At 43.7% G+C, this 72089-nt stretch overlaps 1 protein-coding gene across 1 annotated transcript; it reads right to left on the minus strand.

The window, feature by feature from the left end:
* Positions 1-21799: 21799 nt before the first annotated feature.
* SPACA1 (sperm acrosome associated 1) lies at positions 21800-49534 on the minus strand. The gene is made up of 7 exons (XM_054023929.1): positions 49375-49534; positions 43185-43241; positions 38996-39097; positions 38495-38601; positions 36948-37083; positions 22470-22590; positions 21800-22171 (listed from the first exon to the last, which is right to left on the minus strand). Exons 1-7 carry the CDS (start codon positions 49529-49531, stop codon positions 21853-21855), a joined length of 999 nt encoding a protein of 332 aa, XP_053879904.1. The 5' UTR covers positions 49532-49534; the 3' UTR covers positions 21800-21852.
* Between the last annotated feature and the right edge of the window lie 22555 nt (positions 49535-72089).

Here is a 72089-nt window from a genome sequence, read left to right on the forward strand (position 1 = left end):
GTGCTAGCTCAGCCTGAGCTAATGCACTTTATACAGTAGTGTGGATATTGTGACACGGGTAGCCGCGTGGTCTAGCCACTCAAGCCTAGACCCAGGACTACAAGCGGGCTTGGACTAATCACCCGAGCTGCCACCATGGTGCAACATCCACGCTGCTATATTTAGTATGATAGTTCAAGCAGAGCTAGCGGGTTTCTCTACCTGCACTGGCAGTCCCAGGTAACTGCAGTTTAGATATACCTCCAGACTCCTTTGCACTGGCTGCAGCAGTTCCTTCTTGGATACTGCCACAGCTGACTCAAGGGTTCTGGGGATTTACAGGGTCTGGTTTCACATACTGCAGACAGAACTGGATGTGTTTTGGAGGAGAAACTGGCATGGCCAATAGGGATATCAGAGCAGCAAAGCCAGAGGAATACCAAATTCCTGCTGCACCTAGGGCACCATGGTCAAACAGTGCCCTAGGTACCAAAAGCCCGCAGTGATTCTTATCTTCTCAAATCCTATTAAAATCCCTATCGCCAATAACATGGTAATTGGAAAAATGAGCACTCTTCGAAAACTCTGATTTTTAAAACAAATGTTTGGAGGCACTCGGGGCACATATAGTTAAAAAAAAAGAAAACATGTTTCTTCCATACCTAGTCCTGTATCAAAATCCATGTTCCCTGGTTACCAGACTTGGTAAATAAATCTGACAGGGAAGCTCTTGTGAATTAGAACAACTCCACCACGTTTACAAGCAGACTCGTGAGCTAGCTCAGCCCACCCAGTCACATTTTAATTGCATCAATGACAAACGTGTTTCCTGCACAGATTTAACTTGGCCTGTAATCCTATTTAACTACCGTTTTTTCCTCTGAAGGGAAAAATAACAACAAGTGACAAATGTTGAGCCATGTTCTTGGCTTGTAGCAGCAGAATTTTATAGCACATCTGGGGGGGCGGTTAAGGAGTAGGCTGGCTTTCCTGGAAATGCCTTTGTGAAGTAAGCTGTGGTCAGTGGTTCCTTCCTGTAGATGCACTTCTGGCAAATCTGTTCAAATCTAACCCATAAATCCTTAAGATGGGGCATTCTTTAAAATTCCTCTCCATCTGATGGCAATGATGGGGAAGCCCAGATGAATAGTATTCGTGGTAAGGGATTACTCCAAAGCCCCTTAAAGTCAATAGGAGACTTCCTTGTTGACTTAAGATGATGTAAACTATGCTCGGAACCAAACCAGAGCCCAGGAGCAGGAGACACCACCAGCTCATTTGTGGCTCTCCGACATTTAATATGACCAAAGTTGACTGGGTCCCATATAGTCTTCCTCTCAGATCACTGTCTGTTTGGCCTTGCTGTACATATTGCTGTGAGCGTCTGGCAGTGCTGCTAAAAGGGTTAGTAGTCGCACAAAAAAATAAACAGACTCCCCAAACTGCTCTTATGAGAAACACTAGCACTGCCTATGAGTTCCAGGGTCTCCTTTGTATTGTGAGTCAACCCATGTCACAGTCTATATTCCATTAGTGTGAAATTCAACCCCGAGTTGAGGGACCACCCAAGGCCCTATTCGCTAGCTAAGCCCTTATCAAGGGATTTAATTGGGGCCTATTAAGGCCTAAAGGGTATATATTCTACAGGCCCTTTGCACTGAGGAGCATACTACAGTGCAGCTGGTGCACTGACTTTATTTATATTATTCTTTCAAGTCGTAGAAAAGATATTGCTCCAACTAACAGGAGCCCATCCTGTACCCTGGGCAAGCTGACCAATTAAAATTAACCCTCTTAAATAATGTAAAACTAAAACAAATAACAGACTGCTAATTCCAGCAAAAGTAATTGACCCTTTCTCCCCACTCAATGTTTCAACAGTAAATAAAGCTCTTTCCTTACCTTGCCTCTCCCTGCTCAACATTTCTGGGCAAAGTGATCGTGTAGCATGACCAGAAAGCTAACAAATCCAGATTCTGGCAACCCCAGTGGGAATCAACCTCCAGAGATGAGGGCTTTCATGAAGATCCTCTTTCCAGCAGCTTCCTACCATTTGTAGTGAGGGTGTTGCTGCACCAGCATCTCAACTGAATTCAGCAGCAGTAGGACGGCATGCGGAGAGAGGCAGGTAACTGGGTCCCAAACCGCTAAGAGGCCTAAAGGTTAAAACCACTCCCTAGAATTCAATCTGTAAATTCACCAGTAGCCAGTGCATATTGCTAAAATGGTGCTCCAATTAGCAAAGGAGCTGCCTTATTTTGCAGCATCTTCAGTTTCCGAGTGTCTCAGGATGCATTTCCTGGCAGTGCACATTGCAGCATCCAATCTTGCAGAGAGATGAACTGAAAGTTTGAATTTAATATACTGTCTTTTGGGGGTTGTGTGTGCTGCTTATATGGGTGCATGAAGCTTGAACAGCAGATTCAATGCATTTTCACTGGGTTGGTTGCCAAAGGAATGGCGATTGAGTTCATGGCAGAACAGAACTCCACAAGGCACCCTGGAGGGAGGGTGTACATATAGGGGCATGGCCAGTGGGTGCCTGCACAGGGCAAACCTGCCTGGAGTCTCATTCCCTTTATGTTCTGCCCCAGCAGAAGCTGTTGAAGACTCTGGAGCAGGGCCAAGGTATTGCAGAGCCCACAGGTAGGACAAGATGCTTCCAACCTTCTCTTCACCTCTGGGTTCTGCAAGTGGTCAAATCATCGATGCATCCCAATGCAGCTGTGCTGTCGCTAGAGGATGTGTACCCTAGGTACCCTAGATTTTGCTCCTGCATGATTCCCTGAAAGCACTTGCCATGCAATAGGCATTATTCTTCCTTTCAAACATCAGTCTGGATTTTCTATCGCATCAGCTCCCTCCCCAACCTTGTTTCTGTAAATAACGTTATTTGAAGTACAATTATCTTTCTATGGAAAGAACAGTTTCTCAGTGGTGGATCCATGATGGAGCGTCAACATACATCATCTCACAATAAGGCCATACAGCTCATAGGCTGGACTTTCTATCAAGTCATGTTTTGTGTCACTAAGAAGTTAGCTTCTGAAAGAAAGAATCAAAGGACTGGAGCATATCATGTCATGTAGAATGTGTGCTTCAACTTTTTTCACCACTTAGATATGTAGTTTCCATTCTGCCGTGTTCTGTCAAACATGGGAACATCTCCTAGCATTGCTTTTTATGAAAAACTCCCATTGACTTCAATGGGAGCTCTATGTATGGAACAATGACAGCAGATAGGGCCTTGATTCTGCAAGGTTCTGAGCACTGTGGTCCATTCCAGCAAGAAAAGTCTTCACTTTAAGTTCATGAGGCCCACTGGGGACTTAAGTGCTTTGCTGGATTGGGCCCCAGTGTTCATCATCCTGCAGAGCTGTGCCCATAGCATGGTATTATGAAGCATACTGGTAGAAAGCATACTGGTTTCTCTGATATTTGGGCTAGTTAATAAACAGGTAAGGTGGAAGGAGGTATTTTAAAAAAAAACAAAATTAGGTATTTGCAAGATTAGGCTTCCCCATATATGTAACAATAAAGCATTGACTCTTGCCTTCAGATGCATGCACGTGAACCCCATTGGTAAAACATTGGATAGGATGCAGAAAAGAACTACAATCATGATTTGGAAGCTGGAGAAAATGCCTCCTTAAGAGTGCCATATGTTTAGCTTATCAAAAAGAAGACCGAGAGGTGACTTGATTAAAGCATGTGTACCGTCACAGGGAGAAAATACTGAGTATTAAAGGCTCTTTAATCTAGCAGAGAAAAGCATAACAAGCACCAATGGCTGGACTCTGAAGTCAGACAAATTCTAATTAGAAATAAGGCACACATTTTTAACAGCGCGTGTGAGTTAACCATTTGGAACAAAATACCAAAGGAAGTGGTAGATTCTGTCGCTTGATGGCTTCACATCAAGACTGGATGTATTTCTAGATGCCATGCTCATGTTAATCACAAGTTATTAGGCTTACCATAGTGGTAACTGGATAAAACTTAATGGCTTGTGACATTAGGAGGAAAGTCTAGATGATCTAATGGTTCCTTCTGGCCTTAAACTTATGAATCTATTCAACTAAATGGGAGCTGGGAATATGTAATAGAGGGTAGACCTAGATCCAGCCTCCATTTTAACTTCTATAAAGCAGAGAAGACTTGGTATGTAAACTTTCAGAAGACAGTTGGATCAAGTGATGTGTCAGAAGCTAGTCAGTAAGAAGAAATGTATCAAATTAGCCATTTCTTTTCTCATAGATTCTATTGGAAGACCGAATGCCTGTAGAAACTGGGACCATAAGGCAGTAATTTACAGTGAAGATGTTCAAATGGAATTGGGAAATATAAATGTATGTTTGGAGACTGTCAGACTTGTGTGATAAAAGTGCTTTTTTAATTAATAATCTTACTGAAAATAGAGCCATCATCTGCTACCCTGTGTCTATTAGCAGATAAATCCAAAGTGAAAGATATCCCCTGTGGGACTACTTGATGGATTATATTAAATTTAATGGTAATGGAAAGAATACTGTAATTGTAAGTTGCTGGAGGAAAAGATATTGGGGGAGGAAAGACAGAGACACTGCTGATATGATAGACCCATTTATATAGAAATTGGCTCAGTTCCTGCCATGCTGCACAAAGGGAGCAGAGGAAGCTTTCTCTTTTCACACAAGCAGCAGAAGTGCACTAGGTGAGTCCAGCTAATATGGCATCCTGCTGACAGCATCCCTATGGGAGTTTTGTTCTGCAGCTTGGGGTGAGTCCAGATCCCCCAATCAACTGGCACTTATACAGCCACCAATGGCACACACTAGCCAGTAGACCAAGGGTGTGTACAATACTCCTGCTCAAAGAAGCAGCAAAGTGATCTTTTTGTGCCACAGCCAACCCATCCAGTGGGATGCTACCTTGTCTAGCAGAATTCCTTTGGCAGTGGCATCACCTCACTGTATCATTTTCACATCATTGCACTGAGTAGGCTGGATTTGGTCTTATGTGTAAACATTTAGTATGGCCTGGAAGACAAAATATTTAATTGCAGTGTGGACATATCTTCAAAGGACTGCCGTGGCTCCTGTACATCTAGAGTAAGTATGGGCCATGTTCCCGTTGACCTACATCTGATTCAAGTGAACCTTGGCCAAGTTTCAAGCAAACCTTTTGTTCCCTCCCCATGTGTTCTTAGAAAGGGATTGGAAACTAAGTGAACTCCAACCTTTGCTTTCAGTTCTAGGTCTTGTCTACAGTGGGGATCTGCCCCAATTCCAGCCATCAGCATAGGTGCCCTGGGCTAACCCCTAGTTATAGGTAGACTGGCACTACTTGCTATGATTTGCATTATTGCAATTTACTTCTGCCTGAAACCAGGATAATCTCCACCAATGCAAATATCAGCTTTGTTTACCTACACTGGGATTTGGTGCCAGTGCATCTACATTGATGGCTGTCACCAATGGCTATAATCCAGCCAAATCCCCAGTGTAGACAAGGCCTTAATTCCTTGTTAAGTTTCAGGTTTCTTTTAATCTAAACTTGCAAGTAAGATTGAGGGGTGAAAACCTATGGGGACTAAAGCCAAATAAAGGTTGACAAATCACTAACCCTCAGCAAATAAACTGCTGAGCACCTCACCAATGAGATTACAGTGGTGTAAATGACAGCGGAGTTTGGTCTCATCTGTGCTGCAACACCATGAGAAAAGGGACTGAGTTAAGCTTGTTCTTATCGTGTGTTATAATGCTAACGTTATCTGAGTGCATTCTTCATATGTTAATAGGTTTGTACATTGTTAAACAGAATCTGATTATGTTTTGTTTGCTAGAAGCAACAAATCATGCTCACAATCCCATTTTCATAAAAACCGCTATTATTCTATGTAAAGATTTCATTAAGATGTTAATTGCTCTCTCTGAATTATATGCACATAAATAATAAACAAGAATATCTACCCATTATTAGAAAATAATTTCAACACATACTGAGTCACTTACCTTATTTTGTTTTTGATTTCAGAGGAAGGGGGTAAACATGGTTGAAAATTAATCGAAACACTTTTGTTCTAAAATGCAATTTTATTTGATTCTATAAGGAATATGATTATGTAGACCATCTGAGGAGAGCAGGTGATGTCATATTTGCATAACTAAAAAGGGCTTGTACATAAAAAACTCCAATAATAAAGAATAATGCACAGATTACATTGAAGACGTGTTCAAGGAAGCAACCTAATAAACAACAATGGTGTGAATATGTTTCTGTCATGATGTGTGACCCAAACTCCCAAGGACAACAAAAGCATTGTCATTCATGACACCACAAGTTAACTATTTAAGGACTAAGTTCTTGATCCTGCAAAGAACTCTGTGTGGGCAAACCGTGCTCCGGTGCGGAGCCCCATTGAAGTTAGTGGGACTGCTTGTGGGCACAGTTCTCCAGTCACACAACTCATCGTAAGATTGGGGCCTAACTCTTACGCACAGGAAGGGAGAACAGCAAAACTGGAGTCTTTGATAAAGTAGAAGCTGGAAACCTCAGAGGCAGTCTTGGCAAGGCCGCAGCAAAGGGCTTGTTCTGGGCCATGTTGGTCTGAGAGGATAATGACACTGTGCAAAGAGGTCTTAATTGTTGCTTCTGTGCAGAGGGCTTCTCTTCTCTGTTTCAGAGTGTATTGGGCAGAGGAATCAGAGATGCTCCTACTGGAGATATGCTGATGTGTCCTGTTGGGAAGTGGAAAGCTTCAGTAGGCTGGGGATAAGGAAGGGCACAGGGCCGGCTCCAGGCACCAGCACCCAAGCACATGCTTGGGGCGGCACCTGGTAAGGGGCGGCGGGGGAGAGCGCAGCGCGGCATTCCGCGTGGGGGGGGGCGCTCCGGCGGCGCGGCCCGGCGCTCGGCGGGGGGGCGGCGCTCCGGCGGGGGGGGGGTTCTGGCGGCGCTCGGCAGGCTCCAGCGGCGCGGAGCTCGGCGGGTGGGGGGGCAGCACGGGGCTCGGCGCTCGGGGGGGGGGTTCCAGCAGCGTGGAGCTCGGCAGCACAGGGCTCGGCGCTCGGAGGAGGGGGGGTTCCGGCGCTCAGCGGGGGGGCGGTGCGGGAGGGCGGTGCTCGGGGGGAGGTTCGGCGGGGGGCGGCACTGCGCTCAGCGGGGGGCCTCATGGGGTGGCGCTTTTTTTTGCTGCTTGGGGCCGCAAAAAAGCTAGAGCCGGCCCTGGAAGGGCATAAGGAAAAATACAGATTTTTCAAGGGTCCCTAGTATATCCTCACGTCTCTGCTTTCAAACAAGTGGTTCAAGCTAGCCATATGTGTGGGAATTGAGACCTTTCACTGGAAAAAAAAGTTAAAAAGGAAGAATTGTAAATTCATAGTGTAAATAATCAGAGAACGTAGGTGAGAGAGAGACTGAATAGCAAGCAGCCGGAGATGCAAGAGAATACACATAAGAGAAGCTTGACAGTCAAAGCAACAGGAACATGGAAATAAGAAGGAAATTAAATTTTTAAAGACACAATGTTTAGAGAATGTTATCTCTGAGACACCACACGGCCAGGGCCAGGATATTCGGAATTAAGTCTAACACTCGTCTTATTTCCTGACTTTTGTGAAGAATAACAAACACGGTCAGATTCATGAGTTAATATTTAAGTATCAAGTTAACTTTACATTTCCTGACATATCACCATTTAGGCACTATTTAAACCTAGCTTTTTGCAGCTATACATCTGGGGACTGACACAAAAAGAAATATTTATTTTTATATATTAAATGCAATAAAACTATGATGCACTAATATTAATATCTTAAGCCCCCAGAAGTTATGACTTTCAGAGTCATGGTTCATGTAGCCCTTAACTTGACACCCCACTCCTCTCCTCTGTGTTTATATGATATCGGTTTAATCTTGATCCTAGTTAGGGTAAAACTCCCATTGATTGAACAAAAGCATAGGCCCTAAGCTAGGGTCTCTTTATTATAAGATCACATAATAGCAGTCAGTGTGAACCTATTTGGCAAATATTTTTCTTTTTAGAGTCCAGATCTTGTAACTCTTAGTTCTTACTCAGATAAAACTCCCATTGACTTCAACTTGTTAGGCTTTTACCCACTGCATTAACTAGGTGAGTATTTAACAGCTTGACATCTGCTCCTGCAACCCCAGAGCACCCATTGACTTTCATGGGATCTTTGGGTACACAAAGAGCCCAGGATTGGGATCCAGTTGTAGGAAGTGGTCACATGGAGATAATATGACAAATGGGAGGTTCCCAGAATAGCGGGCAATTATCACAGCCGCTACTAACCCTGCACTGAAAAGAATCTGAAGCTGAAGATTTTTTTTCTCAAACAGTTCTTCACCCAGAACACCACAAAACAAACAAAGCTACACTCGTATCTGACTACTTATTCAGATACAAAGAAGGGGCTACATTATCCTTTGAGATACTTAGCTGCCGGCTCTTGTTACCAAGGGTGAAGAATCCCCAGTAGAAGAAAACCTGCCTAGGCACTGTGAGGTGGGGAGGTAGTGACAACACAACACATCTCCTTTCCCTTCGCTAGAGGAGCACACAGCCAAAGCAGTTGGTGGCACTGGCTGTGGAGGAAGCATGAGTAGGTGGGGAATGTACTGATTCAGTTCATTCTTTTGGGAGTTTCTGCCAGCTGGCTGCTGTGAAACCTCAACCATGGTCTACAGCTGCCCTCTCCCAGCTGGGGGGCAGTGGTACCAACCACTGTGTTTATTCTCTTTCCTTGTGGGCGTCCTCCAAGGCACAGCAGCGCCTACTGGGGCAGGAAGGTTTCACTTGCACATACCTAGCATATGTAAGAGTGAATCAGACTAGGAGAATGGCAGAAACAATCAGATGGACAAAATCTGTAAGGTCTGCATAAAAGGCGCATTTTAACATCATTGGCTGAGCTTGCAAGGCCTTACACTCAACTTGACAGCATTTATTGTTGTAACGTGATAACTTTGAACGCCGCATCCAATAAATTCCAAAAAGGCAAGAAATATTTTAGTCATGAATGGTCAGAAGCCAGGGCCGGCGCAACCCATTAGGCGACCTAGGCGGTCGCCTAAGGTACTACAATTTGGGGGGCGGCAACCGCAGCGGTATTTCGGCAGCAGGACCTTCCGCCGCCTCTGTGGGGGGGCGGCATTTTGGGGCTAGGGGAACCAAAGCTCTGTGTTTCATTTTAATAGCTGAAAAATGTGGATTTTTATGTTTTTATAGGATAATTTTGGGGTTTTTATCATGGAAAACTAAGATCCCTGCTGGTCAGCAATCAGACTATACAGTGGTAATAACTAGTAGCAAATGCACACAGTGCACACATTTATATATTCTAACTGGTAGGCTGAAATATGTTTTCAGGCTCTCAAGTCACTCAGGCACTTTTGTAAGGTTTATCCTAAATCTACTTAAGCGTACAATAAGAATCTTTTATTCATGTGGCATACTGTCCTTAGAATATCATTATTGGTGTCTCACAGACCGTTCTTCTATTGCTAAACCGTATGAAGGGTTTTTCCCTTCCCATGGACGTAAAGCTGGCTTTTTCTGTTACACACACTCTTTGATTATTAATTTGTTAATTTTTAATGCTTAAATATTATATGCGAACATATTCCAGCCTATAGGATCTGTGTTTACTGTGTGGTTTTGTGCATTTAAAAAAAACAATTTTCTAAAAATACAGAATACAGACATAGAAGGATTTGGTAGATGTAAGAAATACAAATTGCAATTCTATTAATTTTATATTATTATAATGATTGATGGAACTGGTAGGCTTAGAACTTGCTTAAAAAATTTAACTATATCAATAAAACATTATGTTCAACTGATATATATATTGTGGCTGGGGAAACTAAAGTTCAGCGTTTCATTTTAATCACAGAAAAACACAGATTTTTTATGTTTTTTTATCAGAGAATTTTAGGCGGTTTTATCATGGAAAACTAGAATCCCTGTAGATCACGTACCATGGTGGGAAAGGGGGAACTGATAGAAGGGAAGAATGAGGGGGCACACATAGACCCTTGCATGGGGAAGGAGGAGGGGGACAAAGGTATGGGGAGGGGGGGACATACATAGATGCTGGCATGCGATGAAGGAGGGATTTGGGCATATGCAGAGCACCTGCTATGGGGAGACTGGGAGGGGTGCAAGGTGTCCCTAAAATAGAGGGGGATGGGAGGATGGCACACAGAGTTTGTAGGGAACCATGAAGAAATGTAAGAAGTCTCTGGCGTGAACAATGAACTTGGCCTACCAAAGCAACAAAGTATGCGACTCTCTAGTGCACTTTCACCAAAATGTCAAGTCTCGCGAACCCCCTCCAAAAAAATGAATATTTCCAGGGATTTTCTCCTTTACTTGAGTATAAATGATAAAAGCAGTGATCTTGGAAAAATAAAATTTGTTTTTATGACATGCTTATTACACACTATTTAGTATTAATTATTATTAATCATTACAGTATTTTTATTACATTATGAAAACGTCTTCCTAGAGCTCACTTTCATAGCTTGTATTGCTTTGAATAAGCCTGTTATAAGACAAGGCTCCTATGTTTCATCAAGGAGTATCAGATGTGAAATAGCATGAAGGTATTTAAGACGCCAACTCAAAGCGTTCCTCCTACACAAGCATTCAGGTCTTGAGCAGTCCAGGCAAACAACACGTGTTACAATAAAGCTTAAACTTGTTCTTCATAATAATAATCCTAGCTGCCTATTTAATTTTAAAAACAGCAAAATATATCCACCTCCCTTTCCATTTCTTAAAAGGAGTCTTGAAGTTTAAATCTCCTCAGTGTGATAGATAGGCTTGCTTTGATCTGCTTAGCTCTTGGAAGTCCAGGGGCTCCAGGCTGCTGGCCCCATGCTGCCTGGGGTCCCTAGGGACAGCTCTGTCCACCATTAGGGAATTTTTTCCTGAGAACCCCCTGTAACATTTCATGAACCCCAGTTTGGGAACCACTGGTCTAGTGTATAATCCTTGCTAGCACTGCTATTATGCAAGTACACAACACTCGCTCAGACAGACAGCCTCAGGCGTGGTCTACACTATGGGGTTAGGTCAAATTTAGCCGCGTTAGGTCGATTTAAAAATGAATGCGTCCACACAACCAACTCCGTTCTGTCGACCTAAATGGCTCTTAAAATCGACTTCTGTACTCCTCCCCGGTGAGCGGAGTAGCGCTAAAATCTACTTTGCTGGGTCGAATTTGGGGTAGTGCAGATGGTATTGGCCTCCGGGAGCTATCCCAGCATGCTCCATTGTGACTGTTCTGGACAGCACTTTGAACTCTGATGCACTAGCCAGGTACACAGGAAAAGCCCTGGGAACTTTTTAATTTCATTTCCTGTTTGGTCAGCATGGCAAACTCAGCAGCACAGGTGACCATGCAGTCCCCCCAGAATCATAGCGCATAGAATGTTTCTACGCTCCCCCTATCATCTCTGTCTCTGAGGATATCACAGATTAGAAGGCGAAAAAAATGCACTCGCGATGACATGTTTTCCGAGCTCATGCAGTCCTCCCGCACTAATAGGGCACAGCTTAATGCATGGAGGCATTCAGTGGCATTCAGGAAAGAATTAAGTGAGCACAAAGAGCAGAGGCAGGACGCAATGCTCAGGCTAATGGGGGAGCAAACGGCCATGAAGAAGCTTCTGTTGGGGGATCAAACAGACATGATGAAGCATCTGTTGGTGCTGCAGGAAAGCCAAAAAGAGCACAGACCCCCACTGCATCCAGTGTATAACCGCCTACCCTCCTCCCCATGTTCCATAGCCTCCTCACCCAGATGCTCAAGAATGTGGGTGGGGGGGAGGCTCCGGGTACCCAGCCACTCCACTCCAGAGGATGGCCCAAGCAACAGAAGACTGTCATTCAAACAGTTTGATTTTTAGTGTGGCTACAATAAGCAAAGTAGCCTTGTCCTCCCCCACCCCACCTGGGCTACCTTGTCCGTTATCTATAAATAATAATGTATGGAGATATACCTATCCTTCTCTAGCAGGACCAACTACTGATTTTGCCCCAGATCCCTAAGTGGCCCCTTCAAGGATTGAACTCACAACCCTGGGTTTAGCAGGCCAATGCTCAAACCACTGAGCTATCCCTCTCCCCTTGTTTTTTAATTAATAAAGAAAGAATGCATGGTTTCAAAACAATAGTTACTTTATTTCAAAGGGGGAGGGTGGTTGGCTTACAGGGAATTAAAATCAACAAGGAGATTTTGCATCAAGGAGAAACACACTCAACTGTCACACCAAAGCCTGGCCAGTCATGAAACTGGTTTTCAAAGCCTCTCTGATGCGTAGCACGTCTTGCTGTGTGCTTCTAATCGACCTGGTGTCTGGCGCGAAACGATTGTCTGCCATTGCTTTCACGGAGGGAGGGGCGACTGATGACATGTACCCAAAACCACCCGCGACAATGTTTTTGCCCCATCAGGCATTGGGAGCTTAACCCAGAATTCCAATGGGCAGTGGAGACTGCGGGAACTGTGGGATAGCTACCCACAGTGCAACTCTCCGTAAGTCGATGCTAGCCATGGTAGTGAGGACGCACTCCGCCGACTTAATGCGCTTAGTGGGGACATACGCAATTGACTGTATAAAATCGATTTCTAAAAATCAATTTCTATAAAATTGACCTAATTTCATCGTGTAAACATACTCTCAGCCTTGCCACAGCTGCATAACTGGCTGATGAAGGATTCCACTAGTAAGAGGAAATGCCTGGGTGGCATAGAGCTGTTGTAATGGCACCCAAGCCACCCTCACTTATTCTGGACCTCAGGATAAGGGACCTGGCTAATTGAACATGAACGCAGCTGGGCCATCTCTATGTCTTGGCAATACTCAACTGAGAGAACAGCACTTTGGGGCCAAAGGCAGCTTGGTGTAAGTTAGAGACAGCATAGCAGTTAGGTGGATTAACTTGCATTTACAAGAGACAACTGAAAAGAAGTATTCTTCACTCTGTTCCAGTACTTGCATGTGGCATCCCACTTACGTGCTTTCATTCACAGTTAAAAATTCTGCCAATACAATTCACATCTCAAGTGCCCCTGTGAATCAGTCTTCCAGAGAAGGATGTGTCTTCTGAGAGGTGAGGAGTGATAGATATAATTCATTCTCCTGGTAACATTTTGACATGTCACACTGATGAACCAATCTCACAGAATGCGAGTTGAAATTACAAGATGTTACAGAGACACATGCCAGGTCCCTTCCAGGATTCTATGGGACTGATTTGGCCCTGTTACACTGGAGTAAATCCACAGAAATTGCTTTGAAGGCAATGGAGTTACACAAGTGTAAAGCAAGCCTAAGTGAGATCCGAATAAGGCCCTGTCACTATATAGCTTGTGCAAATCATGCTTAAGAAAAGAGGTTATCAAGGATAAAAACCCAAAATAGATAAACATAGAGTCTATACCACCCATGACTCAGTGATAATGATCTCCTATTTATACAGTGGCTTTCAGACCCAAGGATCCCCAAAGCACTTCAGAAACCTAAACAAACATTAAAACCCAGCAAGTGCTTCACCCACCACTGAAATGCAGCAACCTCTAGGGTGTAATGCAGCAAGTTTTTAACATCTCACCGCAATACTACATAGCAGCTTAGGACATTTAAATTTATACACAGCTATTGCTTGGCTTTAGGATGCAATTTGAGTAAATTAAAGAGGGATCCAGTCTATTTAATGAAGAAACGCATATAAAAATGGCTGTTGCTACCTTATATATTCACTTGTTTAATATATCGATTTGTAAATGTCATGAATATTCCTGTTTTGAGTGAGCCTTGTGGGTGCTTCCCAAGTAACAACATTGTTGTCAGACCAGCCAACACTGCAGTTTTGGAGAGGGGAGGAAAAAAATCCAAGGTGATTCACTTGCCTCACGAGTAGGAGAGCTGATTAATTAGCCTGCATAACTTTGAGTGTAAAGAAATTTGTGGACGTGACCAGGGCAGTGGCAGCAGGCACTCTAATGAAGAGCTCCCCTCCCCCACTTCCTTTTTCAATATAAAGTACAATCAAAAGAAAAAGCATGTCTATGGTGTGTTCTCAATAGTTAAAGCTCCTGATTGCAGTCACCAGGACTGCTACTTTTATTCACTGTGAACGTGAAACCTACCACAGAGGATTCCAAACGACTACTATGCTTCATTGTCACAAACAGCGAAAGTTACCCATTGGGAGAGCTGGCTGAAATTTTGTGACTGAAAACTTTTCTTGCTGAAAAATGGGGTTTTGTTGAAAATGAATATTTTGAAGTGAAAATGTTATTTTAAATGTTGTAATGTTATTTCATTTTGTTATAATGTTATTTTACATTTATTTACAATATTTATTTACAAATAAATTATTAAAATAATGGAAAAGCTGATATGGGATTCAACTGATAAAGAATTAACGGCCAGAAATATACTTGATACCAATCAACAGGTTTTATGGTTTTAGGTCTTGTCAAATAAACCTGATTTCATTCCTTGAGGACATTAAAAGTTTGGTGGATAAAGGTAAGTGCATAGATATAATATACTCTCTCGCCGACAAAGTGCTGTCCACATTGGCGCTTTTTGTTGGTAAAACTTTTGTCAGTCAGAGGTGTGTTTTTTCACATCCTTCACCAACAAAAGTTTCACTGACAAAAGTGCAGTGTAGACATAGCCCTAGTTAGCCAGTGCACTCTACTGACACTGTATAATGCTAATTTTTAATCAGAATTTCATGCTGCAATGACAGATCTCAAATAGTAGTTGTCAGTGAAGAACCATCACCAAATGGGCGTGTTTCTAGTGGATTTCCATAGGGATCAGTACCAGGCTGACCCATTTCAACATTTTCATCAGAGATCTGGAAGTGAAAATAAAATCACTGCTGATGAAATTTGCGGAGAACACAAAGATTGGCAGAGTGGTAAATAATGAGGACAGAGCAATCATACACAGCCAACTGGATGGCTTGGTAAGCTGGGCCCGTTCAAATAAAATGTGTTTTAACATGGCTAAATGTAAAGTTATACATCTAGGGGAAAGGAATTCAGGCCATTCCTAAGGAACAGGGGACTGTGCTGGAAAGCAGTGACTCTGAAAAGAATTGAGGGGTCATCGTGGACAGGCAACTGAACATGCGTTCTCAGTGTGATGCTGTGGCAAAAAGGACTAATGCAATCCTTGGATGTGCAAACGAGTGTAGGAGTAGGGAAGAGATTTGTCCTCTGTATATGGCATTGGTGAGATCGAGACTGGAATATCACTTACAATTCTGGAGTCCACATTTTTAAAAGGATTTTGATAAATTGGTGAGGGTGCAGAAAATGAGCCACAGAAAAGATTCAAGGGCTGGAGAAAATGCCTTACAGTTAGAGATTTGAAGAGCTCAATCTCTTTGGTTTATAAAGAAAAGTGAGAGATGACTTGATTACAGTGTATAAATACCTTAATGGGGAGAAAATCCTGGGTATTAAGGGGCTCTTTAATCTAGTAGAGAAAGGCAGAACAAGAACTAATGGCTGGAAGCTGAAACTAGACACATTCAAATTAGAAATTAGGTACAAATTTTTAACCGTGAGGGTGATTAACCATTGGAACAAACTACCAAGGGAAATGGTGGATTCTCCCTCTCTCTGATGTTTTCAAATTAAGACTGGATGCCTTTTTGGAAGATATGCTTTAGCCAGCCACAGGTTATTAGGCTCAGGATAGGGGTACCTGGATGAAATTTAATGGTCTATGGTATACAGGAGGTCAGTTTAGATGATCTAATAATCCCTTTGGGCTTTACACTTCATGAACTTTGACTTTTCATGCTTTCTGTGGAAATCAAAAGTGTCTTCCCCTGAGACTAGTAAGTGCTGTCTGTGCAAAACACAGGCAGCCTGAATAAAACACACAGAAATAAATCAACACTGGAAAAATAAAAACAAGAGATTTAATTATATATGACTTGCCTTTCGAATATTCGAAGAGAGCTGACATTTTGACTTCCGCTGGCTGGAGAACTGCTGCGAGGATCACCTGGACCAGGAAGACTGATGGCATTTTGAAAGAACTACATAACTCACCTAATGAACATTTCATGAGACAAGGGATTTACCTTATTTTTTGTAATTGTAAAAGTTTGCAGGTTTTAAAACTTTAAAAAGGTTGTGTTTTATATGTATTTACAAGGAAGTACACACTTTTCTATCTGTAAAGGTGTCTGTGTGTATTCTCTCCATCACATCATATTCAAGATTTTAGGGTGAAATACAAACCCGACCGCAGCTAATGGCAAAATTCCCATTGACTTAAATGGAACCAGGATTTTTGTTCTGAGTCTTTACCTTTTAAGCCCTTCTCCACTTATTTGTTTGTGTACCCCATCCCATTGCCCTGCTTCCTCTGATCTGTCAATCATATCACATTTGATTGCTTTTTTATCCACCTCTCTCATAAGAGCCTTCAAACTTTCTCCTTTGCTGCCTTTTCTGCAGGGAGTGTCTTCCATTAATCTTCCAAACTAATCCATAAGCCAGTGTGACATAATGCATATGCACAAGGAGGCCGAAATAAGGTTGCACAGGTAACTTTAAGTCTGGTCTTTCCTACCTTTTGAATGCTTGGCTTTTTTACCTTCATAATGTATTTTAACATAGTTTTTATGCATAATTTCCTAGGTTTTTAATAGGTTTTTAAACTGAAAAAACAGAAATTCCATCATGTGGCATCATGTTGATACCCGCATGGATCATCAGCAGGATTGGTACCTTGAGAGCTACCATACAGACCTCTCCCATTTGAGCTATAGTAGGTTGTCACCTCTATGTGGACCAGCATTAGAAGGGTAAGACTCACATTTTATTAGTGAGCTTCACAGATATTTGTGGACAGCAGAGGAAAGAAGAGACTCGGGAATCTTGGGTTCCATTCTAGACTCTGGAGGGGAAGGCACTCTAATGAGCACAGACTCTTGCCCATTACCCCTAAGCTTGATCCCTTTTGCCCCATGCCTTCTGAACTCTCCCTGTCCAGGCCTAGCTCTTCCACAATCCCAATCTCCTCGCCTACCCAGCCCCAGCATCTAGTCCTCAGGTTTCTCATCCCAGTCCCAGTCTCCTCGCCCTGTCAGACCTCGTCTCCTCCCTTGGGTTCACTGGCCAATTTCCCTCCCATGTGACTCCCAGTCTCTCCTTGTTCCTATGCTACTTTCCCAGATAGTCTCACTTCCCCACCACTACCCCAACTCCTTATCCCAGGCTCCTTGCCCAGCCAGTCCCTGTTGCCCCCTACTGCCTCCTTGTCTCTCCCCAACTCCATCCCAGCTCCCACTCTAACTTCCTGGGCTCCTCATCCATTCTCAGTCTACTTGTCCCAGTCTCTTTGCTCAGCCAGTCACAGTTTGCCCCCTGTACTCCAGATCCTTGTCAGATCTTCCTCTCCTCCCCTACTTGTGCCTAGCCTTTTCCTTTACCAGCCAATCCTAGTCTTCCCCCTCCCTCCAGCCCCTCATCCAATCACAATGATCCTCCCCCTTCCCAGTCACTCCCCCCATTTCCCTCAGAGATCCCAATCTCATCGCCACCATCCACCATCCAGTCTCCTTGCTCAATCACTCCCAGCCTTTCCTCTCTGCCCCAGCTCCCTGTCCCAGCCTCCTGTCCCTCACATTTCCAGCCTCTCCCCCCACCCTACGGCTCCCACTCTGAGCCTTCCCATCCAACTAGTCTCAGACTGCCCTCCCCACCACAACTCCCAGTTTTCTTGCCCAGCCAGTCCCACTCTCCTCCTCCCAGTCCCAGTCTCCTTGATCAACCATTCCCAGTCTCTCTCACTTTAACTCCCTGTCACGGTGTCTCTCCTCTTACTCCCACCAGTCCCAATTTCATCAGACTCCTCACCCCAATCTACTTCTTTCCCTCCTCCTCATCTGTGTTTTGTTCTCTCTGCATTTGAATCAGGCAGCTTCCTCCTCCACACTGCCTGGGTGTCAGCAGGGGGATCAGTAAAGAGACAGGCTCCATTCTCTCAGTTCCAATGCCTGGCCCCATCCCAGTCCAGAGACTTCAGCGTTAATTTTTCTGAGCCCCCAGAGCACTGGGCTGGAGCATGCTCAGTTGCAGTCGGGATGGCACATGTTCAGTCCAATCACATAGGAGCTACAAGGGGAAGGTGCATGCATAGTCTGGTCAGCAGCACTTGGAGTGGTGGGGGCATGGAGCATGATCAGTTGTTCTGTGGGGTTGGAGCATGTACACTCTGATCAGCACTAAGATTTGTGAGAGGTTCAAGCATGTTCAGTGAGGACAGAATCTTCAGCGCTTTTAGCTAAATTCTAGTAAATCTCTACTGAGCATGTGTGAACTATGATTTTGTTTGGGTGGGATTTTCATCGGAATGGCAAAAGACACATCCTTTTCACAAATGCCATACCTGGCCTAACTTCAAGTTCCTGATCCAAAGCATGGGGGTGCTACAGCTGTTCAACAAAAAGATCTCAAGAATTTTTTCATGTGGGCAAAACAAGATATTTTCCCTAGCTTCATTCTCGGAAATGGTTGAAACATTTTTCCCAAAAATTCAGCCAAGGCAGACAGCCAGCATAGAAAACTTCAGCTCAAACAGTCAAAGTTTAGCAATGTTATAAGAATCTGAAAGCAGGGACTTACAATGGAAAGTGTTGGGCACCCTAAACAGCAGCCAGTACTACCAGCCCTGCATATAATAAGATTGTTAACTTTCCATGTATAGTACAGTGTAGTTTTAGCTCAAGGGTTTAATTGTTTCTTGTATACAGTAAGTAGACGTTAATATTTAACATCCAGAAGCCCCAGACTGGATCGGGACCCCTTTGTGCAAATATGTAATAAGACACTGTCACTCCTGCAAAAAGTTTGCAATCTACCCTTAAGAATTCATTGGTTACAGCCCAACTCTCTTCAAAATGGTCATTAGATTGCCTAGTCTGAGCTGTGGTCGGTTCCACATCTTTAGGGTGGATACAGTACAAAACACATATTGCTTAAGAATTTCCAATAATCAGTTTCTCACAAAGGAGTTGAATTTTGATTCTAATTGCTTCAGGCAGGCATGGTTTTTTCCAGCTATCTTTTCACAGCACATAAACACAATCTCCTGTTAAAGTTGTGTTATGCTGAACTACTATAAGGAATTTTCCAGTCTGTGCACCCTGATCCAATTATTCACTCAAAATTATTTCTAGACATCTAATGTGAAACTTAGTAGTGAAACACAAGTGCACAGAATTGGCCTAATTTAAAGAGATGCCCATAATGAAGTGAGCGGAAGCTGAGGGTGCTCAGTACCACTGAAAAATAGTCCATATATTTTAAATAAATAAGTAAATTGCAGAAATAAAGTGTTCTACTATTTCTAAAAAAATAATTGCATCGCCAGCATAAACTACTTTGTATTTGAATTAACATTTAGCTGATATACAAATCAAATTATTTGCCTCTTGTACCTTCAGAACACTGCTGAAAATATCACTGCTAATCATAGAGAACTAAATCTGTTTTCAACTCATGTTTTTTTAATTTCATTTTATGGAGCATCTGGTTAAAAAATGACCTTTATTTATGCTGCTAACTTATCCACTATGCATAACACCGGAGAAAAAGCTTTGAGTGCCTAGTGTTTTGTTAAATGTGTTTGACTAAATAAAGTGATAAAATATAATGAAAATCTTTGCGATTCAACATAAAAAATTCATTTCCAACAAGGACCAGTAAAGCTGTCAAAGAAAAACTGATTTCCATCATATATAGTATTAGATCAGACATAAATGAAACATACATCAAGACCTAAATAACTATATAAATGTATCCTAAATTTTCTGAGACAGATGGTGGATCACATACAGACAAGTTATGAATTCCAAAAGGATCATCAAAGAAAAGAAAAGAAAAGAAAAGAAAAGAAAAGAAAAGAAAAGAAAAGAAAAGAAAAGAAAAAAGATTTTAAATTCTGTCAGATTAAAACAAAAATAGCAAGGTGATTAATCAAATCTAGATAATGCAAGGTAAATGAGATAATGAAGATGACATAAACAATTTGGCCCCCATTCAGGAAATCACTTCACAGAACTTAAGTAGATGTTTAACTTTAAATGTAGGTGAGATTCTCACTCCTGTTCCTGCCCCTTTATGCTGGGTAACAGCATTGTAAAGGGGCTCTAAAAGCACTGGATCCAGCTACAGGAGAATTCACCCAGTGCAGGAGCTGAGGTTGATAGCTATGGCTGTCCTCTGAGGACCACCTCATGTGAGTGACTGGCAGTGAGGACATGATGGAATAGGTTTCAGCCTGGGCTGGCCACCCCAAAACAAACCCACAAGGAACCCTGGGGGCATACTCGGGTGGCTGCCCATGCTGGGGTCCATGCCACAACATCTTCTCAGCTATTACCCAAGCTAGCTAGATTAAAGCTAGAGTGGGTACATCTGCCTGTTCTGCAATGACTCCTTCATTTGCAGTGTAGACGTACCCTTAGACAGGCCCAGATCTGTCTAAACTACTCTGAGAGCTGCTCTGGCCCCCCAGGGAGCTCAGAATCAGGAGGGCTGAGTTCTGTGCTTCTCCTGCTAGGGCATGTCTACATTTCGAACTGGGGGTATGATTCCCAGCTCCAGGAGATATATTCGTGCTGGCTTTCATCAAGCTAGCATGCTAAAAATATGAGGTAGCCACAGCAACATGAGCAGTTGGAGGAACTAGCTGTCCTATGCATATACTCTCGGATGGGAATGCCCTTGGGCTGGCTAGACCCTCCCAGTGCTCATCCTGCTGTGTCTACTTTCTATTTTTAGTGTGTTCACTCAGTGGGAGCTTGTGCAAGTGTGTCTCCTAAAGCTGGGAATCATACCCACAGAAGAGCCCAATATGCTTAAATCCCATTGACTTCAGTGGGACTTACACACATGCTTAAGCGGTCCTGAATATAGATGCTTTCCTGACTCGAGGCCATTGTGAATTTAACATTAATATTTCCATTACATATGGCTAACAGGAGGAAATGCAAATATTGTGCATACATCCTGCAGAAAGCAAAACTTTGGTTTGGTGCTTTGAATTAATTCAGCTATCAAAACATAACAGCAGTTGAGTGTAAATTTCCTGGATCTGCACCTATATGGCTATGTAGCTCATATATGCAGATTTGTCCAGTAGTTTGTAAATGCTATGTTCTGTATATACTCTTCTTGTGCTTTTGTTTTTAAACAATATACTGTTTGTTTATTGAAAACCAATTTTGTCCATTCTTGAGTATCTGAAATGAGTCTTTAAATTTTTTTTTAAAAAGTCACTATGATTTAAAATACCAAAACTGTTATTTCCTAGGGCCCCTTTTCAGAGATTTCACTTATCCAAGGAATTTGGTCATAACATTTATTTTAATTTTTAATTATTTGGGGGACAAATTTTTAAAGGGCCCCTGTGGTAGTGTATGCACACCCTGTCCCGAAACGAGGATGGCAGGGGTACGTGGATACCACCAGTAAGGCCACTTGTCCGTCTCTGATCTCGCCCCCCAGGGGTCTAAGGACCAGTGAAAAGTTAATAGCCCTGGTGCCCAGGGTAGTGTGGCCTAGCAGCTAGAGTTAATAGTGCTGCCTTTCAATACAGGACAGTGTGGCCTAGCGGCCAGCGTCAATAGTGCAGCCCTTTGGTGCAGGGCAGCAGGGCCTAGTATTTTTACCACACCATCTTTAAGGTTCAGCTCTATATACCCAATGTATGTTAAAAAAAATCTTAAAACTAGTAATGTGAGTATTTTAAACATGCTTTATTATAATCTCTTTTTAGATAATCTTTTAATATAGTCTATCCTTATTTTTCTTTCTAATTCTCTTCTTCATTGTTCCATTCATGGAAAGACCTCTGTTCTTGTCCAGTAGTATCTAAATGTGATGCTGTTGGTGTTGGTGTTGGTCCTGACACTGTTGCTGAGGCTAATCCAGATCCTGATGCTAATCTTGATCCTGGTGCTAATCTTGATCCTGATGCTAATGCGGATCCTGATGCTAATCTTGATCCTGATGCAAATACAGATCCTGATCCTGGTGCTTCTTCTATGGTTCTCACTGAACCTTGAGAGCTTGATTGTTCTTCTTTGGAGCTCTTACCAACTTTTGACGCCCAGAATGCTTTTACAGCTGCCCTGATATGAAAATAATAATTGAACAAAAATGTAAATTTAAGTAGATTTACATTCCCTTACACAGAACATACTATATCATGTCCCTTCCTATCAGTAATCTATGGTACTGCTTTGCAGACTACTTCTTTTGAAGCTACTCTAGTAGAAAGAGAAGCTGTCAGATATACTGACCAATAGCAACATAAATATCCCAGTGTTGAAAAATTAAATTATCTCATCTGAGTGTCAGGTTTGCAGTTAGTAGTACGATACTCTGCTCAAAGAACACAAAAATCACATTTGTATGCTGTCCACCTACCAGTGAAGAATTATGAAGATTAATGCAAAGATCACACCAACACAAACAATAACTCCAGTTATCAGGACAAACACCAGAACTGTATCTGTGTCTGGTCTCCTTAATCTTCTTGTTTCCAATTCTAAAGAGAAGAAATACCTTGATTATTAGTGCTCCAACATCTTGTTGAACAGGATGTTAAATGGAAGGAAAATAACTGAAACGAAATAGGGCCTGATTCTCCATTGCCTTAAACCGTGGGTAACCAGTTAGACCTGTGAAAAAATGAGTCCAAATCAGAATAGTAGTATTTTACACCCACTTTGCACAGGTGTAAGTATAGAAGATGAAAGGCAATGGAAAACCAGACACATAATGCCTTTAAAAAGCCTAGGAGTAGTAAGGGACAGCAAATTACATTAGAGCTTGCAATGCAATACAGTGGAAAGAAATCAGAACCCAAATCAATTATGAGCTGTATCCAAAGAGGCATCCCATCACAAGCAGATTAGATACATGGTAGTCCTTCTCTATACAGCCCTAGTAAGATTACACATAGTTTTGCACACATCAATATCAAAAAGATGGTAACAAACTGGAGGGAATTAGGAGCAGCACAAATTATTAAAGTTATTAAAAGCCTGAGATTAGGAAAAAATCTGGTGTTATGAAAAGAATTAGTAAAATAGTCATATTTTGCTTTTTAGAAATTTTTTTATAACTTTTGAATAGATTAAGGTAAAGGTAGGTGTATTGTATAAATTTAACAAATTAAAAAATAAATAAATTAAATCATTTGCTGAGATTGTAAATTCTTCAGGGCATAGATTGTCTCTTTGTTCTGTGTTTGTGCAATGCCTAGTACAATGAGCCCTGATCCATGGCTGGGGGTCCTAGGAGCATACAAATAAATAATAGTAATAATTAAACAATAATAAAACAGAAGATGTTAACTGTATTGTATTTGAAGCATGAAGCATGCAGAGGAATTGTTTTGGGTTGACCAAAGAGGTATAACTAGATGTAATAGGATGAAACTGAGCAAGGCAAAACTTAGGATATCAGAAAATATTTCTTAATAATGCATTGTAAAACTCCAGAACAATCTTCTAAGGGAAGTATTGGCAACCCCATTACCTGAGACATTTTATATGATACCAGACAAAACACTTGAGAATAAACTATAAGAAACAATCCAACATTGGTAGAAAACATGCAAGATAACCTAGTAAGTCTTTTCCATCTAATTTATGAGATTCAATTGTCACAGTGTGAAGAAAAATGTTTGGTGGACAAACACGATCAGCTCTATTCAGAAATGTTGATAAGTGTCCAATAACAATCCAAGTTCCTGAAATGTAATACACCCGCCTCTGATCACTCCAGATTCAACAATCTACATACACTGTGTTTCCTCTCAGGTGTGCACCTGCGTGACCGCACACGAGGCCATCAAGGGGCACGTAGAAGCGACACAGGTGCGCACACAAGTGAGCGGGGAGAATGTGGAGGGTGAGGGCAGTGGGGTGAGGTGATGGTGGGTTTGGGGAGCTTAGGGTGTGCAGAGCGAGGGGGGAAGAAATGCCTCTCTCCCCCGGCCGGGGTTGCGGCGGGGACGGAAAAGGCGCCTCTCTTCCCTGGCCCCAGCTCCGGCCGGGGCTGTGGTGGGGACAAGAGATGCGCCTCTCCCCCGGCCAGGGCTGCGGAGGGGAGAGATGTGTGTGTGTGAGACTCTCTCTCACACACACACACAATGTGTGTCTCTCACACACACACATACACACTTTTTCTGTGTCTCACACACATACACAGTCTTTCACACTCACCTCCCAACACATACTTGTATTATTGTTGTTGTTGTTGTTACTTCTTGATACTTCCCGCAATGCACATATATTCTCTGTAATTTTATTCTTTCAGAGTGCTATTTTATTTTTTTGATTAGTCTATGCATTTCATCATTTTTATTTCTCTCTTATGCTTAAATTTAATTCCTAGAGTAGTGAGTTCTAAAATGCCTAACCTGTCCTGGCTGGAGTAATTATCCCTATGGTAACTTTTTAAAAATATATCTTATATCTAGATTTTTTGTTTCTACTGGTGGCGCACATCCACACATTACCTTGATATCGGTGCACATAAAAAAATTCATTCCGCCCAGGGGTGGAAAAAATTAGAGGGAACATTGTACATATAGAAGCAAATTTTAATTTCAGATTGATTTCTATCTGGCAACATCTATGTTAAAAGCACAGGGTGTGATCCTGACATTTACTGCTATGCAAAATTCCCACGGTGATTGCAGGAATTCGATAGCATCACTTGAGTATTAATGGGCCCTCCAGTCCATTTTCTTGCATCACAGCAGTAATGATTTCATTATTCCTAAATCATAGATCATTCTTATAATCCCCATGGGCTTTCTGCATGATACAGGGTTGACAGGGATGATCACTAGACTGGTTGACAATTCCAAAAATAACTGTTCTGCATATAGGAATTGTCAGATAAGGTTAAACTAACTAACTGCTTTTAGGCAGTTTCATTTTAAATGCTGGACTGTGACATTTTAGAATGATATAGGGGGGAATATTAATTAAAGATAACTTCAATTTTGCTATTTAATTAATTTAGATTTTTTATTTCACTGCTTAGTAATACGTGATTATGATGCTCTAAGGATCTCTCTATTTGCAGGCTGCAACAGGGGAATCTGCTAATGAGAAGTAGGAAGTATCTCATAGTTCATCCAGTATTGATCCATTCACCTTTGCTTCGTATGGCAGATCCATATAATCCAGAACTAGAGTAGTCTATGAGACAACCTTATAACACAAGTAGAGATGCCTTTAAGGCTATCACATATGATTAAAATAAAAGCAGAGCAGAGAGAAATGTGAATGTCCAATCAAGCATTTTACTCTGAGGAAATACTGATTCAGGCATCACAAAAAGCACTTTAAAAGTATTTTAAAGCAATACAACTGGCTTGATTCTATACTCATCACTCAGACAAAACTTCCATTACAATCAGTGAGAGTTTTGCCAAAATGAGCAGTGCGGGACATGGCTCAGTATGTCTTTGATCCACTGATTCAGCCAGTGTAATATTTATTCCAGTCATTCTGAAAAAAATTAATTTGTTTATTAAAAGTAGAGATAGGAGAATATTCTTTAAAATGCTCTAATGGCAATACTCTAGTAAAACATCTTAGAAGCTTAGTGTCAAATAGCTCCACTCCTGTCAATTTATATTTCATAAGTCTCCAACCTTTACACAGCCACATGTTTTCAATGTAGCTGTTGATTCTTTGATCATGCTTTTCTGGACTGAAAGAGGAATGTGTGGTAAATTTAAGTGAAACTTCTTGTTTTGTTTGTTTGTATTAAATAAGAAAGTGAGTTGTGCACAAGTCAGTGTAGCCCCAAACCAATACAAACGTTTTTGGAAGATATTTTAGGAATTTCTGTAAAAATCAGATTCTGTACAAATTAACCAACACTTTAATTTTATATGCAGTATGAAAGAGCAACATATTATGAGTAACTGAATACTCAGGGCCAAACACTTCTCTGACCCAAAGTTCATTGAAGTCCATGGGAGTCTTTCCATTCACCTCAAAGGGATTTGGATTAGGCCCTTAGTTAGACCAGTGCAACCATCATTCCATTGAAAAGGAGTCACACCCATATAGCTGAGAGGAATCTGGTATCTAGGGGACAGACCATGGCTTGCCTCTGCACAGATATGGGGAGGGAAGGACAGGAACGATCCTTCTATTGTTCCATGAGGTGCAAACCACTCCAAAAGGAAAGGGGACGAGGAAGGGATATGGCCCATCCTACCATCATACCAACTATCAGAGCTAGACAGCCACAAAAGGTAGTGCACTCTGCACCCTGTTGAGGTGTGACATGAGGGTGTACTCCCAGTGTGCACTGAGGAGCTCTGGGAGTACCTGAATAATGCCTCTCTGGGCTCCTAGTAGTACGATGCTTCTCTGGACTGCCCACCATGTGCATCTGTGCATTAACAGCACAATCTGCCTCTTAATCTATTAAAAATTAAATAGGCTACACCCAAAAATATGTTGTCACTGCTAGTTTTTCTCTCCAGAAAATATCAGTGATATAAAGTTTTATCCATACACTTTTAAATGATGTAATTTATTCAGTCACTTCTTTTTAAAGAATAGATTAATAATTACATAAATTACATACATCAACCCTGGAGCACTTGCTCTTCCACTCCAACTTCTAACCAAAGAAAACCCATCAAATGAGAATGTTACTCACCCAGTGTAGTAACTGAGGTTCTTCAAGATGTGTGTCCCTATCAGTGCTCCACTTGTAGGTGTGGCAGCAGCCCCTGCTCCTGGGTTCGGAGATCTTCATCAGCAGTGCCCATCGGACCGCACATGCACATACACACCCCCTCACGCTATGAACAGGACATATTTATAGCGCTGTGCGATCTGATCACCCCCACTTCCTTCTCTGCCACAGAGCGTATATTTTTTTGGCTCCAAAGCAGAGAGGAGGAGGGCAAGTAATGAACACCCCCAGGAACACACATCTCGAAGAACCTCGAAGAACAGGTTAAGTAACCTTTTCTTCTTGGAGTGATGTCCCTGTGGGTGCTCCACTTATAAGTGACTAGAAAGCAGGGCCCCTAATTGGAAGGTTGGGGCTTCAGAGCAACATTTACTGTCGATGATAGGACTGCATATCCTAGGAAAATGTCTGCTGTGGCATCATGCGTAATAGCATAGTGATGGGCAAACGTGTGTTTGATGCCCATGTGGTTGCTTTGCAAATTTCAGCAATGGGGATATTATTGAGAAAGGCTATCAAGGTGGATAATGAATGTGTGGAATGTGCTCTGATTGTGGTAGGATGTTGTCTATTGTGGAGTTCATAAGATAAAGGTATACATTGCGAAATCCATTTTGAAAGGCGTTGCTTAGATATGGCTGTGCCTCTAGCTCTTTTGGTGGTGGAGAGGAATAATCATGGTGATTTTCGGAAAGGTTTAGTCCTGTCCAAGTAAAACACTAATGCTCGTCTCACGTCCAGTCTGTGTAGAGCTGCCTCCTGTTGATTACTGTGAGGCTTCGGGAAGAAGCAAGGAAGGTGTATAGGTTGGTTGAGATGGATAGATGTTGGAACCTTAGGTAGAAATCTCGGGTGTGGGAGTAGTGTAACTTTGTCCTTGTAGAATAGTGTGTATGGTGGTGTAGTGGGGTGGTCCTCCCGCTCCAGCCCTGAAGGGGTTAAAGCAGCCCTGGAGTGGGCTGTGGCTGGAAAAAGCTGGGCTGATTGGAGAAGCACCAACAGCTGAGGCCACACCCCAATCAGGCAATGGCTGGCCCTATAAGAGGGCTGAGGGCCAGAGGCTGAAGACACACTCTCTCTCTAGCCTTTTGAGAGAGAAGGACTTGGCTGCCTGGGAGCTGAGAAGGGTACCTGAGGTGGAGCAGTGCTGCGGAAGGGCAGAAGGAGCTGGGAGCTCCAGCCTAGTAAAACCCCAGGCTGCAGGCCTTGTTAAAGGCCTACAAGAGGTACCGGGGCTGCAGAGGGGCAGCCCAGAGATAGGCAGAGGCAGCTGGTCCAACCCCCCTTGCCGATGATGAGTGGTTTATAGACTGCACTCTGCCCCAGGGAGCGGGGGCTAGATGATGACTGGCAATAGCCACTGAGGCAAGGTGGGGATAGGAGGTTGGGAGTTCCCCTGGAAGGGAAGACCCAGAGTGAGGGGGTACCTTGGTGGGCAGAAACCCTGGGCAAACGGCACCGGGGTCTGGGAAGGACATGGGGCCAGTGGCAGGCGAGACACCAACCTGCAGAGGGTGCTCCAGAGGCTGGAGAGCTAATTCCCTGGACAACCAGCAGGGAGCTCCGCAGCAGTGAGTCATCGCTGTGCCACAGGTGGACATGCCATAAGGGCCATAATTTCACCAACTCGTCAGGTGGAAGTGATGGTGACAAGGAAGGTCATTTTCATTGATAGACGCACATAAGAATAGGTTGCCATTGGTTCATATAGGGGTCTAGTCAGAGAAGGTAGGACAAGGACAAGATCCCAGGCAGGGGTTGGGTCTCCTATGTGGAGATAAAAGTTATAGAGACCCTTCAGAGGCGTTTGGTGAGCAGGTGTGACATGGATAAGAATTTGTAGAGGTTGTGTTTGTGGGGGAGATATACTGTACAGAGCCATGCCTGAAGAGATCACACATGGAGTCTTGTGTGCCTGACCCTGAAATTGGCCACTGCTATGTAGCCTAGAAGTTGCAGGCAGGTTCTGTCAGAGATCTGGGGGCAGACCCATACGTTGGATACCAGATCTACAATAGCCAAGAATCTGTGAGGTGGTAGGAAGGCTCTAGTTTATGTGGCTTCCCCAACTGTGAGCCAATGAATTCCAGTTATTGCACCAGCATTAAAGTGGACTTTTCTAAGTTCAGAAGGAGGTCTAACTTCATGAACAGGCCAATTGTTACGTGGACAGCTCAGAGAACGTCGGTCTCGGATGGGGCCTTGAGGAGATAGTCATCCAAGTATGGAAAGATGTTTCCTTGTTTCCTCAGGTAAGTAACGACTACTGCAAGGACCTTGGAGAACACCCAAGATGCCGTGAATATGAAATATTAATATGAAAGTATATGTCTTGGAGGTCGAGGGCCAAGAACTAGTCCCTCTGTTCCAGTGCTAGGATAATAGTGGAGAGGGGAACCATCTTGAAGCATTGCAGTTTGACTAACTTGTTTAGATTGTGAAGGTCTAGGATGGGTCACCAGCTGCCAGATTTCTTCTGGATCAGGAAATAGTGTGAGTAGAAACCCTGTCCCATGTGCTGGGAAGGGACCAGTTCTATGGGTCCCAGTTGCAGATGATTTATTTCCCCCCAAAGAATGGAATCGTGAGAGGGGTCCCTGAAGAGGGATAGCGTATGGGGTGGCGGGGCAGGATGGATAGAAAAGGGATGGAGTATCCTTCCTTGATTATCTCTAGAACCAACTTGTCTGATGTGATTAATTTCCAAGATGAGAAAAACTGAGTTAGTTGATTGCCAAACTGGTAGGATATTGAAGATGGTGGGAATGACCGGAAGAGGGACAGGCTTCTTGGGGCCTCGACCACACCTTCACAATTGTTGCTTCGGTGGGGGTTTGTAACAGGTAGCCCCTTGAGGAGTGGGCTATCTATGTTTAGTAGGAGGCCTTTGTCTTCGGTGCTAGGTGTCATAGTGCTGTTGAGGGATGTACTGCGTGGTCGGGATTGTGGGGGGAGATGATACTTCCCCGAGCGTCTCTTTGGTGGTGGTGTATAAATGCCGAGAGGTCGGAGTGTAGCTCGGGAGTCTTTAAGGGAGGGCAGAGAATTCTCCATGCATTCCGAGAATAGTTTCTGGCCCTCAAAAGGTAAGTCCTCTACTGTGGTTTGTACCTCCTTAGGAAAACTTGAGAGGTGAAGCCATGATGCATGCCTCATTACCATAGCAGTCGCAATGGATCAGGCAGCAGTGTCTGCAGAGTCTAATGAGGCTTGTAGAGTTGTACGGGCTAGAAAGGTGTCCTTCCGATATTAAGGACTGGAATTGCTCTTCCTTAGCGTAGTTTAGGTAATTGTATTTAGCCATGAGAGCTTCATAGATAGAGAATCAAAATTGGAGCATGGCTGACAAATATGCTTTGAGTCCAAATAAGTTTAAGTGTATCCAGTCCCTGTCTGGATGACTAGAATGGGATTGGTATTGATGGCCTTTCTCTTGCACAGCACTGACCACCACAGAATTTGGGGTGGGGTGCGAGACTAGAAATTCCACATCCTTCACCAGAACATAATACTTTTTGTTGGTGTGTTTGCAGGTCGGAGGGATGGACGCCAGGGTCTGCCAGAGCACCTTCACAGGGTGGAGAAGAACCTCACTGATCGGTAGTGCGATCTTGGAGAAAGAGGATGTGTGAAGCATATCAAGCAGCTTATGCTGCTGATCCTTGACTTCCTCCAAAGGGATCTGTAGGGAGTCTGCAATCCTGTGGAATAAGTCCTGAAAAATTTCCTGAAGTCGTTGGCAGATGTAGAAGGTTGAGGCATAATAACCTCGTCAGGAGAGGACAAGGAAAAATGTAGTGTTGATGTGGCCTCCTCCTCCTGTTCTTCCGCTTCAGTTGGTACCAGCATGGTTTCAACCTCCAGAGGGCAAGAGACCGATGGTGAAGGGAGAGCTATAGGTCTCAGGCTTTGCTTTTTAGGAGGTTCCCAAACTGTGCCTTGCACATGGCCCAAGAGTCCCAATATGGCCAGTATGGAGGGAGTGGAACATGTGGCTGCATCCACGGTGGTCCATGCCAAGATTGTGGACCCGATGTGAATTGTGGATAGTGAGGATGAGCAGGTGTGATTTGCCTGGTAGACGAGGGAGCAATTGAGCCCTTCTCTTCCTCCTCCTCATCACGGCGGAAGGGAGGTGCCATCCTTGGCAGAGAAAGATAGGAGTGTTGTGAGTCCGGAAAGGAGTGTGGAAGTGGGGGGAGGTCAAAGGAGTGGAGACTCAGGAGTGTCAGATACCAGCAGGTCTTTAGGGTATATAAAGTCTTGTGGAGGGGAAAAAAGCATCATTAGTGCTGGCGTGACTCAATGCTGAAGAAAGAGTGTATCTCCTGAAGTGTCCATAGATGGCGCCAATGATTTGGCCGATGCTGGTGACTTGGCTGGTGCTTTGGCCAGTGCAGATGATTTCAGTAGTGCCGAGGGCTTGCTCGGTATTGACTCTCTTGTCAGTGTCCGAAAGGATGCCAGTGCCATCATTTTTGTTGGTGCTATAGCTCCTGAAGTCGGCCTGTCTCATTCCCCAGAGCTGGGAAACACTGCCAAGGGCTGTAGGTCTGCTAGGTTAGGGTCTTTAGACCGTTTCTTTGCATCAGTACCAGAGGTACTCGGATGGGCCCTGGAATTGTGTCCCCTGCCAAACGATATTGAGGCAACAAACCTTGCCGGGGAGGATGTGCCTCAAGGTGTGAGGAGGGAGCCCATTTCTTTTCATCTGAGTGAAAAACAAAAGACTTTCTTTTCAAGGGACATGGGAGTGAGTATCAGCAAACAACCTGGCAGAGAGTGAGGGCCTCTCTGGGGAAAAGTCTGGGCCCGGGTCTGATGCCAGTTGCAGCAATTTCTCCATGAGGACAAGTTTTAATTTAATGTCCCGGTCTTTTCTGGCTCCGGGTTTCAGGCCAAGGCAGCTGGAACACTTTTGTGCGATGTGTCCCTCTTCCAGATAGCGAATGTACTGCAGATGTCCATCCATTACTGAGAAGGTAGCCTCACAAGAAAAGCACCTCTTAAACCCAGGGGATTTGGCCACAAAGGTGAAGGAAAAAGGCTTCCCAGTTGGAAAGGGCGGGAAGAGGGGAAATGGAAACCTAAGCTATGAAATAACTGTGAAGGTAAACTTAAAACAAAAAATATATTTTTTTTAGATAGAAGAAAGAAAGGAGACCAAGAAAATACTAACTATATTACACTAACAGGTGAGGCACTATCTAGTGAGGAAAATAGGAGAAACAGGCTCTGCTGCGGATTCCGTCCCAGACCAAAGGCGATAGAGATGGAACAGGGCGGTCAGACTGCACAGCGCTATATATACGTCCCTCTCACAGCGTGGGGTGGGCATGTGAAGTCCAACAGGCACTGCCGATGAAGATCTCTGATCCCAGGCGCAGGAGGGGCTGCCACACCTACAAGTGGAGCACCCATAGGAACATCATTCTAAGAACTGCCACGGCACTTTTTCCCCAACATTTTTTTCAGTGGTTTGGAGCTGTTCCTAGAGCATGATGTTGTAGATGAAGATGATAAAACAGTATTCTCTCTATAAACAGAATGCTTGACCATTTGTTTACACACTTCAGCAGCATATATGCATTATTTTCACTTAATTTCAGACCCAGCTTTCTAAGTATATATTGTTTGTTTTGAGAAAGTTACATTAGATAGGAATGCACTTTTTACTCCCTAGTCAGACTTTTTTGTACGTATGTACTACTGGTGCACATATCTTTGTTCCCCTTGTGGATCATCTGCAAGACTCTTCACATATTAAAAATGCATGTGCATGTCCAGATGTGGGAACAGACTCTCTTTCTCTCTCTCACACACACAAAGACCAGGAATTCCAAATATGGTCACTGGGATTTCCTATTTCATTACTATATAATGCAAAAAAAACCTCATAATATGTAATATGTCCTTTGTAGAGTAGTCTGTTAGAAAGAGGCAGCCTCTGCCTGAATAGGAAGTGAACTGAACTCATGAGAAATGGTCTACAGAAGTGCCTCAGCACAACCTACTGTCCACGTGGGTGATGTGCCATTTCTGATGCCTGACAAGCTGCTGCCTCCACCTCCTCCACTGCTGGTGCCAATAAACACACTCACTAGGGTGATGGAACAAGGGGCACAGTCTGGATCTTGGCAGACTGGCTCCCTTCACATGGCACCATGAGGAGAATCATTCTCTATCTTCACCCCTTCCCCCGCAAAATCCTCCCTCCCTACAGAACTATAATTAGAAAACATGAATAAACTGCCTTATGGCACTGGAGTCTTCAAAAGCAACTTAACAACATAACAGGAAGGAGTATGAACAAAATGCTTTACTGTATCTCATGGTAGTGATTTGGTAAGAGGGACATATGGAAAATTCATCTACTAATGGGTGGGTTTTTTCTTGCAATGGACATAATAATGTTTACTGAAGGAAAAACAAGTAATGGTTTTCTTTCCCCAGGATGCTACAAAAGAAGAATAGCACCAATCCATCTGGAACTGTCTTGAAAATAAAGGAGAAAAGCCCATTTGTGATGACAGCTCATTGTGAAAAAGCATTATTATTGTTCAATAGAAGGTCAGTGAGAAGTATGGCAATCTGAGTAATTGCAAATGAAAGCTCTCTATAGGCAGCTTTACATTACACCAGGTTCTTCCACATAGCCACTTGGAATAGGTGTGTGAACAGCTCCTACAGGTCTCTTCCTGCACTTTTGCAAAATGTGTACAGTACTTCTTCCACCTTCCTAAGACATATCCTAAAATTTGAAGTGGAAAAGATCATGCTGCATGTTTTAAACAAGAAAATTCTTATACCTGAATGGGGCCAAATTCTCAGCTGGTGTAAATCAGTGTTCTCTCTATGTCTTCCAATAGAGCTATGCCTATTTGCACTAGCTGAGAATTTGGCTGTAATGTTCGAATTACACAAGCATACAAGTCAAAAAGAGGGAAAAGAGAGTGAAGTGAGGGAGTGAGGCCAGAACAAACAAGTTTTCCTCTTACCTGTTCGTTTTGTTTTTTATACCTGGTGATCAGCACAAGGTTTTCCTTTCCCTGGCAGTAACAAGAAGGAAACCCAACCAACCAAGCTGAAGCATTTCCACTCCCCTTCCCCAGCCTTGCAGCTCATTCTCCATTTCTCTAGAGGAAGTGGAAGGAATTGGAAAACACCCATTATGATCCTATTCACTTCTCTCCAAGAACACATCTGGATCCTCTCGGGGAAAAGCCACTCTGAGTACCCACTGAACAAAGTTGTGTCGGTCAAAACCAAACCCTTCAGTTGGCAGTGCTTCTGATAAGTGTGCACAGATCACCAGAAAGCCACATGACACAGATCATCTACTTAGGCTTCACCTCTTTCTACCTAAAAAAAGGTGACTACTTGGGTAGAATGTGCTCTGATCCTAGCCACACAACGCACTTCTGGTATTCTGTATGATTCCTGATCTACTTTGCAATGGCAATCCCTGCTTGGGGCCCTTAAAAAGAACAAAGGGCCCAATCCAGTGAGCTCTAAAGTTTATGGGAACCCAGGACACCCATTGATTTTTAATGGGAATTGGCTCAGGCCCAAAGAAAGTCAGCTTTCTAAAGGGTTCTGTTTTCAACGCAAGCCTTAAGAGTGCTCTGTAGATATAGGGTATGCCAAATGTTCCCTTTCCTAGTCTTACATTGCTGACAAAAACTGGGCAAGAAAATATCTTGATTGATGTGAAAAGGCAAAAGCATTGTGGGAAGAAAACTAGGGAAGGTGCAAAGAACCCTATATCTGTGGAACAGCATATAAGGTAACAATCTAGAAGGTGTTGAAATCACCCTTCTAGTGGCCATTACCACAGCAAGGAAGACTACATAGAAACTTAAATTCTGTGGATTCAAATGCCTCGAAGGGAAGGTGAGAAATCATAGGAAGTAGCTCTAGGAGATACGGAACAAGGCCCACTGTGATCCTAAGTAAAACTGATCCACTGGGACAAAATCAGCCTGAGACCCTTCCCCTAGTGCCAATTCCATTCTGGTCTGAAACCCTTATAGTTAAATATGGATGCTGAAAAGAAGGGTTTGGCCTTGTAATTGGCCTTGAAAAATGACCAATTCTGCGCCTTGTACCTCCCCATTCCCCATCCCCTCCAAAAAATTTGCTTTTAAGGCTCTACCTCACTGAAGATTAACAGATGGCAAAGGAAAGGATCCACTCTGAGGAGAAAGGTTTAGATTTTCTGGAATAGGCAGCGATACCTTCTTGTTCAAGGGGTCTGGTAAAGTAATGCCTAAACTCTCTGCAAAATATGTTTTCAACTTTGGAGTGGGAGAGTATTAGCATTCTAAGATGTGAAGTAACATTCCTCCCCTCCAGAGTTTGAGCAACAGAGCTCTGTAAACTATCAGAGAAGAGCTAAGAATGTCTGCATTTAAACACAGGGAATCCTGTGGCATATCTCTACAGCTTTTAACAGCAAAAGGGACCTTTCAAAAGTTCTGATCCCCCTGGACAGGTACATGAAGAAATCCTGATCTTGCTGGATCTCAGAAAGCCAACCATCAGCAGATCTGGACACACAAGAAAAAGGTCTCCGTAGAACTGTATAACTCACAATCAATTATTTTACTGATGATCTCTTCCACCTTCAATTTTTTAGGTCTGCACGCACATTAGGGGAAGTAAGCCACTCATCTGAAAATCCGCTGGCAGTCTGTATAGCTTTAGAGCAGATCTAGAGGAAACCAGTTTGGCACTGAGCATGACACAGGCTTTTTTCATTGTCTTCCAAAGAATGGAACTGGATTCTTTTTCTCCGAGGAACAGAGGTAGTAGATCTTGGAGACAAGCTTTGCTGAGAATCTTATAATTGCATAGCTAAACCAATAATTTCTGAATAGATACTTGTAATCCTTGTGAGACATTCTGCTGGATGGACCTCAGCCTAGCCCTCATTCAGTAAACAACTTAATCACGTGTTTAAGTTCAAGCATGACTCCAAGTCAATGGGACTACTTGAGTGCTTAAACCTAAACACATGATTAAGTGCTGTGTTGATCAGGGTCAAAGGAAACCACTCATTCCTACAAACAGATTTCAGAGTTTGAATACTGATAGAGAGAATATAACCTGATAAAGCCAGAGCTCTGGAAGTTTTGCAGGAGCCAGATGGATTTAAGAATGCAAAAACAAATTCCTGGACACTCTGCAGAAGAAAAGAGAAGAGACCTACCTATGTGAGCAGAATTCCTTCCTGAATTAAATGTTGCTTCAGATGGACATGAAACCATGGGGGAATAGAAAAATAAGGGACTTTGAGAGGTTTCCAGTTCCATGCCTTCTCCTCTACAGTGTTTATTTGGATAATTCAATCTTGCTGGCAGCACACTTTTAAACCAGACTCTTTTCATTCTCCTCAATAAAATAGTCCTCCATGGCTCTAGGTCCATCTGAATCCATATTTTTTTCAGGCAGGGACTCTGTCCACATAAGGTCCCTTCTCTTTTCTACTGATTGGGAAGGCTGGAGTCTCCAGCAGGCCTCTCAGAATCTGAAAGGCAAACGGGACCACTGTTTTCTCTCCTGACAATGCAAGCAAAAATTACCTGCAGTAGAAGAGGGAAGAAAGCTGTTGCAGATGAACCATTTTATGAAATCTTCTTTTTAATTTTAAGCTTTTCTAAATCCAGCATGCATAATAAAATTCAAGATGGCAGCTAAATGTGTTAAAATTCAAAAGGTTGCCTTCCTACTTCTGCACTGCACTGGGGAATTTAACAGGGGAGCTGAGAAGCAGAGAACAAGGTGCCACCAACTGGAGTACAGCTGCTTCCATTTAACTGGTTGCCTTTCCTGCTTTTTTGCTAGCAGTGAGAGAAGACACCTGTGATCAGTGCAGATTGACCAAGCCCTAGTAACAAATTAACCGGACAAAGAGAAATAATTTATTTTAACCTATAAATTTAAGAAATTACTTATTGCTACCATCAAAACCTCATAGTTTCCATAGCCGTGTTTTCTTTTATATTCATCTTTTATTGATAAGCATTTCTATGGCACTCATCATTATAGTATGTAAGCACCTGCTCTGATACTAAGGTGAGGTACAGTCCCATGAAGGCTTATAGCTACTCATTAAACATAAGCAATATCTTGTAAAAGGTTTAAAAGCTACTATGGACTTACCAGCTGTTGTATATACTGTGTATTTTACAGAGGCAACTATCTCATTATTTTCTTTTGTGTCACACTGGAAAGCTACTGGATGGGTATCCCTGTGTACCTCCAGAATAGCCGAATCATTAGGAAGAATCAGTGATTGCTATCCATATTAAAAAAAAAAAGACAAAATGGATTTTTTTTTTCAAATAGCTTTATAAAAGGGAAATGCTCTATATCAAAGTCACATAGAAAACTGGTTATTCTACTCGAGCACTTCTCAATCAGTTCCATACCAGGGTCCCTCCCTCACTATCCAAAACCCCATCACATCTAGGCAGGACACCTCTCCTATTCACCAAAGGAGTAGGGCAGTGTGGTTATGTCCCACTGACACTTGTTCACATCCTCCAGGTTGACAACCCAAGTTCTAAGAACATAAGAATGGCCATACTGGGTCAGGCCAATAGTCCATCTAGACCGGTAACCTGTCTTCTGACAGTGGCCAATGCCAATGAACAGAACAGGAAAATTATTGAGTGATCCATCCCGTCCTCCACTCCCAGCTTCTGGCAATTAGAGGCTAGGGACACCCAGAGCATGGGGTTGCATCCCTGACCATCATGGGTATTAGCTATTGAAGCATCTATCCTTCATGAACTTATCTAATTCTTTTTTGACCCCCATTACAGTTCTGATCTTTACAACACCCCCTGGCAACAAGTTCCACAGGTTGACTGTGCACTATGTGTTTGTTTTAAACCTACTGCCTATTAATTTCATTGGGTGACTCCTGGTTCTCATGTTATGTGAAGGCATAAATAACACTTCCTTATCCACTTTCTCCACAACAGTCGAGATTTTATTGACCTCTATGATATCCCCTCTTAGTCATTTCTTTTCCAAACTGAGAAGTCCCAGTCTTTTTAATCTCTCCTCATATGGAACCTGTTCCATACCCTTAATAATTTCTGTTGCCCTTCTCTGTACTTTCTCTGCTTCTAATATATCTTGTTTGAGATGGGTGCCCAGAACTGCACGCAGTATACAAGGTGTGGGTGTATCATGGATTTCTATACTTGCACTATGATATTTTCTGTTTTATTATCTATCCTTTTCCTAATGGTTCCACACATTCTGTTCACTTTTTTGACTGCTGCTGCACATTGAGCAGATGTTTTCAGAGCACTATCCACAATGACTCCAAGATCTCTTTGTTGAGTGGTAGCAGCTAATTTAGAGCCTATCATTTGTATGTATAGTTGGGATTATGTTTTCTAATGTGCATTACTTTGCATTTATTTACTCAAGTAAGAACAAAAAAGGTTACCTTCTAAAATACATTACAGAACGTATTGCTTACTTTAAACGAAGGAAAATTGGAGCTCTACAAAGTAGTGGGGCACACAAGCTCTTGTGCCATCTGACTGTCAAAGAAAAACTGTAGAGATCTCATTTGTATTATGATAGCAAAGAAAAGAATTAAACCAGGAGTTTGTATGAGATTGTTGAAGCAGCTGGTAAAAGTACTGAATATATCATTCTCCTGCACAAGGTGAGGTTCAGTTGCTCACCTGGTCTGGAATTAACATTTTCCAAAGGTATGTAAATCGATTCTCTGGAGGTATAAAAATACATGGTATTTTCACAGTTGCAAGGCTTTCAGAAATTGGTCTACCCCCTGTGGAAGAAAATTTTAATAGATACATCAAAAACTGTCTAAAATACCTCTGTATGTACCATACATTTCATAATTTACCTAATCAAGGAATGTTATTTTGAAATTGTTCTTTCAATTAAAACCATTTAAAACTTCTGCAGTTTGGCTTAATATTTAGAACTACATACATATCTACAAAATAGAAAATAAGTGCAGAAAAATGTACTTTACAGCGACTTAAAATCAAACACACATCAGTACAGAAATGAGTTTTGAAATGTTACTAGATTGCCTAACAGGGTAATTGGAGAATGGGATGCAATAATTTCATTCCACTTCTACCACACAGAATAAGGATGTTTCCCTTGAATAAACACATTCACTCTAAATTCCTATATCATAGTATTCTACTTACATCCACAATCTACTGGTCCTCTGCATTCCTCTACACGAACAATACATTTTGTTTCGCTTCCAGGGCACCCGTTGGTTAATAAAACTTCTCGAATGCCAATACCTTTGCAAAAAAAAATTAAAAATATGTTTTAGTTTCCATTTCTTCTTTTTCTTCCAACATTTTTTGCCTTCTCCCTCTTTATATTGGATGCTAAACTAATTTATCTACCATACATCCAGAGAAACAGATCCTCTCAGAGCTTCTGCCAAGGCTATCCCATATTTGTACTTAAGATTTGGCTGACAACACTTACTTCTGCCCACTTTCATCACCTAAGGTCCTGTAAAGCATACAGATCCTCAGAGTCAATATGTCACATTCTTAAAAAGTCATTCTTAATATACTCCTTTTAGAAGAATTCAAAATACAATTAAATTCTCCAGATTATCCAAACAGCATGTGGGACACGGATTTTGTTTGGATAATCAAGAGCCATCCAGGCACCAGTAGCGGGGTGGCCTCCCCTGAGACTGAGGGCTTGGCCTCCTTCTTCTCTTTGCAGTCTTGGCTGGGGGTCTCTGCTCTGTCCCACCAGGACTACAGGTTCCCCGCCCACCCATCTCACACCTTGTGCCTGCAGGGATTGGGTTTCACTGGGCCTGCAGCAGCAAAGGGACCTCTCTCTGCAGCACTGCTGTCACAGCCCTACTCACTCACTCTCATGACAGTGGGGTTGCAAAGGACTCCCTGTGCTGCCGCAGGAGTCATTCACCAGCAGAATCACCTCCCCTGTAGACAGGAGCTAGTCCTACTACACCTCCTAATAGTCCTGGCTGGGGTCTCTACTCTATTATATGAACCTCCACATTACTGAACCCCTTTCTCATCCCCTGCATAAGATACATGCTACAGAGGGCATGTATTTCCTGTATCTCATGCTGGGGGACAAGGAAGGGATTCAGATAATGCAAAGGTTTGGATAATCGGGTTTTGGATAAACAGAAATATACTGTATACTGCTAAAAAACAAAACAGTGAATCAAACATCAAAGCTGACTAGCAGTATTCATGAACATGGCCTTTCAGTGCCCAAGTCAGCTGGTGCTGGGAGCATGGTAGAGATAGCCTTCCCACTCTGACCCTGACCCTGCAGTGTACTGGGCACCTTTAATTCCCACTGATGTCAACAGGGATTGAGTGTGCTAAGCACCTTATAGAATAGGATCCTCTTAGAAGAAGGAGAGCCTTGAATCACTTAACAGTAACCAGTATTGGCTGGCTAAGGAACAACACTGACAGGCTCTGAAGTGGATCCCATTCAGACCTCCTCATTTTGACCCTCATAACTCCACCTAAGTCATGGAGGGTCCCACTGAAGATAAGGAGGGGAAGTAGGCAATCATAAATATTGAAGGTTAAGGGAAATGTCTGTATAAAATTCAATTAAATAAAATGTATTTACTCTCAAACATCAGTATTTCAATGGGAACACTGCCTCATTTTAACCATTACAAATTCAAAACAAATGCTATATTTATTTTTGCCAAACAATGTGTACACAGTTCACTGAAATGACATAGGGTGTGGGGGTGGAGGGAATAGTATGTTTAGGCCCAGTAAACACTGAAGAAATTGCCATTATTCTAGCAGCATGTTGTTTACTAAACTGCAGGGGCATGGGAAAAGGGGAGTTAAAACCCTCCTGCAGTATGATAAATGGGAAATTGATTTGAATGCTGAATTAACCCCACTGATGTGAAGAATAATTTGTTGTGATGTATCTGCTTCCTTTAAATGTGTATGATACACACTGATAGATATTAGAATATTTCACGGATGACATATAGCTCATGAAACAATACTTCAAGTGACAGAGAGAGACAACAACACTTACTGAAGCCGTCACAAAACAGGGATCATTCTCCACTGCTGAGAATGTCTCATCTCAAGGATGCAGAGACAGAGGTGTAAATGACAAGGAACTGACACTTTTATTAAAGACATTCCTCTTACTTTAGAACTAGGTCTTTTTGTTGTCTGGCTGTCTGGGAAAACAGGGGAGAGGGTGTGGGGGGGTGAGCAGAAAACCTATGAACATCAAAATGGCTGGTTTGAAAAAATCCGGATGCTGAGCTAACTGTGGTCATGTTTAGTAGGAAAGAACATGCCTGTTTTAACTACCTGAATATTAAAACTGTGGCACCCTATCAAAGTCAAAGAGTTGACTAAAAGAACCCCATCCTGAGACCTGTAGGGCATTTCAGTACTCCCCTGCCTCTCCATTTTGACCAGTTTTGTCTTCTATTCCCAGAAAACTTGTTTCCCTTTTCCCCTCCCTATTAGCAGCTGCCAACTCTGCAGAAGTTAATCTACTGCAATACTCTGTCAAATGAAGTCTTATTTTAAAGAGTTATTCAAATTAACTCGGATGGAAACGTGGTCATGTTAAATTAGAAAGATTAGAAACATGGAACTTGAAAAAATGCAAGTTAATAATACAGCTGGGAAAAATAATACAAAAAGTAAATATCAATGGGAAGGAAAATACAAATGATGAAAGAGACCTAGGGGTAATAGTAGACAGAAAAATTAGACATCAATGTATTGGGACATGGCAGCAAAAAAGACTAATGCAGAATTGACCAAAATATTAACGAGCATCATTATTATGAAGAAATAAGGCTTTATGATTTCTCTATAAGCTGTGGTATAACCACATCAGGAATATTGAATTCTTGCCACAACATTACCAGAAAGATATTGAGAAACTGGAGGCAGTTCAAACAGCAACCAAAATTACTGAGGGATGTAGGGATGAATTTATAAATAAAGATTAAGAAAGTTAAATGTGTATAGTTTGGCTGGATGGACTGGAGGGAATACCTTTCAACCTGCCAACATCCAACTATTGGAGCTAATGAGTGACCGAGACCCAAAATGAGGGACACAAAATAATATCCAAATTCAAAATGATGGGGAATGGCCTTTAGTGTAAATAATCCTTCGTCCAACCTCTAACTGATGATTATTTATTTAAGATTTAAATAATTGACATCAATAAAAGTGAAGGGACATCACATTTGTTGGGAACACAGGTAACTTTGGGACTAAACTGAGTTAAATCCCTCAAATGGAGGGACTTCTGAGCGGTCCACTGAAGAGGTGGGCCATGATAACAGTCTCTAAATATCTTAAGGGTGCAAGCATGGAAGAAAATTAGATTTAGGATGGCTCATAATGAGGGGAAGTGAGGTGTATAACCAGCAGTAAATGACAAAATTAAGAAAGGGAATAATTAAACTGAATGTCAGAAAAAAAGACGTTTTGAGATCAAGATGTATTAGCGTGTGGAATAGTTTCCCAAGAGCAGTAGTGGAAGCCCCATCATTTGCAACATTCAGAACTAGTTAGGAAAAAAATACTAGAGAATGTAATGTATGAAATAATACCATATTGGCTTGGGAATAGACTAATTGATTTGAAAGTTGCTGGTTCCCCTCCTCCCTTCTTGTTTCCAGGTACTATGATACTATGAGAGACAGATTCTGTTCAAAACAATTTCAATACTATTTCTGAAACTTCTGCTAAATGGGTGTTTTCTAAGCAATGAGGTGCCACTCCATTCCGGCCCCTATTACCACCCTAATACCACAGATGTCTTCTTTGCAATATGTCAAGTTTTCACCAGATGGGTGAAGCAAAAATTCTGAGATTCTATGTGCTGAATTTTCATCCTATCTTTCTCCAGGATACCTCTTCTTTCCATGACATAGTTTATAAATTATATAAATGTGGAATATAGAATAGACTACTGCAGATGAGCAGTTTTTTGATAGCGCTGGCAATACTGTATGTGGGAAGACATCTGTGAGATGCATCAGAAGATCTTTCATCTTCTGAACATCTCACAGATGTTCACAAATAGAGAAAATTGTTACTTTGGTGAAGGCAGCTCATGTGCCAATAAATGTAGGGAACTGGTTTAAAATAGGAGCTTGCAGGCTGTGAAATTAATAAAACAACAGATCTGACCTAAACTTCTAATGACAATCAGCTTGATTGTTTTTGTTAATTATAGTTATTGGAAATTGAAATCAATGAGAGGTGAAGGAGAGCAAGCAAATTACACCTGCTAAATTGCTACAGCTAGCACTTTTTCCCCAAAAACAAATTACAATATGCTTTATTCATCTGCTTTGCTACTTACCACACGTCACTGTGCACATTCCAAATTCTACTTCCTTGGATACTGTAGCATTCAAACCTAAACACAAAGTCTGAAGTTACATTTCTAATATGACACCTTCTTGAAGGGTGTGTGGGGGAGCAGGGAGGAATACCCAATTACCAGGAAATTCAATTCTTGAAGTCTTCCCTAGTCCTTTTCAGAAAACCAAGTGCAAATAACTAATATTTAAATCTTAATCTCATTATTGAGAAAATATTATGCATTTTCCTTATAAGTCAACCTACTATGTTAAATTAGTTTACTGAAGTGGTTCTCAAACTTTTGTATTGGTGATCCCTTTCACACAGTAAGCCTTTGAGTGTGACCCCCCTTATAAATTAAAAACACTTTTTTTATATTTAGCACTATTATAAATGCTGGAGGTGAAGCGGGGTTTAGGGTGGAGGCTGACAGCTTGCAATCCCCTCCCCACATAGTAACCTGTGATCCCCTGAGGGGTCAAGACCCCCAGTTTGAGAACCACTGATTTACTGAATTCCTTGAGAAGTAAAAATATGCACAATATAGGTCTTCCCTTAAAAGAGTTAAGCAAAATTCTCTATAAACAATATTTCAATCAACTCATTTCCTAGTTCTTTCTGGCAAATGCAAGCCTTCCCACATGATTTTTTTTCCCCATCACACTTTAAGGTCAGCTTTAGACAGCTAGCACAAGCAATGAATCAACCAGGTACAGTCTTCTAATTAACTACTGTGGTTTTAACCACTATGATTTGGCTTCTTCCATTTTTCTGGTACTTCTCAGGCTAGGAAATGGGTTTCACAAATTATGCAGAAACAAAAGGTTCACATCTCCATCTGGGATTCAAATATGGATGATATATTTTATTAATATTAGCATGCAAGTTGAATGTGTATAAGGATGCTAAGAAAAAGTAACTGATCAATAGAGGAATTAAACAACTTTATGCAGTGTCTTTGAAAATAATTAATTAAACAGGCAATAAGTCTTTTTAATCTTCTAAAATGCAAAGGGACAAAGACGATTTATTATGGCTGTTTTACAAGTCTACATAATCAGTCTATCCTACTCCAAATATGTTGTTATGATAATAAATACCATAAATGCAAAGTTTACTTTTTCTATTCCTCATTTTTTTGTTTTGGAATCTCTTCTTCACAAAATGTTATGTTAATTCAGTAATGCAAGTTGATATTTCTCTTCTTTTAAGCTGTTAAAACTTTACATAACATTTCTGTGGTTGAAAAATGAGTGGGTCCTTTCCACTAGCAGTCAGTGATACACAAATATAAAATAGCCTTCCTTACTCTACAGTAAGGGATTAACACTACAGTAGTAGTAGGCATAAATTGATATCAAACTCTTATAACCTCTTTTCCAACATTATTCATGAAACTTCATAATTCTACACTTGTGCTATTCCTGTCACTATGACTTTGTGATTTATTTCAATATATAAGCTGTGCTAATCAGAACACCCTTTTAGTACATGTACAACAATATTTAAAGAATAATTTCACAATTTAGTTCATTATTATTAACTCTCTCAAATCAGAAAGGGAGGAATTTACAAAAAAAATAGATTCTGTCAGTATCATCTCATGCAAAATCATGTGAAAACAGAGAGATGGTCCATAACTTAAGACACCATGCCTTCAGTGCCTTGCCTTCCCCCCCCCCCACCTCATTTAAATCTGTGGGATATTAGCTCAAGAGCTTTGGCTAATCTCAACCACCACAGCATAATAGAAAGGGAGAGGAGATTTCCAAGATCCCATCTATAATACTAATGTAAACATGTTTAAATGTGGCTGTGATCAACCCATATTATAAAATGGTTTATTCTCGTTCATAGGGACAGAAATAAAACATGTTAGAGAACTGGGAAAACTGGAGGGCAGATCCTTGGCTGGTGTACATTGGCATAGTTCTATTGATTTCAATGGAGCCATGACAATTTACACTAGCTGAGGAACCGCCACAAGGGGTAAAAGACTCGCGGCACACTCGCGGCACACTCGCCAGGTCAGCTGACACAGGCTTGCAGGGCTCAGGCTGTGGGGCTAAAAATGCTCTGTAGATGCTCAAGCTCAGGCTGGAGCCCAAGCTCTGGGCCCCTCCCCCCTCACCCACAGTGTGAGCTAGAGTCAGCTGACTGGGGCCAGCTGCAGGTTTTTTACCCAAGGTGTCTACCCCAGAGTCTACGTATTACAGTCGTCCAATCTAGAGATGACCAGATCTGGCAACTGTGGCAAGGTGTGGTCACATCTGAAAGGAGAGGTTGCAATCTCCCATCCAAATACAAATGAAAAAATGGATTTTGGTCACTGCTACTACTTGGTTTAAGAGCAGTCAGGGACCCAACAGATTCAGAGATTACTAATAAAAGGTGAGCAACCTTACTACCCAAAGCAAGCAAACTTCCTCTAACTATGGGGCAGATATCAACTATGCTATCCTCTCAGGAGGCTTCCCTCAATCCAATAGCATCATTATAAAACATATTATGACTCTTTCATCGCAAACTTAAGCAAGCTAAGCAGTCATGGGGTAAGAGAGAAGGTCCTCTCGTGGATCAGTAACTGGTTAAAAGATAGGAAACAAAGGGTAGAAATCAATGGTCAGTTTTCACAATGGAGAGAGGTAAACAGTGGGGTCCCCCAAGGATCTGTCCTGGGACCAGTACTATTCAACATATTCATAAATTATCTGGACAAGGCAATGAACAGAAATGTGGCAAAATTTGCAATGGATTACTCAAGATAGTCAAGTCCAAAGATGACTCCAAAGCTTTACAAAGGGATCTCATTAAACTGGGTGACCGTGCAAGAAAATGGCAGACAAAATTCAATGCTAATAAATGCAAAGTAATTCACATTGGAAAACAATCCCAATTATACATACAAAATGATGGGGTCTAAATTAGCTGTTACCACTCAAGAAAGATCTTGGAGTCATAGTGGACAGTTTTCTGAAAACATCTGCTGAATGTGCAGCAGCAGTCATAAAAGCTAACAGAATGTTAGGAACCATTAGGAACAGGATAGATAATAAAACAGAAAATACCAGAATGCCACTACAGAAATCCAGGTTACACCCACACCTTGAATACTGCATGCAGTTCTGGTCACCCCAGCTCAAAAAAGATATATTGGAATCAGAAAAAAATACACAGAAGGGCAATAAAAAGGATTAGGGGGATGAAACAGCTTCCATACGAGGAGAAATTAAAAAAACTGGGATTGTTCAGTTCAGAAAAGAGATGACCGGGGGAGGGGGTATAATAGAGATCTATAAAATCATGAATGGCGTGGAGAAAGTGAATAGCGAACTGTTATTTACCCCTTCACATAACACATAACACATAACACATAACACAGGAACTAGGGGTCATTCGATGAAATGAATAAGCAGAAGGTTCAAAACAAAAATAGGAAGTACATCTTCACACAACACACAGTCAACCTGTGGAACTTGTTGCCATTGTCTGTTGTGAAGGCCAAAAGTATACCTGCGTTCAAAAAAGAATTAGATAAGTTCATGGAGGATGGGTTCATCAATAGCTATTAATCAAGATGGTCAGGGATGCAATCCCATGCACTGGGCATCCCTAAATCTTCAATTGCCAGAAGCTTGGACTGGACAATTGGGGATGGATCACTCAAAATTGCCATGTTCTGTTCATTCCCTCTGAAGCATCTGGCACTGGCCACTGTCTGAAGACAGGATACTGGGCTAAATGAACCTTTGGTCTGACTTGAAATGGTCATTCTTATGTTTTTAAACTTACAATGGTGATTTGTTCATAAGAGATGAATAACCCTAAATCAAAAAAAGGATTTTTTTATTTTCAAATACTATTCCAACTAAACTTTTAAACATATTTAGACACTGAAAACTGATTGATTCTAAATTAGCATGCCAATCAGAAATAATTGACAATGGACTCAATCCTGCTGTCAGTGAATTTGAAAAAAAAAAAAAAAGCCAAGAAAAACAAAAACAAATAAAATCTTTAAGGGGAACAGGAGCAGACATAATGATATAATACTGTACATATCATTGTTATGATGCAATCTCACCTCTTTTTTTTCTTGAATTTCCTCCCTAGATTTTTTAAACCAATCTAAAATTTGAGAAATCTCCCCAGAAAAAAACCTTATTCATCCGTACATTTATGTATGCCTTTTTCATTTTGTATCAGACACTGATAAATAGGTATAGCATCATCCCTATGCAAAGAGATTTATGTATATAACTTCCACTAGCATTAATAGGAGTTATATGTGTAAATCTCACACAAACTGAGATGAGACTATGCTAAAATAATATATATATTTACATTCCAGTCATAGGGCTGAAATTAGTACCAGCAAAGTAAAGACATCTCAGGTTCTTCTCTACATCTGGAATCTGGTAAAAATCATGCAGAGCAGAAACTGTTTCCATTATTTTCTCTTTTCATTACAAGTCACGTCACAGGATGCACATAGTACATTTTGATAAATACTTAAAAATCCTATTTGAGAATGTCAATAGAGGTTGTTCCAAGTCATGCCTGTGAAGTGAACTAATAGAGAAAGTCACTCATTCGTGCTTTAAATGTTTTACTCTTATTGTGGCTTATTAGCAATATTTTCCACTACACTGCATGAGGCCTGAGCATCCAGGGGGTAACCTTAACACTCTCATTCCTAGTTCCAGGACTGCTGGAACTCAGGTTTTGTAGTCAAAGCAGCTGGCTGCATTGATCCCTCATGATCCCTGATAGGCAATTTCTGTAATGACACTGAGAGTGGTTACATCTGAGCAGGGAAATGGGATAAACACAGTAGGAAAAATGATGTGGTAGGGAAAAATAAGATAACCCTATCTGGACAAGGAGACAGATGAAATTCTGTAAAAGGAAAAGTCCACTTTCAGATGGCTGAAGGAAGGAATACAATTCATTATGGAGTTGGCCTTGTGCCTAATGACACACTAGGTGTTAACTTAGGTGTCTCATTGCTCAATGAACTAACAGACTGTGAGGGAGTTTACGTGTACCCAACATGTTCCTTTAGCCCACACTGTTCAGCTACAAGAATCACAAGTAAATCTAGAATTTCCCTTGCTCCCCCTTTAGGAGGGCCCCTTAGAAACTCTGTGACTTGATAAATCATGAATGAACAAGGACATCTTCCCACTGTTGGCATATGATATGAACTACTCTCCATGCACCAGGGGAGCCAGGCTCCCTCCTGGTGAAGGTAAAGGGGGCCAGGGAGCCTTTCTGCACTTCCCCACTCCTAGCGTTCGCAGGGAAATCCTGCTTGTCCTCAACACCCAGGGATCATCCCCGCTGCATGGCACCCTCTCACCCTGGTGACCCCATCACCCTGCCTGCCACCCCACAGTCACCCTCTCACCCGCCCTGGTACCCCACTGACACCCCCCCACCTACCCTGGTACCCTACTGACACCCCCCTCACCTGCCTGGCACCCCATAGACACTCCCCCCTCATACTCTCTAATACCCCTTGACATCCCCTCACCCTGCCTGCAGGGCCGGCTCCAAGCACCAGCCCTCCAAGCATGTGCTTGGGGCGGCACCTGGAGGGGGGCGGCACTCACCCGGGGAGAGCGGGGTCGCGGCCGGGCTCGCCGCCCTCCCCTGGCGCTCCGGCAGGGGAGAGCGGGGCCGCAGCCGGGCTCGCCGCCCTCCTCCCAGCGCTCCGGCCGCTGGGACGAGCGGGGCTGCCCTCCCCCGGCGCTCTGGCCGGCTGGGGAGAGCGGGGCCGCGGCTGGGCTCTCTGCCCTCCTCCCGGTGCTGCAGCCACCGGGGAGAGCTGAGTCACGGGCGGGCTCGCCGCCCTCCCCTGGCGCTTTGGCCGGCCGGGGAGAGCGGGGCCGCGGCCGGGCTCGGCGCCCTCCCCTGCCGCGCTCCCCAGCGGGGGGGGCAGCGGGAGGCTTTTTTGCCTGGGGCAGCAAAAAAGCCAGAGCCAGCCCTGCCTGCCTGGCACCCCACAGACCCATCACCCTGCCTGGCACCCCACAGACACTCCCCCTTCATCCTCTCTAGCACCCCCTGACATCCTCTCACCCTGTCTTGCACTCCACAGACCCCCTCACCCTGCCTGGCACCCCGCTGGCCACCCCACCGCACCCCACCCGGCAGGAACCCGTCGGTCCGGCCCCTCCCCTCACCCGGCTCTAACAGCTGCACTATCGGCTCCACCACCGCTTGCTCCAGGGCAGAGCCGCTGTCGTTCTTGGCGCTCCCGGGCTGCTGGGCCAGCAGGCTCAGGAGCAGCCCCAGGCGCAGGGCGAGGCGCCCCGCGTCCCCGGCCGCCCGCAGCCCCATCCTCCGTCGCGCCCCGAGTGGCCGCCCCCGCGTCCTGAGCCCAGCGTCGAGCCGCCCCGGTGGAACCCGCCGCCGCAGCCCGGCAACCCCTGAGGCGTCACAAAGGGCCGGCTCAGCGGTCGGAGCTGCCCCCCAAGCCAGGCGGGGGGGGGGGGGGGACGCGCAGGCTCCGCGCGTCTGCCTCTCCATGATGGTGCCAGGAGACACCCCCGTCCCCCGCCGCCCACTGTGTATTTCCATCCTCCATGTCCTCAGTCCCCTCACCCCCCCTCACTCCCTTCCCCTGTCCCTTGTTCTCCACCTGGCACCCCAAAAACATCCCCACCCTTCTCTACCCTTCCCTCCTGGCTGGGCACCCCCTACCAGAGCCTCCTTCTCTGCCTCCTTTCCATTGTACCTCACTCCCAGACATCTCTTCTGTCTCACAGCACCCAAGCAATGCCACCTTTGCTGCCCCTTCTCCCCAGGCAGCCGCCCAGATCCGCTGGCCATCGGACTGTCACAGCATCCGGAGCAGCCCTCCTTCTCAGTCCCACCCTAACATGTAGGAGGCAGAGTCTACTCAGATTTAAATTAGTCCAAATGAGAGCAGACTCTGGCCCATGATGCCCAAATACTAATTTGTATGTACATCTATGGCATCAATCCCGTATTTGTGTGCATGGACCTCAAAGCCCTGCTTTCTGAAAATGTGGACCACAAACTTTGTGCTGCCTGAATGTTGAGGACACTCATTACAGATAGGCCTCAGTAACACAATCTGTATATGGAATTAAACCCATAGAGCACTTCCCCAAACTTCAGGAGGAAAAGAGTTTGTATTCATTGTTCTGTTTCAGGCCTATTCCTAATAGAAATACTTACAATAGTATCTTACCTTTCGATAGCACCTGTCAACCCAAAGTATCCCAAAGCTCTTTTCAAGCTACATACATGCAGCCCTGCTGAAATGCAGCCACATCTGGGGTAGAAAGATGACAGCTATATAGATAGCAGGTGTGCAAAACAACAGTTCTGAAGGAGAACAGGGATTTTGGCCAACTAGTACCCAATGCAGATCTTAACATCACAGGCCACAATGAACACGTGTCCCTAGTGCTCTGGTCTTTACACTGAATAGAGTCCAGCTCAAGGTCTCTGTCCTGATGCTCAAAACCTTGTCTGGAATTGGCCCAAGCTACTTTTAAAAAAGGGTGTCTCCCTCAGCAACCAGGACCTCCATTGACATGTGTGTTCCGCTGGAATGATGAAACTCAAACAATAGGAGGCTTATGAGTGCAGGAGATAGAACTCTCAAAGAAGCTGGACCAAGACTAGGGTATTAACTCTTGCAAGAGACAAAAATGAGCAGAGATCACATCCCTTTCAGAATTAAATGCTAATCTTATTTCAATTTAGCTTTCCCCCAATAATTTCTTCCCACACATATAGATACACAAAACACCCATTCACTCACACGCACAAACATAAACAAGCAAACAAACAAAATTCCTAAAAAGCAACAGATGGTCCTGTGGCATCTTAAAGGTGCCACAGGACCCTCTGTTGCTTTTTACAGATTCAGACTAACACGGCTACCCCTCTGATACTTAACAAAATTCCTGTGAACTGATGACGCTATTTATCCTATGGGCTGGGAGGGAAGGAAGGAAGGAAGGAAGGAAGGAAGGAAGGAAGAGAGCTTATTACTTTTTAAAAATACATGGTAGGCTCTCATTTACTATAGTGATGGGGACAGGAATTTCACTCTGGGGAGTTTAGAGCACTGCCAGATTTTGATTTGATTAGTGGAGTGGCATTGCCTATTCCATCAAATGCATAAGACTTTCAAAGTTTATATCAGAGAGAGAAAGTGGGTAGGTAACATATTTTATTGGACCAACTTCTGTTGGTGAGAGAGATAAAGTTTCGAGCCACATGGAGTTCTTCTTCAGGTCGGGGAAAGAGTAGAGTGGTCCCTTAGAATATGCACTAACTACTTATGCTAAACAATATGTTCCACCTTACATTTAGCTGTGACACTCGGAGTACTTTTCCCAGACCTGAAGAAGAGCTCCGAGTGGCTCAGAAGCTGTCTCTCTCACCTATAGAAGTTGGTGCAATAAAAGATATTACCTCATCCACCTTGACTTTCTAATATACTGGGACTAACACAGCTACAACAATGCTGCATACAAAGTTTATATTGTCAGAATGATAAGGATATATTCTATAGCTTCAAGTCCCACCCAGTGGAACTTTTAAAACTAGATTGGGAAAACGTAACTAAATGTGAAATAAGGAATAATCCTCTGGAGGCAGTGAAATGATAAATTAGATGAATTAATAGGTCTTCTCCCACTCTACATTTTGATTCTTTCATCCTTTCAAAGCACTTTACAATATAGTGCCAATGCAATGCACCTCTGGTGTGGAGGACAGAAAACAACTGGTGCATAGAACAAATGACAATTTTGAGATGGTGGCAAGGAAAACCACTGCTATCACATAAGTGGATTTTTAATGTCCACACAGAGTAAACAGGAGCTCAGTTTTTAAGATCTTACCAAAACCCCTAGATTTTTTTAAAATGGACACAGTAAACTGCAGAGAACTAGTGGGTGGCTAGTTAGCATGCTTTATGTCAATATTATTCTTTAGTATGGAAGTTTATTCCATTTCTGCACTGCACCCCCACAAATATTGAGTGTCCATCCTCTCCATAAACTTGTGTCTAACTATTCCCCATGCTGTCTCTTCTTTTCCTAATCCTCCTTATTTTTCATCTCTTCCAGATGGGACACCATTTGAAAGTTATAAATGAGGACATAATGGAATTAAAATAAGACCACGTAATGCCAATGAAATATACAGACCTAGGAAAGCTTTTTGAAGGGACCAAGAAAAACGCTAAATATTTTGCTCAAAAATAGAGGGTGTCCCTCCTAAGTAAGGTCACTGTGCAAGAACCTGCTCTCCTCACTCCCTTTACGCACTTGCTAGTGACTCCATGGAGGAGCACAGTGGATTGCCAAGTAGTGGGTTTGCCACACATACCTGTACTGCTCTCATGGCTGGTTGCATCCTGGGCTGCCCCAACAGGAAAGGGGCTGGCAAATTAACATCTTTGAAAGATTTCAGAGTAACAGCCGTGTTAGTCTGTATCCGCAAAAAGAAGAACAGGAGTACTTGTGGCACCTTAGAGACTAACAAATTTATTAGAGCATAAGCTTTCGTGGACTACAGCCCACTTCTTCGGATGCATATAGAATGGAACATATATTGAGGAGATATATATACACACATACAGAGAGCATAAACAGGTGGGAGTTGTCTTACCAACTCTGAGAGGCCAATTAATTAAGAGAAAAAAAACTTTTGAAGTGATAATCAAGCTAGCCCAGTACAGACAGTTTGATAATAAGTGGGAGAGTACTTACAAGGGGAGATAGAGTCAATGTTTGTAATGGCTCAGCCATTCCCAGTCCTTATTCAAACCGGAGTTGAAACTTCAAAAACAAAGAGAGACTGCTGAGCTAGAATTGATATGCAAACTAGACACAATCAACTCCGGTTTGAATAAGGACTGGGAATGGCTGAGCCATTACAAACATTGACTCTATCTCCCCTTGTAAGTACTCTCACACTTACTATCAAACTGTCTGTACCGGGCTAGCTTGATTATCACTTCAAAAGTTTTTTTTCTCTTAATTAATTGGCCTCTCAGAGTTGGTAAGACAACTCCCACCTGTTTATGCTCTCTGTATGTGTGTATATGTATCTCCTCAATATATGTTCCATTCTATATGCATCCGAAGAAGTGGGCTGTAGTCCACGAAAGCTTATGCTCTAATAAATTTGTTAGTCTCTAAGGTGCCACAAGTACTCCTGTTTATCTTTGAAAGAGATTGCAACTGCTTCCTCACTTCTCCATCGCCAGGACAGTAACAAAAGCATTTCTGCAGTGGATTGGGTGTTTGGAAGCTTTCTTCCAGGCTCTGCTCTTATCACTGGCACCATACCTCACTTAATACTTTCTCTCTCCCCAGCCAGTTATAGGAAGGGGAAAGTAGTCTTCCTGGGCCCATAGCAGCCACCACCACCCCAGGATCATAGGACCAGCAGTTACATGAGTGGTCAGAGTTGTATTTTCCTTACAGGTGCCCACATGGGTGTTGAGGGGGAGAGATGCACCCCAGGTAAAGTTGACACCTTCAGGAAGTACAAGGCTTGTGAAGTGTTATAAATATCCCTATCTTCATTAGTGCTCTTGGTTAGCGCTCAGGCTGTATTTGACAGACCTATTTAGCCACATAATGCAAAGTAGTTTCTTGCTTATTTTATTACTCTTATTGCCACTATTAGAGGAGGGAACAAAAACTATTTGTATTTTTACCATAAATCCTCACTCATTCACATAAAGAGTACAACAAACATGGATGTTTCACAGAGTTTCTTTAGCTAATCATTGGTGTTTTCATAGTTTTGTAACTGCACATAACCAAAACACACACACCACTAAAATGGACTGTCAACATGTCTGTTTTATTCACAATGATAAACTTGGTGGCTTTAAATGCAAGAAAGATGCTTGATTCTTTCAGAAAATGTGAATTCCATGCCATGTTGTCTTCTGTGACAGAGTGCTTGAGGTCAATAGTATTTCTTGATTCACTGGGCATGAGCCAATGAATAATTCCCTAAGTTTTATTTAATAGAAACTTCCTGCAGCAGGAGCTGATGTCAGAAGGTCAGCACATCTGTAGTGGGTGGGTAGGGGGGAACACATTGAAAAACACCTCTTCCTATTTAATTCCTATGCATAGATAATGCCATGCTTCTTCCATTAAGTAAGAATTGTTGCCAAATTAATGTTTTCAACATTCATTTGGATCAATAGCAGAGCAGATTTTCTTTATTATGATTATTGTTTGGAAATCTGCAATCATGTCCTCAACATATTTGTACTCTCGCCTGTAAAATAAGTTATTTCAAATAAATTTCAGTACTTTACAGTAATGTGAAAAAAGTAACATACAAAGATATTAGATCATAATCAGACCTGGGATAAGCATATGCAATTCTGCTGAAGTTTGAGTAGTTGTATCTACTTACTTCAACATCTGAATTTAGCCCTCAGTATCTATCAACAGGGGACCAAACACTAGAATAAACTTAAACTAGGAGAATTAGTGGGATATCTCATGTGGGACCTGTGGTACTGATGACTGTGCCTTTAAGGGCTGAGCTTCCCAGAGTGTGGGTGGATGCTGTGAAACTCTTGTTGTTACACACAGCCAATTAAAACTGGACAGAGCCATTTTATACTGGACTCAAATGAACAGCAACATATAGGAAGCTGTTAAGGCTTGTTACATATGCTAAAAATACAGGCCTAGTAAAGTGAAAGAGACCACGCTGTTGGCACAGGAAAAATTAGCCCTCTGGAGCAAAGCAGGCATAGATTTGTTTATGTTGGCTAGAAAAAACTATGTATTTGTCCTAAACTATTATTCTCACTTTCCTGAGATAGTCCTACTAGAAGATACTATATCTAAATAGGTGATTGTGCCTATCAAATCTGTTTTTGCTAGTATATGGTATACCTGACATAGTAGTATCAGTCAATGGGGCACAGTTTAGTGGGCATTAGTTTAAGCATTTTGTAGTGAAGTACAGGTTTAGACATGTAACCACTAGTCTCCATTATCCCCAATCCAATGAGTTGGTGGGAAACAGTATCAAAATAATAAAGCACCTACTGAAAAAAGCTGTGGAGTCAGACTGATCTGTATTTAGCACTGTTAAATTACAGAATAACATCAATGAAGCAGGGGTTGTTACCTGATGAAATTTTGTTGGACAGAAAATGAAAAACAAGAACATCTGCACTGTTAGAAACTGATGTCAGTCTCTGGGGACTTGCAGCTGTATAGAAACAGATAAAGCAAAACAAAACAAAAATCAATATGATTTGAGGTCCTGGCAGCTGCCACCACTTCATGAAAATGATGATGAGTGTCTCTATGTTGGGAAACAATGGTCGCAATCAACAGTGGGGTCACAAGAGGTAGGTTGCCCTTCAGTCATTTGAGGTTTTCACCTTAGGTGGATATATACTATGGTGACACCTTCTCCAAATCCCAAAAAGGAGGACGATACCAGGCACTGGACCTGCCTTTTTGCCCAAAGAGTCTCAAAGAGGCAACAACTACAGCAGATTGAGACAACAGAGCCCCAGGACATAAAACAACCAGAACAAATGAGGCAAAAGGGCAGAAAAGGGCAACAAAAATGATTAGGGGTATGGAACAAACTGAATGAGGAGAGATTAATAAGACTGGGACTTTTCAGCTTGGAAAAGAGATGGCTAAGGGGAGATATGATTGAGGTCTATAAAATCATGACTGGTGTAGAGAAAGGAAGTGTTGTTTACTACTGCTCATAACACAAGAACTAGGGATCACCAAATGAAATTAATAGGCAGCAGGTTTAAAAAAAATAAAAGGAAGTATTTCTTCACACAACACACTGTCAACCTGTGGAACTTCTTGCCAGACGATGTTGTGAAGGTCAAGACCATAACAGGGTTAAAAAACCAAACTAGATAAATTTATGAAGGATAGGTCCATCAATGGTTATCAGTCAGGATGGGCGGGGATGGTGTCCCTAGCCTCTGTTTGCCAGAAGCTGGGAATGAGCAACAGGGGATGGATCACTGGATGATTACCTGTTGTGTTCATTCCCTCTGGGGTACCTGGCACTGGCCACTGTCGGAAGACAGGATACTGGGCTAGATGGACCTTTGGTCTGACACAGTAGGGCCATTCTTATCTTCTTAAGTGGATTTGCCACTTTCTGACAGCAGTAGTTCTGAGGTTACAGGGGAGCACTGCAGGTCCAAATGAGCATAAAGGGCACCTCAATGACTAACTGAATGTTATTAGTAAGTTTAGTTATTAGATTATTTATAAGTATTTGTAAATGCATGTTATATTAATGTTGGTTCTCTAAGTGTTATTGTTAATAAGTTTTAGCTAGGAAAGAAAGATGTGATGGTGCGGCCTGTGCCTTTAAGGACTGAGCTTCCCAGACATAGAGTCTGGGCAAGGCACTGCCTGAAGCTCTTGTTGTTATGCACAGCCAGCTGAAACTGGACACAGAATAAAGCAGAGCTCTTGCACACTCTGTAAGCATTGCGTGGCCACAGAACACCTCAGGACACAGTCTTAGTTCCATCCCCAAGTCAAGGGGAATTTTTCAGTTGACTTCAATGGGAGCGAGAATTGGCCGCTTGTCATTGGACTTCCTCTCTTTACATATGTTACCACAGCTGAGACTCAGACAGGTCAGTAGGCTTTATCAAGAGAGCTAAATGGAAATCTCCCCCAAGCCACTAAAAACATGGGCTAAGCTTTTCTCAGCTGGAAATTGCTCTACTTATTTTACAGATCCATAAGTAGTTAATGAACACACTGTTGGCAGCATTGCAGAAAAAAGTATCTGAGATTCTGCTCAGATTCCCTCTCATGGGAGAGCAGTTCTGTTCCTTCTGCAGTTTACATCCAAATCCTAACATACTCAGCCCTGCAGTGCATTTTTTTGTCTTATGTATGGTGGTTGTCATTTAAAAAAAATCAGAAGTCGGTACACTGTGGTATATGAGATACTACAGTTATTTCCTGTAGTGAGAACAGGAAGAAAACATGTTTCAGAGTAGCAGCCGTGTTAGTCTATATCCGCAAAAAGAAGAACAGGAGTACTTGTGGCACCTTAGAGACTAACAAATTTATTAGAGCATAAGCTTTCGTGGACTACACCCCACTTCTTCGGATGCATCCGAAGAAGTGGGGTGTAGTCCACGAAAGCTTATGCTCTAATACATTTGTTAGTCTCTAAGGTGCCACAAGTACTCCTGTTCTTCTTTTTGAAGAAAACATGGTATCTCTTGCCTGTCACCATATAGTAATTGTTGGTAAGCAATGATTCTTTAATGGTGACCAAAATATCATACCCTGCCCAAGACATCACAAAACCAAAAATACAAATTTGTTATTTCTGAACAGCAATAATCAGACTGTAGATAAAACTCAGGGAAACTTTTCAAATAGTAAAGCCCCATTCATGTGACTAAAACCAGCATGTAGCACCTCATCTGATGTGAAAAAGTCAGGTACTGTCTTCTCTCCTGCTCTAGTCTGACAGCTACCTGCTTGACCTTCCACAGATGGATACAGTTTTTTAGGGTATGTCTACACTACGGGATTAATCCGAATTTACAGAATTCGAATTTTGGAAACAGATTGTATAAAGTCGAATGTATGCGGCCACACTAAGCACATTAATTCGGCGGTATGCGTCCATGTACTGGGGCTAGCGTCGATTTCCGGAGCATTGCACTGTGGGTAGTTATCCCATAGTTCCTGTAGTCTCCCCCACCCATTGGAATTCTGGGTTGAGATCCCAGTGCCTGATGGGGCAAAAAACATTGTCGCAGGTGGTTCTGGGTACAGCCTCACCCCCCCTCCATGAAAGCAATGGCAGACAACCGTTTTGCACCTTTTTTCCTGGGTGAACACAGCAGACGCCATACCACGGCAAGCATGGAGCCCGCTCAGCTCAAGACAGCAGTCATGAACATTGTAAACACCTTGCGCATTATCGTGCAGTTTATGCTGAACCAGGACCAGAAAAACAAGGCAAGGAGGAGGCAGCAACGGCAGTGCGGTGACGAGAGTGATGAGGACATGGACACGGACACAGAATTCTCTCAAACCGTGGGTCCCGGTGCTTTGGAGATCATGTTGTTGATGGGGCAGGTTCTATCCATGGAACGCTGATTCTGGGCCCGGGAAACAAGCACAGACTGGTGGGACTGCATAGTGTTGCAGGTGTGGGACGATTCCCGGTGGCTGCGAAACTTTCGCATGCGTAAGGGCACTTTCATGGAACTTTGTGACTTGCTTTCCCCTGCCCTGAAGCGCCAGAATACCAGGATGAGAGCAGCCCTCACAGTTGAGAAGTGAGTGGCGATAGCCCTGTGGAAGCTTGCAACGCCAGACAGCTACCGGTCAGTCGGGAATCAATTTGGAGTGGGCAAATCTACTGTGGGGGCTGCTGTCATGCAAGTAGCCAAAGCAATCATTGAGCTGCTGCTACGAAAGGTAGTGACTCTGGGAAATGTGCAGGTCATAGTGGATGGCTTTGCTGCAATGGGATTCCCTAACTGTGGTGGAGCGATAGATGGAACCCATATCCCTATCTTGGCACCGGAGCACCAGGGTACCCAGTACATAAACCTCAAGGGTTACTTTTCAATGGTGCTGGAAGCACTGGTGGATCACAGGGGACGTTTCACCAACATCAACGTGGGCTGGCCGGGAAGGGTTCATGACTCTAGCGTCTTCAGGCACACTACTTTTTTAAACGGCTGCAGCAAGGGACTTACTTCCCAGACCAGAAAATAACTGTTGGGGATGTTGAAATGCCTATAGTTATCCTTGGGGACCCAGCCTACCCCTTAATGCCATGGCTCATGAAGCCATACACAGGCAGCCTGGACAGGAGTCATGAGCTGTTCAACTACAGGCTGAGCAAGTGCAGAATGGTGGTAGAATGTGCATTTGGCCATTTAAAAGGTCGCTGGCGCACGTTACTGACTCGCTCAGACCTCAGCCAAACCAATATCCCCATTGTTATTGCTGCTTGCTGTGTGCTCCACAATCTCTGTGAAAGTAAGGGGGAGACCTTTATGGCGGGGTGGGAGGCTGAGGCAAATCGCCTGGCTGCTGATTACGTGCAGCCAGACACCAGGGCGATTAGAAGAGCATACCAGGAAGCGCGGCACATCAGAGAAGCTTTGAAAACCAGTTTCATGACTGGCCAGGCTACCGTGTGAAAGTTCTGTTTGTTTCTCCTTGATGAAAACCCGCCCCCTTTATTGACTCATTCTCTGTAAGCAACCCACCCTCCCCCTTCGATCACAGCTTGCTTTCAAACCAAATAAAGTCACTATTGTTTAAAAATCGAGTATTCTTTATTAATTGATTATAAAAAGAGGGAGAGAACTGACAAGGTAGCCTGGGTGGGGTTTGGGAGGAGGATCGGAGGGAAGGAAAAGGCCACTAAAAAAGGTTAAAATAATGACAGCCTTTTGCTTGGGCTGTCCACTGGGGTGGAATGGGAGGGTGCACGGAGCCTCTACCCTCCCACCCCCCGCGTTCTTACACGTATGGGTGAGGAGGCTATGGAACATGGTGAGGGGGGAGGGGGTTATACAGGGGCTGTAGCGCCAGTCTGTGATCCTGCTGCTGTTCCTGAAGCTCCACCAGATGCCGGAGCATGTCTGTTTGCTCACGCAGCAGCCCCAGCATTGCATCCTGCCTCCTCTGATCTTCCTGCCGCCACCTCTCATCTCGAGCGTCTCTCCTCTCCTCACATTGTTCCCTCATGTCCTCACATTGGTCCCTCCTGTCCTCACATTCACTGGCATCTTTCCTATACTTTGAAACCGTGTCCTTCCACTCATTCAGATGAGCTCTTTCATTGCGGGTGGATTCCAGGATTTCCACGAACATCTCGTCTTGCGTCCTCTTTTTCCGACACCTTATCTGAGATAGCCTTCGGGACAGAGGAGGGAGGCGTGAAAAATTTGTAGCTGCTGGAGGGAGGGAAAAAAGGAGAGAATTTTTTTAAAAGATATATTTTACAGAACAATGCTTATACTCTTTCACTGTGAACAACACTATTCACATTACATAGCACATGTGATTTCTGTACAAGGTCGCATTTTGCCTCTTAATATTGAGTGCCTGTGGCTTTGCTGCTAGAGATCACAGACGCAGGTCCAGGCAACAGAATTCGGCTTGCATGCGGCCATGGTAAGGCATTGTCTTTCGACTTCTGCGCCCTCCTTTCCCACATACCAAGCAAAGCCCGTTGAGTGCTGCGGTTTTCCTGTTAACCTTCAGCAGCAGAAAACAAACTACCACCCCCCATCCAATTCTCTGGGATGATCGCTTTATCCCTCCCCCCACCGCGTGGCTGGTATCAGGGAAGATCCCTGCTAGCCACACGTGAAAAGCTCAGCACCAATCCCCCCACCTCCTGCGCTTGTCTTACTACAGGGAAGGATTTCTTTTCAGCCACAGGCAAACAGCCCAGTAGGAACGGCCACCTCTGTCCCATATTTCAACCAGGTTACCATGAACGATATCACTCTCCTGAGGATAACACAGCGAGATAAAGAACGGATGTTGCTTGTATGCCAGCAAACACCGGGACCATACACTGCCAGGCTTTGTCATGCAATGATACCAGATTACTTGCTACTAGCATGGCGTGGTCAAGTGTCCTACCATGGAGGACAGAATAAGGCTGCACTGCCCAGAAACCTTCTGCAAAGGCTTTTGGAGTATCTCCAGGAGAGCTTCATGGAGATGTCCCTGGAGGATTTCCGCTCCATCCCCAGACACATTAACAGATTTTTCCAGTAGCTGTACTGGCCGCGAATGCCTCCCAAGTCGTCAGGGCAAATTAATCATTAAAAAACGCTTGCTTTTAAACCATGTTTTATATTTTAAAAGGTAAACTCACCTGAGGTCCCTTCCATGGGGTCATGGTCTTGGGTACTGGCTTGGGAGGCTTGGGACGGTACTTCACACAGGCTGAGAAAAAGATCCTGGCTGTTGGGGAGAACGGAGTGCTGTGTGCTCTCCGCAAGCTCGTCCTCCTCCTCCTCTTCCCCGTCCGCAGAATCCTCACGTGTGGCTGATGAGATTACCCCCCTCGGAATCCACGGTCAGAGGTAGGGTAATGGTGACGGCCCCCCCTAGAATTGCATGCAGCTCAGCGTAGAAGCGGCATGTCTGTGGCTCTGACCCGGAGCGACCATTTGCCTCCTTTGTTTTCTGATAGGCTTGTCTGAGCTCCTTGACTGTCATGCGGTACTGTAGTGAGTCCCTATTGTGGCCTCTCTCCATCATGCCCTTGAAGATTTTTTCAAAAGTTTTGGCATTTCGTCTATTCCAGAGGTTCCCAAACTTATTTGGCCTACCGCCCCCTTTTCAGAAAAAAATTACTCAGTGCCCCCCTGGAAATCTACCTTCTTTAAGCGAACAAACAGAAAGATGCAGTGACAAATTTGCGTTCTTTTATGTATCTATATTTCTACCTATGTCCTACAACATAGTAAAGAAAGATGTGTTATTAGAATATCACCCACGACATCAGGTATACAGTGGTTTTTGCGTAAGACGGCAAAAGACAACCAAACTAAAATACTAATGAAACTAATAAACTGGGTTTTGTTCTTTGCTCAGCATTAGATATATGTATTTGATATTAAATTGTCAAATATCAAACTAAATTTATCAAGAAATAATTAATTTAAAAATAATCAATATGCAATTAAAAATCAGTTAATAGTTTTAATTTAGTTTGCCCTTATTTAAATAATTGTTCCTTATTAACACACGCCTTATTTACCAATTAACACAGATGATTCGATAGATATAAATAAATGTTAATAGTTAACAGTTTTTTTACGATTGCATTCCCCTGTTTTCGTTAATATTGTAATAAAAAATATGACAAATATATTGACTATACACTTAAAATAGTACTGTACCGACACAAGCCTGCTACGATTTTATTATTAGTAAGCACTAGAGACACAGAAACGTACGGTAGATATGTAAGAAAATGTATAAAAATACTCACATGTAAATTGCTGTTTTATTGAAACAACAATAATACAATTTGCTTTGTATGTGATCCATAATCTGTAAAGATCGAAGGTATCGAATTTGAATAAAAAATTTTAAATACTTATTGCACTATTGTTAACTGCTTTTTACACAATTCAGAAACAATCTAAATTAGATTTCATACATGTTGCCTATTTACAGTATCATATTGTAAACAAGTCATTACACGCACATATTCCTGCCGATGCATGCTGGACTTCCCGACAATGCGCGACATGCTCGCCTGCCAACACTTGCTTGTTAAGAGCTGTTGGCGGACTTGACACCTGATCGGTTATAATTTGTGAATTTATTTGGAAAATAAAGTAATCACTACAACTTTAACTCTATGTTACACAACAGATGAAACATGTACGAACGGTTTTTCAAAATTTTTTTATATTCTCTTCTTTCTTTATGCTTCCACCGCCCCCTTATTTTTATTCAACGCCCCCCAATTGCACCCGAGGCTACTACTGCCCCCCTGGATCGTTCCAGCGCCCCCCAGGGGGCAGTATCGCCCACTTTGGGAACCTCTGGTCTATTCGAACAAAGTTCTGCTAGCACTGAATCCTCTCCCCATATAGCGATCAGATCCAGTACCTCCCTGTAGTGAGTCGGTGTGGCTCCCCTCCTGCCCAGAAGAGGGAGCCCACGTGCCGGCACCAGAGTGGGTGGGACCACCACCGCCTGTCCCCGCCCCCCGGAAGTCAAGGGGCGGGACAGGAAGTATAAAGGCCGGCCGCCAGAGCTCAGTTGGCGGCCAGCCACCACAGGGAGCAGACGTGCGGCCGGGAGCTCCCGGCCAGGAGACCGTCGAAGACCCTAGCTGGCCTGAGCTACCCCGGGCCCGCTACGAGGAGGAGCCGCCGGAGCCCGTTCACGCCCGCCACTGGGAGAACCCCTGGGAACCGAACCCCGCTAACCCTGAGGGTGAGACTGGACCCGAACCCCTCAGCCCCTGCTGCTATCCAGAGGAGCCACCTGAGGACCATTGGCCGGACTTCCCGGCAGAGCTACCAGACTTGCCGCCGAGCCCGGGCAGAGAGGAGCCCATGCAGGTGGACTGGCCCGATCCCGGCGCAACGACCGAGGTAGGCTGTGAGGGGGATCACGGAAGTAGCCCGGGGGTAGCCGACCCCGGTCCGGCTGCAACTGAGTGTGAGCCTATGTCAGTGTGTTGCGGTCTGGATACCCCACTGACCAGCAGCGGCAGCAACCGCTGTTAGGGCCCCGGGCTGGAACGCAGTGGAGTGGGTGGGCCTGCGTTCCCCCCTGCCACCCTCCGTACGGGTGGCAGGCTTCCCCCTCACCCAACGCTCGGCTACAGAAGCCTGTGCCTGGAACTATTTGCCTGCTCAGCCCCTGCAACAAGGGCCTGAGCCTAACTGTGTTCGCCCCGCCCTGATCCAGGGCCTGGCCTCTGAACTATTTGCTCGCTCAGCTCCTGCAACAAGGGCCTGAGCCTAACTGTGTTTGCCCCGCCCTGATCCAGGGCCTGGCCTCTGAACTATTTGCTCGCTCAGCCCCTGCAAACAAGGGCCTGAGCTTAACTGTGTTTGCCCCGCCCTGATCCAGGGCCTGGGCTTTGAACTGTTTGCTCGCTCAGCCCCTGCAACAAGGGCCTGAGCCTAACTGTGTTTGCCCCGCCCTGATCCAGGGCCTGGGCTTTGAACTATTTACCCGCTCAGCCCCTGCCATAAGGACCTGAGCCTAACTGTGTTTGCCCCGCCCTGATCCAGGGCCTGGGCTCTGAACTATTTGCCCGCTCAGCCCAGCAAGCAAGGGTCTGAGCTAACTGTGTTTGCCCCGCCCTGATCCAGGGCCTGGGCTCCTGAGCTTTAACTGTGGTTGCTCCGACTCTGCACCAAAGAGCCGGAGTTTCAGGACTAACTGACTACTTATTCCCAGAGTAGTGAGTCGGTGTGGCTCCCCTCCTGCCCGGAAGGGTCGAGCCCCGGCTAGGGCCTACTACACTCCCGTATGGTCCATGCTGGTGCTCTTTTTCGATTATCAGCCTGCATGGTTACCTGTGCTGATGAGCTCTCTGTGGTCACCTGTGCTCTCTTGTGCTGGGCAAACAGGAAATAATATTCAAATGTTCATCGGGCTTTTCCTGTCTACCTGGTCAGTGCATCTGAGTTTAGATTGCTGTCCAGAGCGGTCACAATGGTACACTGTGGGATAGCTCGAGGAGGTCAATACCATCGAATTGCGGCCACACTAACCCTAATTAGAAATGACAATATCGATTTTGGTGCTACTCCGCTCGTCGGGGAGGAGTACAGAAATCGATTTTAAGAGCCCTTTATTTCAAAATAAATGGCTTTGTTGTGTGGACGGGTGCAGGGTTAATTCAATCTAACGCTGCTAAATTCGAATTAAACTCATAGTGTAGACCAGGCCTTAGCTGCTGCTTTTCTCCCCTCTCTGCTTTCAACTATCATTACCAGGAGCAGCCACAGTCATTTTTCTGGCCAGGGAGGAATATGTTTTCGGTGGTGCCCACTTCCAGTAGACAAATAAACAAAAAAACCAAGAGACAGACAATCAGTGGAGCGGGGGGGGAGGGGAGGGGGAAGCTGAGCAGCACAGTAATATGGCGCCCCCTGAAAGTTGGTGCCCAGGGTAACCTCCCTGCTCGCCTGCCCCTGGAACTGGCCCTACTTACTTGAGTAGCCATCCTTGATCTTCCACAGCTCCTTCTTCACTGCTGGTGCAGAGAAGTCACTTCCTGCTTTGGTGGCTTTTGGAATAGAAAGATAGTGGACTTCAAGCGAGATTTTTTTCCATGGGTGGCAGAGTAGTTAACTCAGTAAGTCATGCATTGTAGTTGCAAAATCAAACATAAACCATTTGATTATCTACATCTGTTTGCATTATTTACTAGCTACTTGTATCTTCCTGAAATGAGCCCTTTAATAAAAACAATTGTTTAAAAAAAAAAAAAAAGACCAAAAATATCAGCATATCCATATATACTTTCAGACTTTTTCATATATTCCACTGACTTTCGTATTTTAAATTTATTAGTACATTGAACACAGGCTTTGGAAAGAGAGTTTAGCAATAGGTTGATCGTTATTTCATATAAGGAGTGAGAGATTTACAACTGAGAGATCTCATGACTAAAACTGCCTGCAAGTCTTCATAAACTCGGAACCAAATTCTGCTCTCACACTTGTGCAGCCTTTTTATCCTTAACAGGGTTGCAGGAGTGTAAGTGAGGGCTGAATTTGGTCCCCATAATCTAATCTTGCTCACTTAAAAGTCAATGGGAGTTTTGTTGCTAACTTCGGTGGGAGCAAGGTCACGGGCCTTGAAAGGTGCTGAACAGCTGCAAATTTCACGGTTTTCAACTGGAACTGTGGGTACTCACCACCTATGAAAACGAGGCCCTATCTATGAAGGAAATGCCAGGTTTTGCAGGATGTGAAGGGAAATACACAGATTTTCAATCATTTCATGACTGTTATGGCCTTAAAATACATTTTTTCCTGGCATGTATAGTTGCATATAAGATGCACATACTAGCTGTTCAAAATGACTGTGTTAATTCCTAGTCTGCTAGCTTTAAATCGTGTTTGCAGCAGTGCTAGAAGTGTATCCCTGGACTAGTTCTTGCTTTCTAGTTGTTGTCTCATACTAGAGCCACCATCACAATAACAGTTCACGACAACTGGGCTCTCAAGACTCTTTTGGCAAGCTTTGCCTGTAAAAAAATTTTTCAAGAACAAGAATCTATTGACTGCATATCTCTAAAAATGATCTATTAAGCAGCTGAGGGATATGTAATAGAACAGGCCCATTCAATTAAAATACTGTTAAAGGGGAAATCCTGTGGCAGAACAACATCTGGAGTATCTTGAAAAACAGATCAGTTCAAGAAATGTGCATGTGTTGGGTGTCCCCTTGGATATGAGAGAGTCTGACCTTTTGACTCTGATAATGTTACCATCAATACTGGTAAACTGAACATATAGGGAGACTCTATTTACACAGAACACCAGCAGGCCTTCAGAATTCCACTGTGAAAAGGCAGTGAGGAAATTAATTCCAGAGGATCCTGCATCCCAAAGCTACACGGAAGGCTCATGTACATCCTGGGAACAGCTCACACACTAGGCCATTGAGTGTAAGTGGAATAAATTATTTTCCCTCTGATTGAAGCCCAGCCACTCAGACAAAGCATAAGAAGGTGGACTTAAGAATCTAGAAATTGCCTTAAGTGGATCAGATGAGTAACCCATCTAGCTCAGTCCTGTCTGACAGTGGCCAATGCAACATATTTTGGAAGAAGCTGTTAGAATCCCCATAATGGACAAGTATGGAATAATCCACACATAGGGAACGTTTTTTCCTAACTCGGTCAGTTAGTGCTTAGCTAATATTTTTATTATTATTATTAATTTTCATTGTGGTAGTTGCCTGGAGGCCCAAATCAAGAGCAGGTTCACTTTGTGCTAGGCACTGTGCACACACATAATGACAGATGGTCTCTGCCCCAAATAGGATTTATATCCCTTATTAAAATATCTGTCTTTTTAATGTAACTGTGGGTGTTTTCATGATCTATATAAAGTTCTTATCTCTCTGATTACCATCACAGAGGAAGTAGCTGAAACTGTTTGTCTTTGTTTCTCATGAGCGGACAAACTGTCAACCATTTTGTACCCTCCTGTGGAAAAGCTGTCAACTGAACAGACAGCCTAGGAACCTCTGTACCACCTTGCAGATTTTCCTCCACATGTTCCCTTCAGAGGAGAGGGATTTAAAAATCCTTGGAGGAAGCAAAGAAAATGTGCCTGCAAAACCTCAGAGTCTTGGGAATCCACAAGGAAACTCTGCCTCCGGCCTCACAGACTTCACTAGAGAATTAACTTGCTGTTAATCTCTTTTGTCACTGTTACTCTCTGATATTCCTGTTAACTTGTCCCCCGTTCAGACATTAAGTCCCCACTAGTTGTGTTCTAGTCATGGCACATAATGGGGCAGATATCTCACTCGGACGTCTAGGGCAGACTGCTAGTCAGGTTGCCTTGCTGTTTGCTAATTGAGAACACTGATCAAGCTCCCACCCAATAATCAATTGTTGTTTGCCCTCCAATCCTTTCCTACAACCCACCACAGCACTCCAGCCTCAGCCTGGGTCCTCTCTTTCCATCTCCCTGTTCTCCATATCCTGACTGAAAGTCACCCAACTTCATGTGGTGCTCATTGACATCCTCACTACCACACTGCTTGCACCCTAGCTTTGTTTGTCTCCATTCTCTGGTACAGCGAGAAGAATGCCAGCCCACAAGTCATCATATCAGCATGCTGCCACCTGGCCAGAAATGCACAGCAAGGCATTGATCCCAGAGCCTCCACACTTCCCTGCTAGCTTCCCTTCTTCAGGAAGTACATTGCATCTAAGAGACATGCTGTTGTTGGCTGCTGTACCTTGCAGTTGGGAAAAGCATGGGACCTAACAAAAGTTAATGCTCATTAATTCCCCCTTGGATATCTGGTCAGATAGCCACTGCTGTGGAGGCACCAAGATACCATGGTAATGAGTACAGTATAAATTAGGGTTACCATACGTCCGGATTTTCCCGGACATGTCCGGCTTTTGGGGGCTCAAATCCCCGTCCGGGGGGAAATCCCCAAAAGCCGGGCATGTCCGGGAAAATCGGGAGGGCTGGGTGGTGCTCGGCCGGGGCCGGCGGTGCGGGGCCGGGGGCATGGTGCCGGGCCGGGAACTAGGGGCGCAGTGCCGGGCGCGGGGCCGGACGGGGAGCCGGGGGCGCGGGGCCGGGCCGGGGTCCGGGCTGGGAGCCGGTCAGCCGGGCCGGCGGGGAGCCGGTCAGCCGGGCCGGCGGGGAGCCGGGCCGGCGGGGAGCCGGTCAGCCGGGCCCGCGGGGAGCCGGGCCGGCGGGGAGCCGGTCAGCCGGGCCCGCGGGGAGCCGGGCCCGCGGGGAGCCGGTCAGCCGGGCCGGCGGGGAGCCGGGCCGTCGGGGAGCCGGTCAGCCGGGCCGGCGGGGAGCCGGGCCGTCGGGGAGCCGGTCAGCCGGGCCCGCGGGGAGCCGGGCCGGCGGGGAGCCGGTCAGCCGGGCCCGCAGGGAGCCGGGCCGGCGGGGAGCCGGTCAGCCGGGCCCGCGGGGAGCCGGGCCGGCGGGGAGCCGGTCAGCCGGGCCGGTGGGGAGCCGGGCCCGCGGGGAGCCGGTCAGCCGGGCCGGCGGGGAGCCGGTCAGCCGGGCCGGCGGGCCCGCGGGGAGCCAGGGGGTGCGCCGGGCCGCCGGGGGCCGGCAGTGCTGGGCGGGCCGGGGGTGGTCGGCCGGGGCCGCGCCTCCTCCCCCCAACACCCCCCTTACCTGCTTCAGGTTTCCCGCGAATCAAATGTTCGCGGGAAGCAGGGGAGGGGGCGGAGACTTTGGGGAGGGGGCGGGGTTGGGGCGGGGGTATGGGCGGGGCTGGGGGCGGGGCCGGGGGCCGTGGAGTGTCCTCCATTTGGAGGCAGAGAATATGGTAACCCTAGTATAAATCCCTAGACAGATTGTCTGTAGTAGTCCCACAGTTGTGGGAGAAATGGAGGTAGCAGGTCTTTCACTAAATTAACTAGTAAGTATTTTAAACAGAGGAACATATAAAAAGGCAACTTTGTGCATACGCTGAACAAATATACTAATTGCTGTGACAGAGTACTGCAGGATACTGCAAAGCCCTTGCAAATATTGTGTAACTTATAAAACTTTTTAAAAATAAAAATGGCATCTCCTATTTGACAAGCTCTATTTTTAGAAGACCTTGACATTTATTTAAGCAAGCAATATTTTTTTAATTACCAGATAATAATGATGATAAAGCTAAAACACTCCCCAGTTTTCCAGAATCAAAAATCTTAACGGAAAAGATTAAAATCAACAGGATGTCCCCTTTTGTGATCTAGGTTTAAGAACTGCCATATCACATTCTGATAAGATTTTAAAAGTGTAGGATGCATCTCTGCTTTAGATGCCAGTCAGCTCTGCACCGTTCCTCACTGTGAATTTGGATTGATAAACATGAAGCTTGATAAACTCAGGTGCAGAAATTAGGAGTTGCCTTTAAACTGTTTGCTTGTTTTTTCCAAGTGTAAATTGGAAACATAAGGGCATGATTTTCAGAAGGGCTGAGCATTTGCAGCTCCCATTGCAGTCTGCTGGAGCAGTGAGTACTCTACACCTCTGCAAATCAGGTCCAATGTCTACCCATTCTGGCAAGCTCTTCCCTGGTAATATAGGTCTAAACCTGAATCTCAATATTTGTTGTCTTTGTCTTTCCAATTTACCTTGTTTAAATAATGCTCCACCTAGTGTAAAAAATTAAGGATAATTTTGTTTAATTAAAGGCTGCATTGAAAGAAAAGAAAGCCAAAAATGTGCCTTCTTCTTCAGTACAAGAAAAATAAGTAAATACAATTCTAGTTAATTATCCATCACTCAGTACAGTGACTTCTATTTAATGTAATCCCTAGCTAATTAGATTATTTATTTTATTTGATCCGATTTACAGTAATCAAATCATTTGCATTTGTATTTGGATTGCCCTTTGCCTGTTTATTTTGACCACTGTTATTAAAAAGGTCACTGTCAGGTCAATTTAGGCCCACATTTTTTCTTTAATATGCAGGTAGGAAAGGATAATGACACCCTGGGCAAGTATGTTTGGGAAGTTTGGTATCAGGCACAAGAACAGGAATGCACAGCAACTGTTGAAATTTGTGGCTGCCAATGACATGGTGAATCTAAGCTCAGCATGCAAGAAATCTGTGTTGGACTTTCGGACTGGAAAACCAAAATACTGTTTTTAATGTTTATATTACATGTTTAGTTTACAACGTTATTCCTATGAAATCCTGTATTCTGAATGCCCAGTTACTGGATTGCTTCTACAGATTTTCGTGTATTTTCAAAGTATTTTATTTGAAAGCTCAGATGATTGGTTTCTTTTTCTCTTTGCAATGCACTGATTTATATTTGCATTGTTGTGTTACGAGAACTTTTATCTGCTGGCAAAAAATATGCATTTGCTAATGTGTTTTCAATGCTCAGTGTATTCTATGTGTTATTTTCTACCTATTACAGTCAATGCACACACTTAAAATAAACCAGCTACATTAAAAGGCAATTGCTTGATTCCCTGCCTGCATGTGGTTGGCTGCCATATTGAGATGGTGGTGGAGTGGGTGCAAAGATTTCGGAGCTGTGCAGTAAGTTATAAAAACAAACAAATGCATGTATTAATACACCTACCTGAGCTTCCTTCCCCTTCCTCAATGGGTTCTGTCTCTAGGATCATCTGACTCAGGTTTGGCTGGGCTGCAAAGAGCTCCTGGCTATCTGCTGGAACTGCATCCTCCACATCCCATCCTCAAAGAGTTCTTTGTCACCTTTTAGTTCTGGGGTGTCACTCATGGGGTATTGGTAGGGTTCACACTCAGTATTGCATCGAGCTCTACATAGTAGTGGCAACTCTCGTGGGACAGCACCAGAGGTTTTGTTTGCCCAACATTGTTGCTCATCCCTATTGTACCCCAGCTTCTAAATGTCCTTTCCAGTGGCCACATAAACATATTTATTCCTGCAGCAGTTTCAGAGCTGGGCTTGCACTGCCCTTCCCTCCACATGATAAGGAAATCCAGGGCTTCTTTCTGAGACCAAGAAGCAGCATAAGATTTACCTGATACCTTTACCTGGGGCCACACCTGTGTATAAAGTAGTAAAGGTGTATTCGCAAGGGTGGGTTAGCAAGGTCACAGTGACCAGAAGCCACCCCCATGCCATCCTTTAAATCCACAACTTGTTTTGGAAATGCCTCCCCATGGGGGTGGCTTCTGGTCACTGTGACCCCTGGCAGCATAGCTCAAAAATTCAACCAGAGTGGTCACCACTGCAAAGAAAGGGAAACTATGGGATTGTTGCTGGAGGACTGTTTGTATTAGCCTGTGTCCACACAGGCATTGTACTGGTGGAAGAGCACCAGTACAGGACTTAAGCTGCTCAGGGGTGCTTTAACTTGACCAGCAGAAACTTGGGGTTTTGCTGGCAAGACTCAAAAAACAGTGCGAGGATGTGCCAATAGAAGGCAAAAAAACCGCCGAACAAATTTAAAAAGAACCTGCAGCAGCGAGTCTCAGAGCCCAGGTCAACTGACTTGGGCTCTGCTATGGGGCTAAAAATAGATGTTCCTGCTCGGGCTGGGGCCTAGGCCCTGAAATCTGGGAGGGTCTCAGAGCCAGGACTCAAACCTAAGCAGGAAGGTCTACACTGCTATTTTTAGTCCTGGAGCACAAGCCCAAGTCAGCTGATCTGGGCTCTGAGACTTGCTGCCTCTGAATGCTGGCCTTTAATACTGAAGGGCGCGATGCTTAAATACCTTTAAAAATTTGAGCCTGTGTTACTTCAACCTCTCTCAATAGTCATCTCAGGGATGGCTGGGTCATGAGATTGGCCCCTGGGATCCCAGTAGAGGCTGTTGACTTGACTTCATAGTGCTGCTAGAGTTGAGGGGCCAATTGCTCTGCCTCCGGTCCCTTATTGCCTACTCCTCATAGTTACACTTGGCAAATTTTCTTTGTGGCAGCTCTTCAGGATCAGCAGTAGACCTTGTCTCTCATCCAGCTTAGTAAAGGTGATTCTTTTTTCCACATGTACAACCTCTCTGCCCCTGCTGCGCCACCTTTTCCCTGTGTGTGGAATTACTCCACTGCCTCATTCCAAAAGAAGTTACTTGATCTTTCTCAGGGTGCTGCTTTCTCATTATTATTATTTGGATAGTGATAGTGCCTAGAAGCCTCATCCAGGGACCAGGGA

This window comes from Malaclemys terrapin, chromosome 3 (genome assembly GCF_027887155.1).
Source record: "Malaclemys terrapin pileata isolate rMalTer1 chromosome 3, rMalTer1.hap1, whole genome shotgun sequence".
NCBI lineage: Eukaryota > Metazoa > Chordata > Testudines > Emydidae > Malaclemys > Malaclemys terrapin.

Bases quoted from the DNA above. Each gene is read 5' to 3' on its own strand.
- SPACA1 (XM_054023929.1), bottom strand. From the start codon at position 49,531: ATGGGGCTGCGGGCGGCCGGGGACGCGGGGCGCCTCGCCCTGCGCCTG. The intron at 39,098-43,184 runs GTAAGTAGCAAA...TTTTTTGCAAAG, and splicing joins AATGTGCACAGTGACGTGTG to GTATTGGCATTCGAGAAGTT. The intron at 22,591-36,947 runs GTAAGTCCATAG...TCTTCTCTTTAG, and splicing joins CACAGTATATACAACAGCTG to AATTGGAAACAAGAAGATTA.